This window comes from Labrus bergylta, chromosome 15 (genome assembly GCF_963930695.1).
Source record: "Labrus bergylta chromosome 15, fLabBer1.1, whole genome shotgun sequence".
Classification (NCBI taxonomy): Eukaryota; Metazoa; Chordata; class Actinopteri; order Labriformes; family Labridae; genus Labrus; species Labrus bergylta.
Window position 1 is genome coordinate 3,980,601 of NC_089209.1, and position 72,089 is coordinate 4,052,689.

Here is a 72,089-nt window from a genome sequence, read left to right on the forward strand (position 1 = left end):
TTTCACCTGCTGACCTTCGATAAGCTGATGAAAATGGATGGATGGCCTGCAGGACTCTCAGATGTAGGGGAGCGGGGTTAGATTTCCTGTTACTAACTGAATGCATGCAGGTTCCTGTGACAGGATGCCAAAAGTTTGATCTACTGATATACTGCACCGCTTCAGTTCTGTGGTCTTACTCACACACAACGTTAAAGTTTTACATCTTCTTGTGAGTATATTCCTTAAACTCATAGAACTTGCAGTTGATTTCAGCTGAAAAGAAATGACAACACTTTGAAGCTTAATCACAACCAAAACTCGACTGAACTCGACTGTGCCTAACCATCATAGAAATCTAGCAGCGTTTGAATAAAGCCAGAAACGTGACACATAAACCTCTGGCTTGAGGCTCAACATGTCTTGTTTACCCCTTTAATCGCTTAATTTTCACAGCCCTATGATACTACATATTGTGCAGGTAAACAGAGAAAATTGATCAATGTTCAAATGTTTGATGAAACTCTGTTTCCCCTAGTGAGGGGGGCTGCCCACATTGGGCGAGTCAGAGTGGAACAGAGACGGTGAGAGTTGTAAAAACTGGGAGAGATCTGGTGGGGCTCAATGTGACCCATTACTATATATCTTCAACTAAGTGGCTGCCTGGGAAAGTCAGCATGGAACAACTAGTGCTTTGAAGCTGAAACTCTGAACTGTCCCAAACAGGTTAGTTGTTGAGAGGGGAAGTATTGTGCGGCTCAAGCCAAGTTTGAAGAGAGAAAACTTGTGTCACAGGTGTGGAAAAATCAGGACCTGGACCCAAGTGCAGAATGGAAAAATAAAACTATTCATTTAAACAAAAAGGCACACAATAAAACTTTCTATCAAAATGTCCAAACTGAGAAAATCCAAAAACTGATAACCACTGAGAAACACTAGGAAACACTCACACTGTCAGAGACACAGAGACTAAATAGACATGGGGTAATCAGACACAGGTGAGACTAATGACACAGGTGAAGACAATGAGGGCAATCAACACTGGAGGGAAACACACAGAGGCAGGACAAGAAACACTGAGGACAACTGTGACATAAATACATGAAACACTGAAGACACTGTTAAACTCAAGAATGAAACACCAAGCCACACTAGAACATAGAGGGACACAAGGATATGAAATGACAAAAATAACACAGGAAACACACGGAAACACCAGGGAACAATGAGACCTAAAAGATAAATACATCTAAGCTGTGAAAAACTAAACTAAACAGACCAACTTGACATGTAAGACTTCGGCTTAAGGCTCAAAATGCCTCCCCACACCATCAATATCTCTTCATGGTCCAGCCCTTTGCTGCTCCATTTTGTGTGGCAGTAGGAAGTCTGTCAGGACGCTCATCAATAGTGTTAAATCAGATTTCATCAGCGATCCATTTGGATCACCCTCCAGCCGTACGGATCTATGTATAAACATGGAGAAGCCTATAATAAATATGACAGCTAAAGACGTGTCTCAGTGTAAAGAAGGGGGTGTTTAAGTAGTGCAGTGTAGACCTGCTGTACAAATAGGAAGACATTACTACATATGATGACTTTGTTTCAAACGTTGTTCACTCTGACGCCGTCTGCATCGTGCAGGTTTCCAGCTGGTGGCTGTGTGACTACAATCACGTTTAGTAATGTTACAGCCTGCTGGAGTCTTTTTCTGTAAGCTGAGATAAACTCTGTTGATAGTGCACATGCGCCGACAGCCGAGCTGCCTGGTACACAGTTGCTCCTGTTGGTTTTCTTACTTTCTGTGACACCATCACTAATCAATGTTAAAATGTCTTTTGAAGCTGATTTACCTGACCAAAGAATTTCAAGTTTCCATCAAAAACCTAAAATTAAACTCCTGCACACTGTCTAACTTGCAAACAAACATGTGTTGACAAAGTTTCCGTACTAGACCTTTATCACGTATTGGGCAATGTTGTGCTCACACCACCACAGAAATACTTCCTCTTCAGTTCTTAGTTAAGGCAAACTCGAGGAACTTGCAGATCTCAGATCACTTAAATACCCTCTTTTATCTGTTCTTTCTAACAAAAGGCATCAAAAGTTGAACTATGTACTTTCAGGAGTTTGATTCTGTGTGTCTTTTCTTCATGTTTGGTGTCAAACATCACTATTAATCTAGTTTTTTTATTTAAAAAAAAGAAAAAAAACATTCAAAGAAACCCACTGCTATTTTTAAGACATTTATCTTGACTCACGATCTTCACACATTAAACTTCCTCGGTGCACGTCTTTTGAAACACGTCACTGCCAAGAATGCATCGGGGGGACTGCATGCAGTGTGAGCTTCAGATCCATGATGAGCATTTCAGTGATTGTGGCATACTGTATGCGAGTGTATGGGATAAATATATAAGATTGTGATTCATAGTAGATGGTATAACCTCATCACATAAACTAAAGAAACTGGATAATGCCACCTTGGGAAAAACGAGCCTTATATTTGATCATATTCAGGATATGGTGTTTACATGCACACAGAGAAACCTGCTTGTTCATATCCCTGTAGACATGATAAACACTAGTATCCTTGTTTCTGATTACTGCATCTTATATGTGCAATTTTTTAAGATCTGATAGAAATGAGAACACTGTATATTGCGGGGTTTGGCACTATTAAATGCCAACATGTCGTTGCAGATACGACGTATCCAACTCCTTTCAAGCAACAGGAGAAGAGAGCGATGGCCAATAGAAAACATTTCCTCACCTCTGAGTGGTGTCAGCCTGTCAATGCCATAGTGTAGGTCAAAGGAGCAATGGGTGAAGATACACAGCCGTGACCATTGTGGCAGGGTGATATTATGTTTCTTAAAGAGGACATATTATCCTCCTTCTCCACCTTTTCAAACAGTCCCCTGTGGTCTAAATGAAACATCTGTGCTGTGCTTTGTTCAAAATATAACATGAATCAAGCACCAGAGGAGGTTTGTGACCCTGTATAAACCAGCTCTCTCAAAACGCTCCGTTTTGGTGTGTGTGTCTCTTTAAATGCAATGGCCCCCCCCCCCCCCCCGAGTTTTCCTGGTAGACATCACTCCTCTGTAGTGAGAATAAAAATGGCGGACCTGCGCAAAAGTTTTGTTCCACCCATGGGTGGAGATACCAGGGGAGGGGAGGGTATTTTCTTTTACCAGAATCCCACTGTGACATCACAAGGAGAGAACATTTGAAACAGAGCATTTTTCTCTGTGTTGTAAGACTTATGCAGACCACAAACAAAGGACTGGATGAACTTATTTCACATTTTGTGGGTTGGTAGACACTCAGGTTACCCACATATACAGTATGTTCAGAAACACTGTACAAGTGGATTTTTCATAATATGTCCCCTTTAAGTGTTGTCCAATGTGACCTGACTTGATCCACTGTACTCTCTGAAAAATCACCGTCCTCTAGCGTGTTCAGCACAGACTTAAAAGGTCAGCATATCCATACCTTCTCCCATCTAACCCTCCAATTATATTTATTTTTATTAGCAAGAGACAAAACTCAGTTTCTTCATCACTCCAGAATAAGACGCTCTTGTTGTCGCCACCACTCTTGTTGAGCTGACATGTCACTTGGCTGTTGTTGCGCCTGCGCAGGTGGTCGGCAGCTGTCAGACACCGAGGTAAGGCGTTTAACAAGCCACAGTATCCTGTTTTCTTTCTGAATTCTCACACCAACTTTTATTCACACCTATCACCACCAACCTTAAAGTCAGAGCTGAAATGTTTCTGTGTGCTTTATTTTTCAGGGAACCAGAGACCACCTGATGACATCACTGTGAGCTGGAAATAAAGCCTCATATGAACTGTCTTCATATAGAAAAGGAACATTTCTTATCTCCATTTTAACTCGTATGTTTTTGTATTTTCACAGGTGTATTATGATGGAGATGAAGGCTCAGTGAACTATGAAAATGATGGAGAACCTTCTGCTTCTGTCGGACTCCACTGATCAACAACTTCCACACAAACATCCACTCAGCAGATACATTAATCCAGGCTCTAACCCACTTGGTGCCCTAGGCCAGATTTAAGGTGGTGCCCCTTGCATTGCAACCAATTCCACCACCAATCACAACATTCATACACGTAAAGAAAACTGGCATACAGATTTATGTTTTACAGCTTTTCTTTATTTAAACCTGATATTTATCGGTACGGTCAGAGTCACTCACTTCTGATAACTCGTCTGCCCTCCTCCCCCACAAAGAGCCGGTAACCAGCAGCGGTGTTGTGATGCGTCCGGTTGAGCAAGGAGCAAGAAAATAGAGCCTTTTTAAATAGGTGATGTAGTTATGTGTTCTTGGCTTCTTTTGTTATATTACTGAATTAGAGCTCATTTCGGGTGCCAGGACGGCAGGGCCCCTAGCATGTGCCTATACTGCCAATGCCACGGGGCCGACCCTGCATTAATCCACCAATTTTAATAATTTCCATATTGAACTTTTGTGCTTAAAAACATGGATCCACTTTTAATTTAAGGTACTAAGTGAGGATTTGATTAATGTGCTGATGTGGAATATTCAGTTGCTATTGAACTGTCAAAGTCTTACTTGCAGGTATTTAAGCTCTCTTTATGCCTGTCTTACGGCCTCCTTGAGCAAACTAGTTTAACTTTTTGAAAGCTTTGTGTGGGCATGTTGCACGGACATGTTTAATTTATGCTGTAAAAAAACGGCTTATTTTGGCTGTGGTGTGTTTGAGACTTCTGGAAGCCAGCCTCAAGTGGACACTCGATGAACTGCAGGGTTTTGAACTCCCGCATTGGTTTAATTTTTCATGACCGGAGGTTGCTGCTTGGTTTTGCTCTAAAACAACAGCAGAACATGACGTCAGGACATCTCCTTTAATGTTTTTTCAGTCTTCGTTCTGTACTGTAATAATCATGTTTTCATTATATCATATGAAAATGTCATCTGCAAATTAAAAAACACCAAACACTTAATTCTACTGTGTGGTCTTTGTGACTCCATCAGTAAATTAAAGAGTCTTTCTGAAAGTGAACATTTTCTCTAAATGTCCTTCTTTTATTGGGTATCAGTCATTCTCGGGTTAATTCTCCCTCTGTTGGGTTAAAAAGTCTAATATTTCAGTCAACTGTCAGAGCTTTTGTATTCAGCTACCCCCTTTATGAAGCCTAATATGAGTAGGGTGTGACTAAAACCAAGATATTTAACACAGAACAGTGATTATTAGTGTACAGATTTCACAGAGGAGTTAGAGTGACAGAGCAGGAGAAGCTTAAATACTGTGGGAAAACGGATTTCAGCAAAAATAAAATTAAAAAAAGAGGGTGTGTAAATCAAGTGATGGTAGTCAAACATTGAAAAGAGATGAATTGTTGCATGTTGGAACAATTGCGGTTGACCTAAACTGAAGGGATGTTCAAGGATCCACTTTTCGCTTTAAAATGTGTCGGGGATAAACTTGGAGAAGTGAGATCCATCAGGAAAACAAGAGAGGTCGGACCAGAGAGAAAAAAACATCATTGATGTGTGTCTTTGGAGGTGGTTATGGTGCTCTCACATGGCTTCCCTTTGGACCAGAGGCAAAAAAGAAGAGCTTATGAGAGAGCTCCTCTCAGGTGTTTCTGCTGTCAGGAGTACAGCCATGTTACTGCAGCGTGCAGAGGAGTTTGAAGATGAGGGCGATAAGGAGGAAATGTTTGTCTAGACTCTGCTGGTGATGATGATAACCACATTCTCACCAAACGACTTCCCCTTCAGTTCTCAAGAAAAGACTTAAAATGATGCGTCAACACATCTCAGAGCACTAAAATAACATCTGATCTCTGATCTCTCAAACACGACGGACATTCAGAGTTGTATTCAGGAGGTCAAGGAGTTTGACCCTCCATGTTTTGTTCACTTTTTGCTCACAGACATCATTTTTAACTTAACTATTTTCTCAGAAAGAGGAACATTGCACTTCTCAGACATTTATCTGAACTCACAATCTTCACACATTTAACTGAACAGTTGAGAGCGTGCGAACGGGAGGACAGAGGGACGGACCTCTTCATACACTGATCACAGTTTTACAAGATCTCCGTTAATCTGCTGCGACCTCTGACCTCTGACCTCTTTACTGATCGATGCAGCTCATCTTAATGATCATCAGTTTATGATCACTTAAACATGTTACATCATGTTTTAATAACTATGAGACATTCATAGAAGTGAACACTTAAAGCAGGCTTGAAGTCAAAATGAGGAAGTGACGACATACTAAGAAAGGGAAGTAGATGCAGCGTCTCTTTAAAGAAGCACTACTGAAGAAACTCAGACAGTTAGGAGCGTGACAACGGGAGGACAGAGACAGAGAATCACCATGAACGAGCTCAAATGGATTCAAACTTCTTTACTTCTCACAGCGCTGCTTCAGTTTGCTGGTAAGAACATTTATATCACATATTTAACCTTTTTTTAAACATGATGGATTTAATGAACTCTGAGAAACCACAGATGAAGAATTATTCTCAAACTGATTGTGAATATAATCAACATTTTATTGATTTAGTTTATTCTTTGTCATTTTATCAACAGCAGCAGCTGGAGATAAAAGAGTCACATTCAAAGCTTCACTTGGAGAGGACACCACGTTGTCTTGTCAAACTGTGATACAAGATCAACAGAAGTGTGAATATACGGCATGGGCCTTTGTTGATGATGATTCAAGAAACAGACCAGCAGTAGACCTGGTTGTAGAAGGTCAGGTTAAAAACTCTGGAGTTAAATCAGACAGACTGAGAGTTACAGAGGACTGTTCTCTGGTTATAAAGAAGATCAGAGAGGAGGATGCTGGACGTTATCTCTGTCAACAGATCAAATCAGGAAGAAGAACAGACGATGTGACTCGAGTTCTTCTCTCTGTTAACAAGAGTAAGTATTTCAATAATCTTTTCAAACAAAACTTTTCTAATTCAAACAATAAACTGAAACATTACAATAATTATAAAGACTCTGATGAAGTTAATTTGTCTCTTGTTGTGTTTCTCTTATAATATCTCCATCCTTACTTTGGACTGGAAATACCGTATTTTCCGCACTATAAGGCGCACTTAAAAGCCTTTAATTTTCTCAAAAAACGACAGTGCGCCTTATAATCCGGAGCGCCTTATATATGGATCAATTGGTTAATTGGTTGATCCATACTGGTTGTACACGGCGCTCAGCGACACTGACTCGGATAATGACGAGAGGGAGCCGGGCATGTTGGATGCCGTACTCGCCCAACTGTTCAATTCGGACACTGAAGAAGAAGAATTCGAGGGATTCGTGGACGGGGAATGAACTGAAAAAGTGAGCTTTACGTGTTATACGTAACTGAACAATGTTGAGTTATGCACTAAGGCAAGGGATGCCAACCTTTTTTGAACCAAGATCTACTTTTAAAGTTACCAGTCTGCCGAGATCTACCAGTCCACATAGTGAGCCATAGCCTTTACCAACAGCCTACAAACACATTTAATACTCACACAACAAACAGAAAATAATAAATGAGAGTTCTGTAAATAATAATGCAGACTACAGACTACAGCAGGCTGCTGTGAGATGATTTTGCTTTTGTTAAATTAGCTGCAGACACGGTGAGAGTGAACGGAGTAAAGTCCAACTGACCGTTTGACCGGGTCACGTGTGTTCCCACCTCGGTCCGTACGGATCACGGATCAACTGTGTGCTGTAGCACTAAAAGTAAAAAGTAAAAAGGTTCGCGTGGTGGCTGGCGCTCCAGTGCAAGTGTGTGTGTGTGTGTGTGTGTGTGTGTGTGTGTGTGTGTGTGTGTGTGTGTCTGTGTGTATGTGTGTGTGTGTGTGTGTGTGTGTGTGTGCGTGCATGTGCGTGTGCGTTTGCGCTGTTTGTTGGTGTGTCTCGTCCCCCGCGATGCTCACAGTCATGACAGCAGAGAGGAGCAGAGAAAAGTAGCTGCAGCTTCATCAAATGCTGAATACTCGTAGCATAGTTTCTATATATGACTTTTTGGTAAAACATTTACCCCCCCGGTTTTACCTGCACGTCCTTGCGCATGCCTGCACTCTCTCTCTTGCGCGCGCTCTCTCTCTCTCTCTATCTCCGCCGCTCGCTCTCTCATGCACGCAGCAATTTCATGAATAAATGAAAAATTAAATACACACAGGTCGGAAGTATACTTGGGCTCCCAACACAGGTATCGTGTGTGGGAAACAGTGCAATGAGATGAAATTGAAATCACTTTTCTATTTTACAATTGTATTTTATATTGACAAAACATCTCGCGATCGACTGAGAATCAGTCAGCGATCTACCTGTCGATCGCGATCGACTGTTTGGGCACCCCTGCACTAACGTTTGAATTAGCGGTATCAGACTGTGTTTCTTTTACGTGTTTACAACTGAACAAGGCTGGGAGATATTGTGAATATGCACATTAACGTTTGAACAACGTTGAGTTATTGTGAATGCACTTCGTATAAAACTACGTTTTGAGAGTTAAGAGAAACGTCAAAGAAATAATTTATTATTTGGGGAAATCGTCTTATGTACTTTTGTTTTTGTAGTTTTATACGTTACGTTTTATACGTATTTATATTTATATATTCACAATATCTCCCAGCCTTGTTCAGTTGTAAACACGTTCTATTCTATGCGCCTTATAATCCGGTGCGCCCTATATATGAAAACAGTTCTAAAATAGGCCATTCATTGAAGGTGCGCCTTATAGTGCGGAAAATACGGTACTTCAAATATTAAAAGTTTTTTTGGGATTTGAAGTTTGAATTTTATATGAAAACACAAGTTTAGTGCTGAACAGTTTGTTGAGTTGAGTTTCTCTCAACTTCAGGTGAGGACACAAAACCAGAACCATCAAGACCAACAACAACAACAACAACAACAAGACCACCACCAACAACAACAATACCACCAACAACTGCTGCGCCTGCAGGAGGTAGAGTCTCCTGTTGTCTTCTGCTCTCTGTGTTTGATTCTGATTAAGGACAGAAGTCTGAGGTCATCATGCTTCACATATTTTCATTTTTCTGGCAGACTGGCGTTGGTGGTTGATCCTCGTGGCTGTGGTGGTTTTTATAGTTCTGTTAGTGGTCGTTGTGAAAGTCATCAGATGGAAAGGTGAGAGCACAGATGAACATTTTCATGCAGAAAAATAACAGAAGTTTAATGTTTGTTAGCTTCAGTTTACCAACACATTTTAATATCTAGAAGTTTGGATGATCCATATTTCTTGTTTGGAAGCTAAAGTCCAGCTGTTTCTGTGTCTCTACAGGAAACAGAACGCAGATGAGTGACGATGTTGTAAGTCCCAAAACGTTTGATTACGATGTTTGTTCTGACCGGCTGCTAAAGAGACTTGATAAATTTAGACATTATGAGGGTCATTCTTTGGATACCATCATACGAACCCTATAAATGTCATCCTGCATGTTCAGAAGAAACATTTCTGTTAAGACACAGAGAAAGAGTCATTCCTTCCATTACACTCATCTCATTTATTATATCTGTCCACTTGTGGGAGGTTCAGGAAGTAATCAGCAGAGCAGAAGGGATTTTTTTTAAAGAGCAGAAACCAAAATGCCAAAAATAAATAAATATTCATCCGAGCCCCCCTCTCCGCCTGAAAGTCACAACTTCCTTGGATTGGTGTGATAAATTTCCCTTCAGTCTTCAGAGGGTGACAACGATAAAAAGGGAAGTTTGATGGTGATGCAACTTTAGAACACCAGGAACGTATCACACTGTGGGCTCACAGATTGGTTTTCTTTCTATCTTGCTGACAGAACATTCTCAGTACGTAATGGTGATGGTGTCTCTGAGTCTTCTGAGTTATGTGGGGTACCACAGGGCTCTGTCCAGGGGGCCCTTGCTCATCTCCCTTTATCTGCTACCCCTAGATAAGATCATAACCATTTTTTTTTATTTGCTCCAATCAAAAGCACAGGTCACGATAAACATTACTGAGCAGCTGTTTTGTTGTCTTGAAGGCGGGGTTTCCTACGCCTCCATCAGATACAACAAGAAGGGGAAAAGAGGAGTTCGGGTAAGCTGTCTGATTGGTTAAAGTCAGGATGGATGTGAACTTTTATCTGAACATTTAGAATTCATTCCATTTATTTTAGCTTTACTAACAACAGCTTAACTTCATTCTCAACATGTCGACGTTATTCTCCATGTATAAACTTGCACTTTGCATTTAATGATGTCATTTTGTGTTATTTAATGCTCTGTGATCTATCTCCAGGTTTGTGCTAAAGACGAGGCTGACGATGGTTCAGTGATCTATGCCTCCGTCAAAGCTTCTTCTTCTTCTGCTGCTGCAGGAGCCTCTGCTGATCCCAGCAGCCTCTACGCCACCATCAACAAAGAGAAGAAATAAGAATCCAAAGTAAAGTTACAGCTCAAGTTTTTTTTTAGCATTTTACACTGAAAACTACAGAGCCCTACAAGGCTCAGGTAGGACAAAATAAAAAGCAATTTGTAAATCTTTTTTTCACAGTTTACAAATCTGTGCGCACAGTTTATAAACAGTGCCCATGGATTGTAAATCAGTGTGCACGGATTTGCAATCTGTGTGCACCATTTAGGAATCTGTGCCCACAGATTGTAAATCAGTGTGCACGGATTTGCAATCTGTGTGCACCATTTAGGAATCTGTGCCCACAGATTGTAAATCAGTGTGCATGGATTTGCCGAAATGATCGACAGCTTTTTATTTTTTGTCTCACCTGAGCCTTGCAGGGCTCAGTAGAAAACAGATACTGATAGATGTGTTTGTATAAGACTTTGTGTTGTTAACTTTCAAGAGTTATTGCTTTAAGATGCTTTTTTTCTCCAACAAATGGCGTTGTAAGGTTAGCACAAACACCTAGCATTATACCTCTGCATGAAATTTAAATTTACGGAGACTCTGAAGTCCCTGAAGTTATAATTGCGCCTGCAGTTATATACCCATACGGAAAAGAAACAGAAAAAACATGTAAAATATTTCATTGCCTGCAATATGCAATCTTTATATTTTACATGTATTGAATGTCTTACAAGACTTGTGTGTCTCATACTATGATTTACTCATGAAAGTGGCCACTTTTGCATTTTTCTCATACAATGTAATTATATAAATTAAGCATACATTATGTATGTAATTTACATGTAAAATGCATTAAAAGATGTTTTTTTCTTATAAGGTCCATATAATGTTCTTATATATATTTATACATGTCTGTTTTAAAGATTTACATTATTTTTACATGAATGATTGCCTTTTTATATATGTTTTTTATATCTTTAGTGTCTCAAATAAGTAATGAAAACTATGCTTTCTACATGTTTTCTATAAGATTTGTTTCTGTCCAACAAATACAATTTTATAAAAATTATATAGTCTCATTACATGACAAAATTATGTTATGTGTTTTTTTTAGTTGTTAAATGTATTAAATAACAAATAAATCTATGCATTTTTTACATGATATTTATAAGATTGTTATATGTAAAACAATTGAACAATATCTACTTTTCAGGTGAAATGGTTAGCCTGGTCAGCACCCAAACACTTTCTACTACACAATGGTGTAAATGCAGTTTGTATAAGTGTGTAATATTGAAACAAACTACTGCCATTACAAACAGATGCACTCTACACACCTCATTTAGCCCTTAACATTCAAACAAAGGAGAAACAGGGAGTATGTTAAAGAGTTTTGAGCAAATGCCGGTACTGCCTACTGTTTAAAAAGATATTTTGAGTATACTCAATTCTTGTACTTGCTTTGAAATTCATGCATTTAACATACAAGTTTCAAATAAAAATATAAACATTTAGTACAAATGTTCTATTTCTTTTCCATATGGGTAGCCTCTAATTCTCTAGACTGGCAGTTTCGAAACTGTAATATGTCAGTGAACAGAGAAATTCGGAGCCTTTAATGGAGAATCTACTCGCTGAGGTCAGCCGTATAAGTACAACTCTAACTGCGCTCGCCACTGATGTAACAACAATAAAAGAAAGTACAACGGAGCTGAGAAACTCCATTAACGCCATTCAAGAAAGGCTGACCAAAGCCGAGGGTCGCATCTCCGATGTAGAAGACACGACCGAGCAGATAGTAGATGCTAATGAGCATAATGAAAGACGCGTGGAGATGCTGTGGAACCGGGTGGAAGACCTCGAGAATAGGAGCCGGCGCAATAACGTTAGACTGATAGGCCTAAAGGAAGGAGCAGAAGCAGGAGGCCTGATCAAATGTATTCAAAGCATTATGTCTGACGGTTTTGGACTCGAGCTGGATGAGGAGCTGGAGATTGAGAGAGCGCACAGAGCCCCGACTACTAGACCCAGTGAGGACAGACCCCCCAGGTTGGTCCAGCCGTCCTACGCTTTACATGGAAAGAGAAAAAGAAATCCTTTTCCGACAGCACGGAAGCTGAAAAGTTCATAATGGAACGCTGTGGGGAAGAAACGGTGCGGTGAACAGATATGACAGGACTGCAGCAACAGGTGGAGAGAATTTTACAGGTATGTTAGGGTGAAAACAGAGCAGGATAGCCTAATGACTGTAGGTGTGCAGCCAGGTATGTCAGGCGGCATAGCACGGACCTTAATGTTGGCCTTTTCTTTTTTTTATTTAATTTTTCTCTTTTTTTTTTAGGGAATTTATCCTGCCTGTGTGTTTTTGCCTTCGGGTTAACTTGGCAGGAATGTTTTTGTTTTCCTTAATGGCATGTTTGATTTATTTGGTGTTTGTTTATTGTTCAAGCATGCAGCACTGTCAGTATTTATTACTGTCTACTGAGCAGAGGGACAGAGTACAGCCATTTATTTTTCTATTAAAGGAGTCTCAGTTCAGATATCTTAGCCACTGTATGACAGGTACATTTGCACTTTCGTGCATGAAGTTTAGGATGTGAGGATGGTACATTTAATTTCATGGAACATTAATGGTTGTGGTAGTCCAATCAAAAGGAAAAGGGTTTTAACTTATCTGAAAGGTAAACAAGTTGATGTGGCTTTTGTACAGGAGACACACTTCAAAGATGTCGAAGCGTTGAAATTCAGGAGAGACTGGGTGGGCCAGGTGTTTCACTCGTCATATAACAGCAAGCAAAATGAAGTAATCATTCTAATTAGTAAAAAGCTTAATTTTGTGCTAAAGGGGGAGTTTAAAGATAAGGAAGGGAGGATCATTTGCATAGATGCTCTTATAAATGGGATCAAAGTGGTTCTTTGTAATATTTATGCACCTAATAAGGAAGATCTGGATTTTATCAATGAGCTGAACAAAGTATTGGACACCAAAGAAGGACAAATTATTTTGGGAGGAGATTTTAATCAGGTAGTTGATCCTGTTATAGACAGAAGCAAGTGTCAAATATTGCCTGTATCTGGGGACAGGGCTGCTTTACACATGCTTATGGAGGACTTGGGCCTAGTGGATGTGTGGCGGCTGGTGAATCCAGGTGACAGGGAATATACTTTTTATTCACATCGCCACAAATCACATTCTAGAATCAATTTTTTTCTCCTATCCAAATTTACTATTGACAAGGTAATAGACTGTAAAATTGGTCCTATAGGATTATCTGACCATGCACCTGTCGAAACTCAAATAGAACTAAATGCCGAAACAGGAAAGAGGGGTAGGGGGCGGATGAACATCGCACTTTTGAGTGATGAGGGGTTTAGCAAAGAATTAGCTGAGGACCTGACCATGTTTTTTGATCTAAATGTGGGGACAACAGAGAAACTTTCCTCAGTGTGGGAGGCTTCTAAGACCTACATAAGAGGGAAATTGATTGCACATTCGTCCAGAAGGAAAAAGGAAAATATGGGCCTATTGTCAAAGCTGGAAGCGGAAATGATTAAGTTGGAGAAGTCTCTATCAGAGCATTATACTGATGATTTATACAAGGACTTGTGTAACCTGAAGTTTAAATGAAATAATATATTTAACAAAAAAACAGAATATGCTCTTTTCCGACTACAAACAACTTTTTATGAAGGGGGTGACAAAGCAGGCAAACTACTGGCAAGACAATTAAAACAACAGACTAACAATAACGTAATTCCTGTTGTAAAAAAAGGGGATGTGTTAGTTTCATCGTCTGAAGAAAGAAACGGGGTCTTTAAGCAATGTTATGAAAACATATATACCTCACAGGTAAACCAAGAACAAAACAAATTGGATCAATTCTTTTCAAACATAAAATTGCCTAAACTCTCTCAACAACATGCAGAGTCCTTGGAGGCACCGATTACAGAGGATGAAGTTTAACAAGCCATTGCAACTATGAAAGTGGGGAAGTCTCCAGGCATGGATGGCTTTCCCATTGAATATTACAAAACATTTCTGGATATATTAGCTCCCGTCTTAGCATGAGTGTACTCAGAAGCATTTCATCTCGAATCCTTGCCCAATACGTTTCATGAAACATTAATTTAGCTAATCCCAAAAAAGAATAGGGATGCAGCTGATCCCTCAAACTATAGGCCAATTAGTCGAATCAGTTTGGACTGCAAAATACTAACAAAAATTCTGGCGTTACGATTGGAGAAAGTATTACCTTCTATAATTAATGCTGATCAGGTGGGCTTCATTAAAGGAAGGTCCTCAACTGATAATTTAAGGAGGTTGTTACATTTAATCTGTCTGAATTCTCAGAGTAGAGTCCCCGTTACTGCCATCTCCCTGGACGCTGAAAAGGCATTTGACAGGGTAGAGTGGAAATTCCTAAATACGGCTCTGTTTTCTTTTGGCTTCGGCTCGGTTTTTAAGTCATGGATCAATATAGTTTATAGCTGTCCCAAGGCTGCAGTTATGACAAATGGCATGATTTCCCCCTTTTTCAGTGTCTCCTGAGGTACACGTCAGGGCTGCCCCCTCTCTCCGCTGCTCTTCACAATTTTTTTGGAACCATTGGCAACAATGATCAGAGCAAATCCAAATATTAGAGGAGTGGGGGGAGCTGGAAGGGAACATAAACTGATGCTTTATGCGGACGACATTTTATTATTGATAGGTGACCCTTCTGGCTCTCTGCCACATCTGATGAGTACTATACAACTGTACTCTGAGCTATCTGGATATAAAATGAACTGTAACAAATCTGAGGCTATGTAATACTAACACAATATCTCAATTCAATTTGAAATGGGTTCCAACGGGAATGACGTACCTCGGGATCAAACTCAGTCAGAATCTAGATGAAATGGTTGCTCTAAATTATAATCCTTTATTGGGCAAGATAAAAAATAATTTAGATCAATGGGGAGCATTAAGATTATCTCTCTGGGGCAAGGTGAATGTGGTTAAAATGATCGTAGCTCCTCAGTTTAATTATTTGTCCTCTATGATACCCTTAAAGATTCCAGATTCAATACATAAGCACGATAACAAACTTGTTAACGATTTTTTTATGGGATAAGAAGAAACCGAGAATTAAAATGTCCAGGATGTGTATGGACAGGGACAAGGGAGGTTTTGGTTTGCCAGATGTCAAAGTATATAACCTATCTTTTGAAATAATCAAGTTGGTGAAACATTGGGTCAGAGCAGATATAGACCTAGATTGGATAAACATAGAACAGAGCGTAGTCAATCCATACTGCCCCATTACCATTTTATCCCAACAGGTAGAAAATAATTCAAATCCCATAATGTCCTATTCAAGGAGTGTGTGGAGTGCAGTTCATACAACTTTTAAATTACTCTTCACTCTGGAACAACCCTAAATTACGCATCGGAAAGAAAACAGCATACTGGAAGGAGTGGCAATCCAAGGGAATAAACACAATAGGCGATTTATATGAAAAGGGGGTATTAATGTCATATCAGGACCTTCAAAAGAAATACAAACTTACAAATAAAGGAAACTTCTGGAGATATTTACAGATGAGGCACTGTCTTGGTTGCATATATAAGAATGGAGAGCCGTTACTTCATCACTTGATTCAGTTTTTCAAGTCACCTCAGGTAAATCATAAAGCCTCAGTGTTTTATAAAATGTATAAGAAATCCTCAGGGGATTGCTGCAGTAATCTCAAACTGGTATGGCAGAAGGACTTTGCAACTACCATTGAAGATGATGAGTGGTTAGATATTCTTTCAAATGTGGGCAAAAACATCAGAGAGGCCAGGGGGAAACTTATTCATTACAAAATATTACACAGATTTCATTGGACACCAACTAGATTACATAGGATGGGAATTGCTGATAACAATCAGTGTTGGAAGTGTAAGAACGACCTGGGCACTTATTTACATATGATCTGGGAATGTGCTATGGTGCATCCATTTTGGTGTAGTATTTTGGAGATACTGGGGGATTGGATTGGTGTCACTCTCCCAGTGCACCCAAGGCTTTGCCTCCTTGGTGACAAGTCATTGGTGCCTACTGTTACAAATCCCAAATTTAGCATTTTAAAGGTTGGATTTATCACAGCCGCGAGAATTATACTGCGAAATTGGAAGGACCCCAGGCGCCCCACTGTGAAGGAATGGACTGACGAAATGGTTAAGATCTCTTCATATGAAAACATGTTGGGAAAAATGAATGTTGGTGGTAAGATGACGGAGATATGGGATCTGTTTTGGCAACATGTTAAACTAAGGTCATAGAATGGATCCATGTTGGTGGTTGTACCTCTCTTATGTCTGTGGCATTATTTTGTTATTTTTGTTATCTCATGCTCGGAGATGACTTGCATGCTCTGCCTAAGTGCTCTGTACCTTTTTATTTTTTTATTTTTTTGGTATAAGATGTGCTGCATTGTTTTAAAAACTGTTAAAAATGAATAAAAACTTAAGTTATAAAAAAAATGAAAAGATTGCTAAACACTGTGAGAGATTTACACTTTACTAATGAGAGGAAGGTGAGGAATAGTTCTCTTGATGCAGCTCCAGGTTAGACGCTTAAAAGAGAGAGGAGAGAGACATGAGGGTTCAGTTGTTAAATTGTTTTCTTTTGAATGCATAAAAAAGCTCTTCAACTCGATTTAGAGGGGAATATTTTTACAAGAACTTCATTTCATTTTTCCATTCTTATACCTTCAACACAGTTAGTCTGAGTTTTGTAATAATACTTGTGTGCAGCTCAATGTGTTCAATTTTAAGTGAAATGTAAATGTGTGTCTTTGGAGATGGTTCTAGTGCTCTCACATGGCTTTCCCTTGGACCAGAGGCAAAAAAGAAGGTAGTGGTGAGTGGTGTACCACAGTCTGTAAAGTCATTTCTGACAATTGAAGGAGTGAAGAGAGGAGAATGACAAGGTTTCATGAAGGGGAAAGGGAGGACACAGCATAGATGTGTTTGTCGTTTGAAGGAGATTTTGCTGATATAGTGTATTTAGATAATGTTTGCTGCAGAGTGAGAGCTTATGAGAGAGCTCCTCTCAGGTGTTTCTGCTGTCAGGAGTACGGCCATGTTGCTGCAGCGTGCAGAGGAGTTTGAAGATGAGGAGGAAATGTTTGTTTTGACTCGACTGCTGATGATGATACCCACATTCTCACCAAACGACTTCCCCTTCAGCTCTCAGGACGCTCTTTAATGTTGAAATGTTTGCTGCAACTCGTCTCACTGACCAAAAACCATCGACTGTAAATGTGCCAATAACCTTCATGTGGTTACATTTGTTTTGACCAGGGCTCTGCTGCTGATGATGATACCCACATTCTCACCAAACAACTTCCCCTTCACTTTTTAGAAAAGACTCAAAATGATGCGTCAACACATCTCAGAGCACTAAAATAACATCTGATCTCTGATCTCTCAAACACGACGGACATTCAGAGTTGTATTCAGGAGGTCAAGGAGTTTGACCCTCCATGTTTTGTTCACTTTTTGCTCACAGACATCATTTTTAACTTAACTATTTTCTCAGAAAGAGGAACGTTGCACAACTCACAATCTTCACACATTTAACTGAACAGTTGTGAGCGTGAGAACGGGAGGACAGAGACAAACAACTTTTTCTTTACGTCATTCTTTGTCAGTTTCTTAACTGCAGCAGCTCGAGGTAAAAGAGTGACATTCAGAGTCGGTGAGGACGCCACGTTCTCTTGTGAAAATGTGATACAAGGTCAACAGGAGTGATGTTGTGTCCTCCCTTTCTCCTTTCTGAAAACCTCTCATTCTCCTGGCTTCACTCCTTCAATGGTCAGAAATGACTCTGCCTTTACAGACGGTGGTACAGCGATCAGCACGCCCTTCTTCCTCGCCTGTGAATATACAACATGGATCTTTGTTGATTCAGGAAACACTGCAGTAGAGCTTGTTATACACAGTGGTGTAGTGCAGAGTATAAGCAGGTATAAGAAGTAGACCCACTTCTAAATCTCCTCTGATTCTCACTATTGAGTGATTGACAGTATGCAGTAGGATGCTGCAATTCCTATAGGATGGTGAAGGGATGACCCTCCCTACTCTGTCTCTAATTGGCTAGTACACACTAACTAACTTAATATGCAAGAGGAGGCCTATGTGACTGTTAGTAACAGAGGCCGTGTATCCTCTGCTGGACGGGACACTTGGGGAGAAATGAAGAGTATGCCCACTTCTTCAGTCAGGACTACACCACTGGTTATACATGGACAGGTTAGAAACCTTTGAGTGAGGTCAGACATCATTAATAAACCTGACTGTGTTATCAGAAACACCATCTAAAGAGGAACGTTGCACTTCTCAGACGTTTATCTGAACTCACAATCTTCACACATTTAACTGAACAGTTGAGAGCGTGAGAACGGGAGGACAGAGGGACGGACCTCTTCATACACTGATCACAGTTTTACAAGATCTCCGTCAATCTGCTGTGACCTCTGACCTCTGACATCTTTACTGATCGATGCAGCTCATCTTAATGATCATCAGTTTATGATCACTTAAACATGTTACATCATGTTTTAATAACTATGACACATTCATAGAAGTGAACACTTAAAGCAGGCTTGAAGTCAAAATGAGGAAGTGACGACATACTAAGAAAGGGAAGTAGATGCAGCGTCTCTTTAAAGAAGCACTACTGAAGAAACTCAGACAGTTAGGAGCGTGACAACGGGAGGACAGAGACGGAGAATCACCATGAACGAGCTCAAATGGATTCAAACTTCTTTACTTCTCACAGCGCTGCTTCAGTTTGCTGGTAAGAACATTTATATCACATATTTAACCTTTTTTTAAACATGATGGATTTAATGAACTCTGAGAAACCACAGATGAAGAATTATTCTCAAACTGATTGTGAATATAATCAACATTTTATTGATTTACTTTATTCTTTGTCATTTTCTCAGCAGCAGCAGCTGGAGATAAAGAAGTCACATTCAAAGCTTCACTTGGAGAGAACGCCACGTTGTCTTGTCAAACTGTGATACAAGGTCAACAGAAGTGTGAATATACGACATGGGGCTTTATTGATGTTGAATTAAAAAACCAGGAAGTCGTAGACCTGGTTGTAAAAGGTCAGGTTAAAAACTCTACAGTTAAATCAGACAGACTGAGAGTTACAGAGGACTGTTCTCTGGTTATAAAGAAGATCAGAGAGGAGGATGCTGGACGTTATCTCTGTCAACAGATCAAATCAGGAAAAATAACAGGCGATAAGACTCGAGTTGATCTCTCTGTTAACAAGAGTAAGTATTTCAATAATCTTTACAAACAAAACTTTTCTAATTCAAACAATAAACTGAAACATTACAATAATTATAAAGACTCTGATGAAGTTAATTTGTCTCTTGTTGTGTTTCTCTTATAAAATCTCCATCCTTACTTTGGACTGGAAATACTTCAAATATTAAAATGTTTCTTTGGATTTGAAGTTTGAATTTTATATGAAAACACAAGTTTAGTGCTGAACAGTTTGTTTAGTTGTGTTTCTCTCAACTTCAGGTGAGAACACCAAACCAGAACCAACAAGACCACGAACAACAAGACCGCCAACAACAACAACAAGACCACCAACAACAACAACAACAAGACCACCACCACCAACAACAACGCCTGCAGGAGGTAGAGTCTCCTGTTGTCTTCTCCTCTCTGTGTTTGATTCTGATTAAGGACAGAAGTCTGAGGTCATCATGCTTCACATATTTTCATTTTTCTGGCAGACTGGCGTTGGTGGTTGATCCTCGTGGCTGTGGTGGTTTTTATAGTTCTGTTAGTGGTCGTTGTGAAAGTCATCAGATGGAAAGGTAAGAGCACAGATGAACATTTTCATGCAGAAAAAAAAACTTTAATAACAGAAGTTTAATGTTTGTTAGCTTCAGTTTACCAACACATTTTAATATCTAGAAGTTTGGATGATCCATATTTCTTGTTTGGAAGCTAAAGTCCAGCTGTTTCTGTGTCTCTGCAGGAAACAGAACGCAGATGGGTGACAATGTTGTAAGTCCCAAAACGTTTAATTATGATGTTTGTTCTGACCGGCTGCTGAAGAGACTTGATAAATTTAGACATTATGAGGGTCATTCTTTGGATACCATCATACGAACCTTATACATGTCATCCTGCATGTTCAGAAGAAACATTTCTGTTAAGACACAGAGAAAGAGTCATTCCTTCCATTACACTCATCTCATTTATTATATCTGTCCACTTGTGGGAGGTTCAGGAAGTAATCAGCAGAGCAGAAGGGATTTTTTTTTAAAGAGCAGCAACCAAAATGCCAAAAATATATAAATATTCATCAGAGCCCCCCCCTCCCCACCTGAAAGTCACAACTTCCTTAGATTAGTGTGATAAATTGCTCTTCAGTCTTCAGAGGGTGACAACGATGAAAAGGGAAGTTTGATGGTGATGCAACTTCAGAGCACCAGGAACGTATCACACTGTTGGTTCACAGATTGGTTTTCTTCCTATCTTGCTGACAGAACATTCTCAGTACGTAATGGTGATGGTGTCTCTGAGTCTTCTGAGTTATGTGGGGTACCACAGGGCTCTGTCCAGGGGGCCCTTGCTCATCTCCCTTTATCTGCTACCCCTAGATAAGATCATAACCAGTTTTTTTTATTTGCTCCAATCAAAAGCACAGGTCACGATAAACATTACTGAGCAGCTGTTTTGTTGTCTTCTCTGTGTAGGCTGATCCTGAAGGCGGGGTTTCCTACGCCTCCATCAGATACAACAAGAAGGGGAAAAGAGGAGTTCGGGTAAGCTGTCTGATTGGTTAAAGTCAGGATGGATGTGAACTTTTATCTGAACATTTAGAATTCATTCCATTTATTTTAGCTTTACTAACAACAGCTTAACTTCATTCTCAACATGTCGACTTTATTCTCCATGTATCAACTTGCACTTTGCATTTAATGACGTCATTTTTTGTTATTTAATGCTCTGTGATCTATCTCCAGGTTTGTGCTAAAGACGATGCTGACGATGGTTCAGTGATCTATGCCTCCGTCAAAGCTTCTTCTTCTTCTGCTGCTGCAGGAGCCTCTGCTGATCCCAGCAGCCTCTACGCCACCATCAACAAAGAGAAGAAATAAGAATCCAAAATAAAGTTACAGCTCAAGTTTTTTTTAGCATTCTACACTGAAAACTACGGAGCCCCACAAGGCTCAGGTAGGACAAAATAAAAAGCAATTTGTAAATCTTTTTTTCACAGTTTACAAATCTGTGCGAACAGTTTATAAACAGTGCCCATGGATTTGTAAACCGTGTGCACGGATTTGCAATCTGCAGGCTCACTTTCAGTTTAAGAAACCGTGCGCACTGTTTTTAAATCTGTGTGCACCATTTAGGAATCTGTGCCCACAGATTGTAAATCAGTGTGTATGGATTTGCCGAAATGATCGACAGCTTTTTATTTTTTGTCTCACCTGAGCCTTGCAGGGCTCAGTAGAAAACAGATACTGATAGATGTGTTTGTATGAGACTTTGTGTTGTTAACTTTCAAGAGTTATTGCTTTAAGATGCTTTTTTTCTCCAACAAATGGCGTTGTAAGGTCAGCACAAACACCTAGCATTATACCTCTGCATGAAATTTAAATTTACGGAGACTCTGAAGTCCCAAAAGTACAAAAACTGAAATCTTGTGTGAACACGATAATTATATAAAGGACTGGTATTCAGAAAAACCTTTGACTACATGCTAGTGTGTGTGAGCGCTGACTGTTTCTTCTCTTAATCCTTGCACACAGGATATTCACTTGTGAGCACAACATAACATCTTGTGCACAAGTTAGATGATAACTCAAGTGCACAAGATATTTTTTTCCACTTTTTAGGACTTCAGGAGCTCCATATAAACCAGCTTTTAAAATAAGTTTATATACGCAGCAGGCACTTTGATGTGCATGTGTTAAGTTGTAGTTAAAGATTTTTACACTTTATTTTTTATTTCTGTACCTGTTGTCTTTTGACCTGCATTCATTTAAACATCGATATCATCACTGCTCAGATCATTCTGTATGCTCTGAGTCACATCCGAGAGTCTGTAGAAACCCCAAAAAGTTTAAATCGACAGAGTGTGAACTTCATGACAGATAAAGGAGGAACCAGAAAGCAGATGTGGTCTGCCCACATTCAAGCAACAAGTGTTATTTGTGTTTAAAAAAAGAAAAGATTGGAAGTCACGTGGATGCCAAGCAAGATGGCTGCACAGTAATTTAGCTCCGTTTAATAGCCCTAAAACTTTGTTAATTAGAACGTTTTTATCCCACCTTTCTCGGTTATAATTGCGCCTGCAGTTATATACCCATACGGAAAAGAAACAGAAAAAACATGTAAAATATTTCATTGCCTGCAATATGCAATCTTTATATTTTACATGTATTGAATGTCTTACAAGACTTGTGTGTCTCATACTATGATTTACTCATGAAAGTGGCCACTTTTGCATTTTTCTCATACAATGTAATTACCGTATCTTCCGCACTATAAGGCGCACTTAAAAGCCTTTAATTTTCTCAAAAAACGACAGTGCGCCTTATAATCCGGAGCGCCTTATATATGGATCAATTGGTTAATTGGTTGATCCATACTGGTTGTACACGGTGCTCAGCGACACTGACTCGGATAATGACGAGAGGGAGCCGGGCATGTTGGATGCCGTACTCGCCCAACTGTTCAATTCGGACACTGAAGAAGAAGAATTCGAGGGATTCGTGGACGGGGAATGAACTGAAAAAGTGAGCTTTATGTGTTATACGTAACTGAACAATGTTGAGTTATGCACTAACGCAGGGGTGCCCAACCTTTTTTGAACCAAGATCTACTTTTAAAGTTACCAGTCTGCCGAGATCTACCAGTCCACATAGTGAGCCATAGCCTTTACCAACAGCCTACAAACACATTTAATACTCACACAACAAACAGAAAATAATAAATGAGAGTTCTGTAAAAAATAATGCAGACTACAGACTACAGCAGGCTGCTGTGAGATGATTTTGCTTTTGTTAAATTAGCTGCAGACACGGTGAGAGTGAACGGAGTAAAGTCCAACCGACCGTTTGACCGGATCACGTGTGTTCCCACCTCGGTCCGTACGGATCACGGATCAACTGTGTGCTGTAGCACTAAAAGTAAAAAGTAAAAAGGTTCGCGTGGTGGCTGGCGCTCCAGTGCAAGTGTGTGTGTGTGTGCGTGTGCGTGTGCGTGTGCGCTGTTTGTTGGTGTGTCTCGTCCCCCGCGATGCTCACAGTCATGACAGCAGAGAGGAGCAGAGAAAAGTAGCTGCAGCTTCATCAAATGCGCTTAATACTCGTAGCATAGTTTCTATATATGACTTTTTGGTAAAACATTTACCCCCCCGGTTTTACCTGCACGCCCTTGCGCATGCCTGCACTCTCTCTCTTGCGCGCGCGCTCTCTCTCTCTCTCGCTCCCCCGCTCGCTCTCTCGCTCGCTCTCTCATGCACGCAGCAATTTCATGAATAAATGAAAAATTAAATACACACAGGTCGGAAGTATACTTGGGCTCCCAACACAGGTATCGTGTGTGGGAAACAGTGCAATGAGATGAAATTGAAATCACTTTTCTATTTTACAATTGTATTTTATATTGACAAAACATCTCGCGATCGACTGAGAATCAGTCAGCGATCTACCTGTCGATCGCGATCTACCTGTCGATCGCGATCTACCTGTCGATCGCGATCGACTGTTTGGGCACCCCTGCACTAACGTTTGAATTAGCGGTATCAGACTGTGTTTCTTTTACGTGTTTACAACTGAACAAGGCTGGGAGATATTGTGAATATGCACATTAACGTTTGAACAACGTTGAGTTATTGTGAATGCATTATGTATAAAACTACGTTTTGAGAGTTAAGAGAAACGTCAAAGAAATAATTTATTATTTGGGGAAATCGTCTTATGTACTTTTGTTTTTGTAGTTTTATACGTTACGTTTTATACGTATTTATATTTATATATTCACAATATCTCCCAGCCTTGTTCAGTTGTAAACACGTTCTATTCTATGCGCCTTATAATCCGGTGCGCCCTATATATGAAAACAGTTCTAAAATAGGCCATTCATTGAAGGTGCGCCTTATAGTGCGGAAAATACGGTATATGAATTAAGCATACATTATGTATGTAATTTACATGTAAAATGCATTAAAAGATGTTTTTTTCTTATAAGGTCCATATAATGTTCTTATATATATTTATACATGTTTGTTTTAAAGATTTACATTATTTTTACATGAATAATTGCCTTTTTATATATGTTTTTTATATCTTTAGTGTCTCAAATAATTAATGAAAACTATGCTTTCTGCATGTTTTCTATAAGATTTGTTTCTGTCCAACAAATAAAATTTTATAAAAATGATATAGTCTCATTACATGACAAAATTATGTTATGTGTTTTTTTTTGTTGTTACATGTATTAAATAACAAATAAATCTATGCATTTTTTTACATGATATTTATAAGATTGTTATATGTAAAACAATTGAACAATATCTACTTTTCAGGTGAAATGGTTAGCCTGGTCAGCACCCAAACACTTCCTACTACACAATGGTGTAAATGCAGTTTGTATAAGTGTGTAATATTGAAAGCAGGGCTGTTAGGCAAACTTTTAATTCAAAAGTCTTTATTAAAGTCAAACCCTGCAGGTATTACAATGCCTACAGCAGTACACAAGCAGCAGTAAACATTAGTCTTAAAGAACAAGACTTTTTGCTCGATAAGATAACAATTGAATTTACTTTTGACAAGTTAGGAATATCTTTAAGTTTGTTTCAACATTTTAACATATGTCATGCCTACAGACATGTCGAGGACATACATATTCTATTCCTATTCTTTTAAGGGGATGTTGTCAACAACAAACTACTGCCATTACAAACAGATGCACTCTACACACCTCATTTAGCCCTTAACATTCAAACAAAGGAGAAACAGAGAGTATGTTAAAGAGTTTTGAGCAAATGCCGGTACTGCCTACTGTTTAAAAAGATATTTTGAGTATACTCAATTCTTGTACTTGCTTTGAAATTCATGCATTTAACATACAAGTTTCAAATAAAAATATAAACATTTAGTACAAATTTTCTATTTCTTTTCCATATGGGTAGCCTCTAATTCTCTAGACTGGCAGTTTCAAAACTGTAATATGTCAAAGTCTTTTCAAAGTACAACGAGTAGCCGTGCCGCTAGAAAACTGAGCCCGCAGCCTGAGGGTAACCTCATGCCTCCGGAACAGAGAAATTCGGAGCCTTTAATGGAGAATCTACTCGCTGAGGTCAGCCGTATAAGTACAACTCTAACTGCGCTCGCCACTGATGTAACAACAATAAAAGAAAGTACAACGGAGCTGAGAAACTCCATTAACGCCATTCAAGAAAGGCTGACCGAAGCCGAGGGTCGCATCTCCGATGTAGAAGACACGACCGAGCAGATAGTAGATGCTAATGAGCATAATGAAAGACGCGTGGAGATGCTGTGGAACCGGGTGGAAGACCTCGAGAATAGGAGCCGGCGCAATAACGTTAGACCGATAGGCCTAAAGGAAGGAGCAGAAGCAGGAGGCCTGATCAAATGTATTCAAAGCATTATGTCTGACGGTTTTGGACTCGAGCTGGATGAGGAGATGGAGATTGAGAGAGCGCACAGAGCCCCGACTACTAGACCCAGTGAGGACAGACCCCCCAGGTTGGTCCAGCCGTCCTACGCTTTACATGGAAAGAGAAAAAGAAATCCTTTTCCGACAGCACGGAAGCTGAAAAGTTCATAATGGAACGCTGTGGGGAAGAAACGGTGCGGTGAAAAGATATGACAGGACTGCAGCAACAGGTGGAGAGAATTTTACAGGTATGTTAGGGTGAAAACGGAGCAGGATAGCCTAATGACTGTAGGTGTGCAGCCAGGTATGTCAGGCAGCATAGCACGGACCTTAATGTTGGCCTTTTCTTTTTTTTATTTAATGTTTCTCTTTTTTTTTAGGGAATTTATCCTGCCTGTGTGTTTTTGCCTTCGGGTTAACTTGGCAGGAATGTTTTTGTTTTCCTTAATGGAATGTTTGATTTATTTGGTGTTTGTTTATTGTTCAAGCATGCAGCACTGTCAGTATTTATTACTGTCTACTGAGCAGAGGGACAGAGTACAGCCATTTATTTTTCTATTAAAGGAGTCTCAGTTCAGATATCTTAGCCACTGTATGACAGGTACATTTGCACTTTTGTGCATGAAGTTTAGGATGTGAGGATGGTACATTTAATTTCATGGAACATTAATGGTTGTGGTAGTCCAATCAAAAGGAAAAGGGTTTTAACTTATCTGAAAGGTAAACAAGTTGATGTGGCTTTTGTACAGGAGACACACTTCAAAGATGTTGAAGCGTTGAAATTCAGGAGAGACTGGGTGGGCCAGGTGTTTCACTCGTCATATAACAGCAAGCAAAATGGAGTAATCATTCTAATTAGTAAAAAGTTTAATTTTGTCCTAAAGGGGGAGTTTAAAGATAAGGAAGGGAGGATCATTTGCATAGATGCTCTTATAAATGGGATCAAAGTGGTTCTTTGTAATATTTATGCACCTAATAAGGAAGATCTGGATTTTATCTATGAGCTGAACAAAGTATTGGACACCAAAGAAGGACAAATTATTTTGGGAGGAGATTTTAATCAGGTAGTTGATCCTGTTATAGACAGAAGCAAGTGTCAAATATTGCCTGTATCTGGGGACAGGGCTGCTTTACACATGCTTATGGAGGACTTGGGCCTAGTGGATGTGTGGCGGCTGGTGAATCCAGGTGACAGGGAATATACTTTTTATTCACACCGCCACAAATCACATTCTAGAATCGATTTTTTTCTCCTATCCAAATTTACTATTGACAAGGTAATAGACTGTAAAATTGGTCCTATAGCATTATCTGACCATGCACCTGTCGAAACTCAAATAGAACTAAATGCCGAAACAGGAAAGAGGGGTAGGGGGCGGATGAACATCGCACTTTTGAGTGATGAGGGGTTTAGCAAAGAATTATCTGAGGACCTGACCATGTTTTTTGATCTAAATGTGGGGACAACAGAGAAACTTTCCTCAGTGTGGGAGGCTTCTAAGGCCTACATAAGAGGGAAATTGATTGCACATTCATCCAGAAGGAAAAAGGAAAAAGGAAAATATGGGCCTATTGTCAAAGCTGGAAGCGGAAATGATTAAGTTGGAGAAGTCTCTATCAGAGCATTATACTGATGATTTATACAAGGACTTGTGTAACCTGAAGTTTAAATGAAATAATATATTTAACAAAAAAACAGAATATGCTCTTTTCCAACTACAAACAACTTTTTATGAAGGGGGTGACAAAGCAGGCAAACTACTGGCAAGACAATTAAAACAACAGACTAACAATAACGTAATTCCTGTTGTAAAAAAAGGGGATGTGTTAGTTTCATCGTCTGAAGAAAGAAACGGGGTCTTTAAGCAATGTTATGAAAACATATATACCTCACAGGTAAACCAAGAACAAAACAAATTGGATCAATTCTTTTCAAACATAAAATTGCCTAAACTCTCTCAACAACATGCAGAGTCCTTGGAGGCACCGATTACAGAGGATGAAGTTAAACAAGCCATTGCAACTATGAAAGTGGGGAAGTCTCCAGGCATGGATGGCTTTCCCATTGAATATTACAAAACATTTCTGGATATATTAGCTCCCGTCTTAGCATGAGTGTACTCAGAAGCATTTCATCTCGAATCCTTGCCCAATACGTTTCATGAAACATTAATTTTGCTAATCCCAAAAAAGAATAGGGATGCAGCTGATCCCTCAAACTATAGGCCAATTAGTCGAATCAGTTTGGACTGCAAAATACTCACAAAAATTCTGGCGTTACGATTGGAGAAAGTATTACCTTCTATAATTAATGCTGATCAGGTGGGCTTCATTAAAGGAAGGTCCTCAACTGATAATTTAAGGAGGTTGTTACATTTAATCTGTCTGAATTCTCAGAGTAGAGTCCCCGTTACTGCCATCTCCCTGGACGCCGAAAAGGCATTTGACAGGGTAGAGTGGAAATTCCTAAATACGGCTCTGTTTTCTTTTGGCTTCGGCTCGGTTTTTAAGTCATGGATCAATATAGTTTATAGCTGTCCCAAGGCTGCAGTTATGACAAATGGCATGATTTCCCCCTTTTTCAGTGTCTCCTGAGGTACACGTCAGGGCTGCCCCCTCTCTCCGCTGCTCTTCACAATTTTTTTGGAACCATTGGCAACAATGATCAGAGCAAATCCAAATATTAGAGGAGTGGGGGGAGCTGGAAGGGAACATAAACTGATGCTTTATGCGGACGACATTTTATTATTGATAGGTGACCCTTCTGGCTCTCTGCCACATCTGATGAGTACTATACAACTGTACTCGGAGCTATCTGGATATAAAATGAACTGTAACAAATCTGAGGCTATGTAATACTAACACAATATCTCAATTCAATTTGAAATGGGTTCCAACGGGAATGACGTACCTCGGGATCAAACTCAGTCAGAATCTAGATGAAATGGTTGCTCTAAATTATAATCCTTTATTGGGCAAGATAAAAAACAATTTAGATCAATGGGGAGCATTAAGATTATCTCTCTGGGGCAAGGTGAATGTGGTTAAAATGATTGTAGCTCCTCAGTTTAATTATTTGTCCTCTATGATACCCTTAAAGATTCCAGATTCAATACATAAGCACTATAACAAACTTGTTAACGATTTTTTATGGGATAAGAAGAAACCGAGAATTAAAATGTCCAGGATGTGTATGGACAGGGACAAGGGAGGTTTTGGTTTGCCAGATGTCAAAGTATATAACCTATCTTTTGAAATAATCAAGTTGGTGAAACATTGGGTCAGAGCAGATATAGACCTAGACTGGATAAACATAGAACAGAGCGTAGTCAATCCATACTGCCCCATTACCATTTTATCCCAACAGGTAGAAAATAATTCAAATCCCATAATGTCCTATTCAAGGAGTGTGTGGAGTGCAGTTCATACAACTTTTAAATTACTCTTCACTCTGGAACAACCCTAAATTACGCATCGGAAAGAAAACAGCATACTGGAAGGAGTGGCAATCCAAGGGAATAAACACAATAGGCGATTTATATGAAAAGGGGGTATTAATGTCATATCAGGACCTTCAAAAGAAATACAAACTTACAAATAAAGGAAACTTCTGGAGATATTTACAGATGAGGCACTGTCTTGGTTGCATATGTAAGAATGGAGAGCCGTTACTTAATCACTTGATTCAGTTTTTCAAGTCACCTCAGGTAAATCATAAAGCCTCAGTGTTTTATAAAATGTACAAGAAATCCTCAGGGGATTGCTGCAGTAATCTCAAACTGGTATGGCAGAAGGACTTTGCAACTACCATTGAAGATGATGAGTGGTTAGATATTCTTTCAAATGTGGGCAAAAACATCAGAGAGGCCAGGGGGAAACTTATTCATTACAAAATATTACACAGATTTCATTGGACACCAACTAGATTACATAGGATGGGAATTGCTGATAACAATCAGTGTTGGAAGTGTAAGAACGACCTGGGCACTTATTTACATATGATCTGGGAATGTGCTATGCTGCATCCATTTTGGTGTAGTATTTTGGAGATACTGGGGGATTGGATTGTTGTCACTCTCCCAGTGCACCCAAGGCTTTGCCTCCTTGGTGACAAGTCATTGGTGCCTAATGTTACAAATCCCAAATTTAGCATTTTAAAGGTTGGATTTATCACAGCCGCGAGAATTATACTGCGAAATTGGAAGGACCCCAGGCGCCCCACTGTGAAGGAATGGACTGACGAAATGGTTAAGATCTCTTCATATGAAAACATGTTGGGAAAAATGAATGTTGGTGGTAAGATGACGGAGATATGGGATCTGTTTTGGCAACATGTTAAACTAAGGTCATAGAATGGATCAATGTTGGTGGTTGTACCTCTCTTATGTCTGTGGCATTATTTTGTTATTTTTGTTATCTCATGCTAGGAGATGACTTGCATGCTCTGCCTAAGTGCTCTGTACCTTTTTATTTTTTTATTTTTTTGGTATAAGATGTGCTGCATTGTTTTAAAAAACTGTTAAAAATGAATAAAAACTTAAGTTATAAAAAAGAAAAGATTGTCAAACACTGTGAGAGATTTACACTTTACTAATTAGAGGAAGTTGAGGAATAGTTCTCTTGATGCAGCTCCAGGTTAGACGCTTAAAAGAGAGAGGAGAGAGACATGAGGGTTCAGTTGTTGAATTGTTTTCTTTTGAATGCATAAAAAAGCTCTTTAACTCGATTTAGGGGGGAATATTTTTACAAGAACTTCATTTCATTTTTCCATTCTTGTACCTTAAACACAGTTAGTCTGAGTTTTGTAATAATACTTGTGTGCAGCTCAATGTGTTCAATTTTAAGTGAAATGTAAATGTGTGTCTTTGGAGATGGTTCTAGTGCTCTCACATGGCTTTCCCTTGGACCAGAGGCAAAAAAGAAGGTAGTGGTGAGTGGTGTACCACAGTCTGTAAAGTCATTTCTGACAATTGAAGGAGTGAAGAGAGGAGAATGACAAGGTTTCATGAAGGGGAAAGGGAGGACACAGCATAGATGTGTTTGTCGTTTGAAGGAGATTTTGCTGACTTTGCAAGACCAAACCAGAACCAACAAGACCAACAAGACCACCACCACCAACAACAAGACCACCAACAACAACAACAACAAGACCAACAACAACAACAACAAGACCACCACCACCAACAACAACAACAACAACAAGACCAACAACAACAACAACAAGACCACCACCAACAACAACAACAACTACTGCGGCTGCAGGAGGTAGAGTCTGTTTTCTCCTCTCTTTGTTTGATTCAGATTAAGGACAGAAGTTTGGAGCTAACATGCTGTTGGACACATTGATCCCTATCTGATCTCTTTAGTCCCTCAGTATCTAAACCACCACACTGACAGAAGTGTCTCCCTGTAGTCACAGTGATGGAAAAGAACGACACCTCTGTGCCTTTGAATGTCTTGTTTCACTTTTTTAAAAAAAACCTCCCAGACGGCTCAGCTGACGAGTTTAAAAGTAATATCCACCAAATGACGTCAAATATTTCACATTATGACCCTCCTCTTTAACTCTTTACCATCCTTAACAAGTTCCTTTTTTCTGTGGTTAAGTTGTAACCCTCAAAGTTTCTTCTTTTCTTTCAAAGTAAAAGAGGGTTTATATCCAAAACAGGAAATAAAGTATCCTTAGCTCAAGAAAGTACAAAATAAAAGTGTAAATTTTCTTTTTCTGAAATGCAAAATAATGGAATTTCAAACATGATTGAAATGTGATTAATCCTAATTAACTGCTGAATATCTGGGATTAATCCCAATCAAATTAATTTAATCATTTTACTGCTCTCAATGTTCAATACAGACACGTGTTATCTTTTTTTAATTTATCATATCATCTTAAGAACTCAGATCTATTGTCATTAGAAGACGTTTATGTTTTTTGAAAATACAAAAGTTGTTAGCAAAGTTCAATATTTGATTAACGTCTGGTTCCTGTTCATCAGATTGTACGGGTTCTTCTGTTCTGGACTTGGTCATGTTGGCTCTGCGTGTGGCTGAACTCCTCCTGATTACTGTGATCACTGTTCTTCTCTTCAGAGCTCGAGGTGAGAAACACTCACACCAACTTTTATTCACACCTATCACCACCAACCTTAAAGTCAGAGCTGAAATGTTTCTGTGTGCTTTATTTTTCAGGGAACCAGAGACCACCTGATGACATCACTGTGAGCTGGAAATAAAGCCTCATATGAACTGTCTTCATATAGAAAAGGAACATTTCTTATCTCCATTTTAACTCGTATGTTTTTGTATTTTCACAGGTGTATTATGATGGAGATGAAGGCTCAGTGAACTATGAAAATGATGGAGAACCTTCTGCTTCTGTCAGACTCCACTGATCAACAACTTCCACACAAACATCCACTCAGCAGATACATTAATCCACCGCTTTTAATCATTTCTATATTGTGCAGGTTTGCAGCAGGTAGAGAGACAAACAGAGAGAGAGATCATCACTTGGGTTAATCTTCAGTTTTTGCAAACATGGAAGAAAATATTTTTTTTTATAGAAAGCTTCATTTGTATAAAGTTCTTCATATTTTTGAGTGCCTTTTCACTAGCAAGGACCACGCCACAACAGAATTAATTTAAACATTTAATGTGGATTGTATTGACATGATATATTGACAGATGTATGTGTATGAGAGGGGTGGAGGTGAGAGATGGCCGTCTTCTTTCAGGCTGGTCTGGGAGGTTGATCGGGCGAGCGAGACTCAGAGTGGGGGTTCCGTCTCAGGTATGAATCCACCCGAACTTATTACGGCCCCAGACTGTACCTGAAGTGAGAGAGACGAGGGAGAGGCGTGTGCCGAGTTGGATGGGAAGAAATAAGGAAGGAGGGAAGGGATGAGGAAGGAGGGAAGGGATGAGGAAGGAGGGTTAATTGATGAGGAAGGAGGGAAGGGAGGGTGGGAAGAAGGATCTGAGGCAAACAGGGTGTGGTGAGGTGACCAGGTGTTAAGTAGGCTGTCAGGTAATTGGAGGTGTGGTTTTAGACGTGGTCCTGCTCCCGAACCGAAGTTAATACATTAACTCCATTAAATGTCAGAATAATCAAATTTGAATCACTATGTCAAATTAACTTTCATGTCTTATTGTTGCTTCAATATATTTGATTGAATGTGTATGTTTTACTTAAAGGAGGTCTATTATCCTCACTTTCATGTCAGTCATGTCAGTCTGGGACACCTATTGAGTAGTGTTGTGAGATGTGTAGCTCAAAAACCTTCTTATTTATGTCGGTAAAATCTCTCATATCAGCCTCTGTGTGAAACGGTTCATTTCAGCTGCTGTCTCTTTAAGACCGCCTTCTTTACGTGCCCACATTTCTCTGATTGTCCAGCTTTGCTAAAAACTTCCTGGGGGCAGAACCAATTAGCTGACGGGTGGGCAACTCCTTCATCTTTGCTCCATGCTTTGTTCTAATCTAATGTGTTGGTGGCAAAGTTTTACGACGTCCTTTAAGATCTTGTTCAGAGCAGCAGGAAACCACGTCCGGGGATTACACCAACATCTGTGTATCTTGTGTTTAAAAAACTTTGCAGAGGTTTAGTATGAACATCCAACATGGTAACATTATATGTATGTTTTTAAATATGGATCAGCATCATAGATCTCTTTTTATACTTTTCCATCTTCAGTCTGTAATAATCATGTCTTTATAAAATTATAATAAAATGTCATGCTTAATTATACTGTGTGCTTTTTGTGACTCCATTAAATTACAGAGTTTTTCTGAAAGTGAACATTTTCTCTCCATAGCTTTTACATGACGTGACGGTCACACTCTTATAGAACCGCCCACCTGGCGGGTAAGAAAGGCTCTCTACCACTGAACGCTACTGAGAAGTTATTGATCTCAGTTGCCATCTAAGTGTTTTTATCAGTTTTATTTTGACATTTTTCAAATAAAAGACAGTTGTTTAATGTTATACACTGACCGATGAGGAGACGAGGCTGGGTTTTGCTTCTGCAGAATCTGAATCAGAATCTGAATCTGAGAAACAAACCCAGAGAGGAGGAGATTTGTGGATTAATGCGGTTAGACCCTCCGCGGCGCCTGTGAGGGAAAAAGAAGAACAGACTTCTCCTAATCCTGACAGCAAAGATTGTGTTCACTTGATCTAAATATTGCTGCCTTTAACTCACATTACTGCCCCTGAACACTGAAATTGACAGTTGACAGTCATCACTGATGCTGGAATGATGAAGCATTTCTTGCCCTTGGAAGGGTGCTGAGGTAGATTTGCGTGTCATCGGCGTAGGAATGAAAATCGACATCATGTTGGCGGATTATCCGACCAAGGGTGAGCATGTAGATTGCGAAAAGAAGAGGGCCAAGCACAGACCCTTGGGGCACACCTTTATGACCTGGAACTCAGGAGGAGCTGGAGTTGCTGATGGTGACAATCTGTTACCTGTTAGAGAGGTAGGAGATCGGCCGGAAGTTGTCTGGGTCCTCTGAGTCCAAACCTGGCTTCTTAAAAAGCCTGTGCTGCAGCTCTACAGTGTTTTCTGTACGGTGGCAGCTACTTTCCTGAGAACATTTTGCCATGGCCATGTGACTGAAAGTCATGAATAGATGTCCTTCCTTTATTATTGGGATATCCTCCATTCATCCTCCGTTCTCCTTTCTAAGCAGAGAACTAGAATGTGTCCAAATACAGAGAAATACACCAAATGTGTGCAAGAGGCAAAAAAAGTCAGGCAACTTTGAGAAGTTTTGTATGCACCTGCCTCCTTTATCAAGACTAATATGAGTAGGGTGTGAATAAAACTTATATATTTCACACAGAACAGTGATTATTAGTGTACATACCGTATTGGTCTGAATATAAGACGACCCTGATTATAAGACGACCCCCGTTTTTCAACACTCATATTTAGAAAAAAAAGATTTGCAGACCAGATCTTGTTTTTGTAAAGAACTTTTTTTAAAGAACTTCATTTTATTTGAAAATAACAATATTAAAAACACATTGAATTATACACCTGTTGTATTAATAATTATAATAATAATTAACATACCGTATTTATCGGTATAGGCCTACGGCACTTTTCAAAACAAAGTGTTTCACAAGGGCGAACTATGTACAGTATGATTCAACATTAAAATCGATTAACAATCAAACAATATTATCAACATGTTTTTAACATTTTGAAATAACAGAGGAAATACAGGCAATGTTTTTAACTAAACTACCGCTAAACTAAAACTCTCCAAACTTCTCCTCCGATGTCTCCTCTCTATTCCTCACACACACACATACACACACACACACACACACACACACACACACACACACACACACAGACACACACACACACACAGACAGACACAGACAGACACACACACACACAGACAGACAGACACACACACACACACACACACACACACACACACACACACACACACACACAGACAGACACACACACACACACACACACACACACACACACACACACACACACACACACAGACAGACACACACACACACACACACACACACAGACAGACACAGACAGACACACACACACACAGACAGACAGACACACACACACACACACACACACACACACACACACACACACACACACACACACACACACAGACAGACACACACACACACACACACACACACACACACACACACACACACTCTGCCCCGCTGTGTTCACTCCAAGGGGCAACCTCCGGTCTCGAAAAATGAAGCCTATGCGGAAGTACAAAAAACTGCAGTTCCTCGAGGTTCCACTTGAGGCTGGCTGCAGAAGCGCCGGAAGTGCCATAAGCCCACAGCCAAAAAAGCCCGTTTTTACCACAGGAATCAACATGTTTACAGCCTGGTTCAAAAAACCAGATATATCTGAGAAGTTGACGGCCCCTTCTCCTCACACTGTGGGGGGGGGGGTGAATTTTTTTATAACTCATCGGATTTTATTCTATTAAGGAAAACACTATGCCCATATTTGGTTGTGTCAGATTTGATTGACAGCTCTGCGCGGTCAGCAGGTCAGGAGGTCAGTAGGTCAGGAGGCTAACAGCTTGATCCGTCTGATTTCTCCTCTTTCTTACTTCATTTGGAGAGTTTGTTTAACACATATCTGACAACATACACGGCTTGCTGTGCGGTTAACAGACCATCCAACAAGTTGATGCTTCAGTTTTCTTCTGTAAGTGATATAGTAGTGTTATATTTACTGCTTTCTCGTGTTTATATTTACGGACCTAGCTTGTTTAGCGTTAGCTTGTAAACCAGTCGGCTAACTGTGTAGCTCATTATTTACGGTCAATGGTTTAGAAATGTTTGTTGTTAAGATGTTGAAAATGAGTTTGTGTGATGTTAGAAGCTAAAGGTTCACCTCAGTTGTTATCTGACGTTATGATGAATGTTATACTCCACGTAAATGTTGACATTAAAAAACAAACTTTGTGTAGTAATTATCCGTCAGTAACATAAACTGAACTGAACCTAATGTGCTGTGTAGGTTATAGAGGATGACATTAAAGTTACATGGTTGATGTAGTGTCTTAAGATTTGAGCAAACTGTTAACAAATAAAAAAAGAAAACTATATTAATAACCATATTAATTTTCACTGAACTCATACACAGAATATAGCTGTAGAAATATAAAATATAAATAACATATGGAATGAAAATAAGATATAAAGCACATAGATATAAAGTATAATAAATAGTTTGAAGAGTACAGCCATGTACTGAGCTCATGTTAATAATAAATGAGTTACTGTATGTTCTGTACTAAAGCACAGAGAGTTGTGACCTGTTAATGATTTAAATAATTCAGGTTATATTTGTTTCATGTTAAGATGAAGTACTATCCACAATAAACTGCTTAATTTATCCTCACAAAATCTGAGACCATTTGATGTAGAATATCATTGTGTGAGTGAGAGAGCTGAAAACAGCACGATTACAATAATGTTTATCTTCTTAACTTTGAATAGATGTTGATTACCTGAATACTGTACCTTTGTTGTCTGGGTAGTACACTGTTGAATTTATAAATGTACTCTTACACACAGATGAATACAGAAAAATAGATGAGAACAAAAAAATGATTTAATGAATAACTGATATTTTCTCTCTTTCTTTGTCATCCTGAAGACCCCTCACTAAAAGTCCATGTTCTCCTGGATCCATGTCACATGCTCGAGCTTCTTCAGAATGACTTTTCAACAGTCAAAGTTCTGCTGAGAGAAGATGGCCAGCAGATAAGACAGCAGTACATGAAGGAGCTCCACAGGCTTCAGGAGGAGGAGGACGGTTTGCACCTTGGAAGACTGTATTCATGCTGTTCAAGATCTCCTCCAAACAACTTGCAATCAAACCATTTTCTTCCCATTTTAAAACCCTTTGTCCAGTTTAGATGGGAGAAGTTGATATTATGTGATATTGATCTGATAAGACTACGATAAGACTACTAAATCATTTTTAACTGTTTTTATTCACAAGTTATTGATCTTATTTACTCTCCATGTATCTTGATTTAAAAATGGGGCTGTGTTTAAGATCATATTTTTGCAATGACTCTGTTCCATCCCACTTTCAGAAATGAACTACATTAGTATTTGGTAAAAAAAAATGTTGAAAGAATAAGAAGTTGTGTAAAAGTAGACTTCCTTCCCTTAGCTATTGAGTTGAGCATTAATGCACATTTTAGTCTTGTCCTTTTAAAATCTGAAATGTATACTCATAAGTAGACATAAAGGAGTGCATTTATATAGAAATATTTATTCAATCTGAAAAACAACATTAAAAAAAGTCTGTTTTTACAGCAGAGATGAACATGTTTACAGCTTGGTACAAAACAAACAAATAGGTGTGATTAGCTCATGTCTCGATGGACACACTGTACGGGGGGGGTGAATGTTTTGATGACTCATCAGTTTTGATTTGATGAAGGATAAGAGTTATTCACAATAAGGCGTGTAGCTGACCAGCTTGACAGGCGGGCACGGTGTAACGGTTTGTCAAGAGGTTTAAAACCCGCCTTAGCTCTCAGTCTGTGGGTGACATCACTCAGGCCATCCGGGGGAGACCTCCCTCGCAGCGAGCTGTTGAAGAGAAGCAACTGAAGTCCACCCCAGAAGAACCAACAAATACAGATGTTGTTGAGGCTCAGATTTCTTCCTCTGTCTCTGCAGCTCTCTGGGCAGCTGAATGGGCGGAGTTAAGTCCCGCCGGTCCCGCCTTACTGCTGTCGTTAGGTTGATCCGAAGTTCGTCCAGTAATATTTACAGTCTATGGTTCACTCTCGCTCTCATCGCTCCCCAATATTAAAAACACATTGAATTAAACACCTGTTGTTGTAATAATGATAACAATAATAAACGTAGGCCTATTTATCGTTATATGCTACGGCACTTTTCAAAACTAAGTTTTTCACGAGGTCAAAATATGTACAGTATGATTCAACATTAAAATCAAGCAATATTATCAACATTTTTAAATAAGAGAGAAAATACAGGCCACATCTTTAATTAAATTAAACTAAAACTCTCCAAACTTCTCCTCCGATGTCTCCTATTCCTCACACACATCCTCCGCCCCGCTGTGTTCTCTCTCACTGTCATCACTCCCCTGCTCCTCCCAGAGCGCGTCATGTGTGTTGACATTTAAAGGGACAGGCGAACAATTCGAGCTGCGCTCTGAATACTAGACCCCGAATATAAGACGACCCGACTTTTTCAGACCTATTTCGATGGGGAAAAAGGACCAATACGGTTTTTCACAGAGGAGTTAGAGTGATAGAGCAGGAGAGGCTTAAATACTGCGGGAAAATGGATTTGTTGTTGGGATAAATTTGGAGAAGTGAGGTCCATCAGGATAACAGTAGAGATGGGATTGTCATTGTTGAATGTCTGTCTAAACGCCATAAGAGAAAAAACACTGAAAATGTGTGTCTTTGGAGATGGTTCTAGTGCTCTCACATGGCTTTCCCTTGGCCGAACGTTTAGTTCTGCTCGCGATCGTACTGAGAACAGCCGGTGGTGAATAATAAACTAATGAGCTGAGAATTTAGTTGGATAAAGCTACAGTTTGCAAACTGAAAGCTGCTAAAACAATCACATTTATTTTCCCCGACCGTTCTGTTCAGTACGTTCAGTACAAGAAGAGGAAGAGAGTGACTCGGAGGCGGAGCTCTCCCTCTCAGTCAGTCAGTGATTGATGTCGGAGCGCTCGTTCAGTTCGTTCAGTGAACGAAACACTGACTGAACGTGAACGAGCGAGACTGTGAGTCACCAGCCTCAGTCACACACACACACACACACACACACACACACACACACACACACACACACAGTACTGACTGAAACACGATGGTTAGTAGATGTTAAAACAGTCAGCTGAGTTAAATTAAGTTGGATATAAAAGCCGTTTGTAAACTGACAGCAGATATAAAAAGCACAAACATTTTCGCGACACCTAAATGTTAAATAATATATTTTCTACTTCCTCAATTTTGGAGACATGAGAGGGAGAAGTAGGGGCGGGCTTTAGTGACACAGAGCTCCCGACCGACTCCGTCCTGTTGGTTCAGTCAGGACGTATCACTGACATGAGAGGAGAGGGAGGGCGGGCTTTGAGAGACTCTTATGGTCTAGAGAGAGACACGAGACGGGAGAGAGGAGAGAGCAACTGAAGTTGAGAAATGAACGACTCTTTTCAGTAAGTGATTCAGTTCAGTTCGTTCACCCAGATGATTCGCTCGTTTTGAACGAGTCGTTCACGAACTACACATCACTATAGTGTATTTAGATAATGTTTGCTACAGAGTGAGAGCTTATGAGAGAGCTCCTCTCAGGTGTTTCTGCTGTCAGGAGTACGGCCATGTTGCTGCAGCGTGCAGAGGAGTTTGAAGATGAGGAGGAAATGTTTGTTTTGACTCGACTGCTGATGATGATACCCACATTCTCACCAAACAACTTCCCCTTCACTTTTTAGAAAAGGCTGAAAATGATGCGTCAGCACATCTCAGAGCACTAAAATAACATCTGATCTCTGATCTCTCAAACACGACGGACATTCAGAGTTGTATTCAGGAGGTCAAGGAGTTTGACCCTCCATGTTTTGTTCACTTTTTGCTCACAGACATCATTTTTAACTTAACTATTTTCTGAGAAAGAGGAACGTTGCACTTCTCAGAACTCACAATCTTGCCACATTTAACTGAACAGTTGAGAGCGTGAGAACGGGAGGACAGAGGGACGGACCTCTTCATACACTGATCACAGTTTGACAGGATCTCCGTCAATCTGCTGTGACCTCTGACCTCCGAAATCTTTACTGATCGATGCAGCTCATCTTAATGATCATCAGTTTATGATCACTTAAACATGTTACATCATGTTTTAATAACTATGAGACATTCATAGAAATGAACACTTAAAGCAGGCTTGAAGTCAAAATGAGGAAGTGACGACATACTAAGAAAGGGAAGTAGATGCAGCGTCTCTTTAAAGAAGCACTACTGAAGAAACTCAGACAGTTAGGAGCGTGACAACGGGAGGACAGAGACGGAGAATCACCATGAACGAGCTCAAATGGATTCAAACTTCTTTACTTCTCACAGCGCTGCTTCAGTTTGCTGGTAAGAACATTTATATCACATATTTAACCTTTTTTTAAACATGATGGATTTAATGAACTCTGAGAAACCACAGATGAAGAATTATTCTCAAACTGATTGTGAATATAATCAACATTTTATTGATTTACTTTATTCTTTGTCATTTTCTCAACAGCAGCAGCTGAAGTTAAAAAAGTCACATTCAAAGCTTCACTTGGAGAGGACGCCACGTTGTCTTGTGAAACTGTGATACAAGATCAACAGGAGTGTGAATATACGACATGGCTCGTTACTTATTCAGGAAACAGAGAAGCAGTAGTACAGCTGGTTAGACATGGTCAGGTTAAAAACTCTGGAGTTAAATCAGACAGACTGAGAGTTACAGAGGACTGTTCTCTGGTTATAAAGAAGATCACAGAGGAGGATGCTGGACGTTATTACTGTCAACAGTACATATCAGGAAATAGAACAGGCAATGTGACTCGAGTTCATCTCTCTGTTACCAAGAGTAAGTATTTCAATCATAATCTTTTCAAACAAAACTTTTCTAATTCAAACAATAAACTGAAACATTACAATAATTATAAAGACTCTGATGAAGTTAATTTGTCTCTTGTTGTGTTTCTCTTATAAAATCTCCATCCTTACTTTGGACTGGAAATACTTCAAATATTAAAACTTTTTTTTGGATTTGAAGTTTGAATTTTATATTAAAACACAAGTTTAGTGCTGAACAGTTTGTTGAGTTGAGTTTATCTCCACTTCAGGTGAGGACACCAAACCAGAACCAACAAGACCACCAACAACAACAAGACCACCAACAACAACAACAACAACAACAACAACAACAACAAGACCACCACCACCAACTACTGCGGCTGCAGGAGGTAGAGTCTGTTTTCTCCTCTCTTTGTTTGATTCAGATTAAGGACAGAAGTTTGGAGCTAACATGCTGTTGGACACATTGATCCCTATCTGATCTCTTTAGTCCCTCAGTATCTAAACCACCACACTGACAGAAGTGTCTCCCTGTAGTCACAGTGATGGAAAAGAACGACACCTCTGTGCCTTTGAATGTCTTGTTTCTCTTTTTTTTTTAAAAACCTCCCAGACGGCTCAGCTGACGAGTTTAAAAGTAATATCCACCAAATGACGTCAAATATTTCACATTATGACCCTCCTCTTTAACTCTTTACGATCCTTAACAAGTTCCTTTTTTTGTGTGGTTAAGTTGTAACCCTCAAAGTTTCTTCTTTTCTTTCAAAGTAAAAGAGGGTTTATATCCAAAACAGGAAATAAAGTATCCTTAGCTCAAGAAAGTACAAAATAAATGGAGGGAAGGGAGGGTGGGAAGAAGGATCTGAGACAAACAGGGTGTGGTGAGGTGACCAGGTGTTAAGTAGGCTGTCAGGTAATTGGAGGTGTGGTTTTAGACGTGGTCCTGCTCCCGAACCTAAGTTAATACATTAACTCCATTAAATGTCAGTATAGCCAAATTTGAATCACTATGTCAAATTAACTTTCATGTCTTATTGTTTCTTCAATATATTTGATTGAATGTGTATGTTTTACTTAAAGGAGGTCTATTATCCTCACTTTCACCATTAATCATGTCAGTCTGGGACACCTATTGAGTAGTGTTGTGAGATGTGTAGCTCAAAAACCTTCTTATTTATGTCGGTAAAATCTCTCATATCAGCCTCTGTGTGAAACGGTTCATTTCAGTTGCTGTCTCTTTAAGACCGCCTTCTTCACGTGCCCACATTTCTCTGATTGTCCAGCTTTGCTAAAAACTTCCTGGGGGCAGAACCAATTAGCTGACGGGTGGGCATCTCCTTCATCTTTGCTCCATGCTTTGTTCTAATCTAATGTTTCGGTGGCAAAGTTTTACGACGTCCTTTAAGATCTTGTTCAGAGCAGCAGGAAACCACGTCCGGGGATTACACCAACATCTGTGTATCTTGTGTTTAAAAAACTTTGCAGAGGTTTAGTATGGACATCCAACATGGTAACATTATATGTATGTTTTTAAATATGGATCAGCATCATAGATCTCTTTTTATACTTTTCCATCTTCAGTCTGTAATAATCATGTCTTTATAAAATTATAATAAAATGTCATGCTTAATTAAACTGTGTGGTTTTTGTGACTCCATTAAATTACAGAGTTTTTCTGAAAGTGAACATTTTCTCTCCATAGCTTTTACATGACGTGACGGTCACACTCTTATAGAACCGCCCACCTGGCGGGCAAGAAAGGCTCTCTACCACTGAACGCTACTGAGAAGTTATTGATCTCAGTTGCCATCTAAGTGTTTTTATCAGTTTTATTTTGACATTTTTCAAATAAAAGACAGTTGTTTAATGTTATACACTGACCGATGAGGAGACGAGGCTGGGTTTTGCTTCTGCAGAATCTGAATCAGAATCTGAATCTGAGAAACAAACCCAGAGAGGAGGAGATTTGTGGATTAATGCGGTTAGACCCTCCGCGGCGCCTGTGAGGGAAAAAGAAGAACAGACTTCTCCTAATCCTGACAGCAAAGATTGTGTTCACTTGATCTAAATATTGCTGCCTTTAACTCACATTACTGCCCCTGAACACTGAAATTGACAGTTGACAGTCATCACTGATGCTGGAATGATGAAGTATTTCTTGCCCTTGGAAGGGTGCTGAGGTAGATTTGTGTGTCATCGGTGTAGGAATGAAAATCGACATCATGTTGGCGGATTATCCGACCAAGAGTGAGCATGTAGATTGTGAAAAGAAGAGGGCCAAGCACAGACCCTTGGGGCACACCTTTATTACCTGGAACTCAGGAGGAGCTGGAGTTGCTGATGGTGACAATCTGTTACCTGTTAGAGAGGTAGGAGATCGGCCGGAAGTTGTCTGGGTCCTCTGAGTCCAAACTTGGCTTCTTAAAAAGCCTGTGCTGCAGCTCTACAGTGTTTTCTGTACGGTGGCAGCTACTTTCCTGAGAACATTTTGCCATGGCCATGTGACTGAAAGTCATGAATAGATGTCCTTCCTTTATTATTGGGATATCCTCCATTCATCCTCCGTTCTCCTTTCTAAGCAGAGAACTAGAATGTGTCCAAATACAGAGAAATACACCAAATGTGTGCAAGAGGCAAAAAAAGTCAGGCAACTTTGAGAAGTTTTGTATGCACCTGCCTCCTTTATCAAGACTAATATGAGTAGGGTGTGAATAAAACTTATATATTTCACACAGAACAGTGATTATTAGTGTACATACCGTATTGGTCCGAATATAAGACGACCCTGATTATAAGACGACCCCCGTTTTTCAACACTCATATTTAGAAAAAAAAGATTTGCAGACCAGATCTTGTTTTTGTAAAGAACTTTTTTAAAAGAACTTCATTTTATTTGAAAATAACAATATTAAAAACACATTGAATTATACACCTGTTGTATTAATAATTATAATAATAATTAACATACCGTATTTATCGGTATAGGCCTACGGCACTTTTCAAAACAAAGTGTTTCACAAGGGCGAACTATGTACAGTATGATTCAACATTAAAATCGATTAACAATCAAACAATATTATCAACATGTTTTTAACATTTTGAAATAACAGAGGAAATACAGGCAACGTTTTTAACTAAACTACCGCTAAACTAAAACTCTCCAAACTTCTCCTCCGATGTCTCCTCTCTATTCCTCACTCACACACACACACACACACACACACACACACACACACACACACACACACACACACACACACACACACACACACATCTGCCCCGCTGTGTTCACTCCAAGGGGCAACCTCCGGTCTCGAAAAATGAAGCCTATGCGGAAGTACAAAAAACTGCAGTTCCTCGAGGTTCCTCTTGAGGCTGGCTGCAGAAGCGCCGGAAGTGCCATAAGCCCACAGCCAAAAAAGCCCGTTTTTACCACAGGAATCAACATGTTTACAGCCTGGTTCAAAAAACCAGATATATCTGAGAAGTTGACGGCCCCTTCTCCTCACACTGTGGGGGGGGGGTGAATTTTTTTATAACTCATCGGATTTTATTCTATTAAGGAAAACACTATGCCCATATTTGGTTGTGTCAGATTTGATTGACAGCTCTGCGCGGTCAGCAGGTCAGGAGGTCAGCAGGTCAGAAGGCTAACAGCTTGATCCGTCTGATTTCTCCTCTTTCTTACTTCATTTGGAGAGTTTGTTTAACACATATCTGACAACATACACGGCTTGCTGTGCGGTTAACAGACCATCCAACAAGTTGATGCTTCAGTTTTCTTCTGTAAGTGATATAGTAGTGTTATATTTACTGCTTACTCATGTGTTTATATTTACGGACCTAGCTTGTTTAGCATTAGCTTGTAAACCAGTCGGCTAACTGTGTAGCTCATTATTTACGGTCAATGGTTTAGAAATGTTTGTTGTTAAGATGTTGAAAATGAGTTTGTGTGATGTTAGAAGCTAAAGGTTCACCTCGGTGGTTATCTGATGTTATGATGAATGTTATACTCCACGTAAATGTTGACATTAAAAAACAAACTTTGTGTAGTAATTATCCGTCAGTAACATAAACTGAACTGAACCTAATGTGCTGTGTAGGTTATAGAGGATGACATTAATGTTACATGGTTGATGTAGTGTCTTAAGGTTTGAGCAAACTGTTAACAAATTAAAAAAAAAACTATATTAATAACCATATTAATTTTCACTGCACTCATACACAGAATATAGCTGTAGAAATATAAAATATAAATAACATATGGAATGAAAATAAGATATAAAGCACATAGATATAAAGTATAATAAATAGTTTGAAGAATACAGCCATGTACTGAGCTCATGTTAATAATAAATGAGTTACTGTATGTTCTGTACTAAAGCACAGAGAGTTGGGACCTGTGAATGATTTAAATAATTCAGGTTATATTTGTTTCATGTTAAGATGAAGTACTATCCACAATAAACTGCTTAATTTATCCTCACACAAAATCTGAGACCATTTGATGTGGAATGTCATTGTGTGAGTGAGAGAGCTGAAAACAGCATGATTACAATAATGTTTATCTTCTTAACTTTGAATAGATGTTGATTACCTGAATACTGGACCTTTGTTGTCTGGGTAGTACACTGTTGAATTTATAAATGTGCTCTTACACACAGATGAATACAGAAAAATAGATGAGAACAACCAAAATGATTTAATGAATAACTGATATTTTCTCTCTTTCTTTGCCATCCTGAAGACCGTTCACTAAAAGTCCATGTTCTCCTGGATCCATGTCACATGCTCGAGCTTCTTCTGAATGACTTTTCAACAGTCAAAGTTCTGCTGAGAGAAGATGGCCAGCAGATAAGACAGCAGTACATGAAGGAGCTCCACAGGCTTCAGGAGGAGGAGGAGGGTTTGCACCTTGGAAGACTGTATTCATGCTGTTCAAATAAAACTAGATCTCCTCCAAACAACTTGCATTCAAACCATTTTCTTCCCATTTTAAAACCTTTGTCCAGTTTAGATGGGAGAAGTTGATATTATGTGATATTGATCAGGGAAGACTACATTTCTAAATCATTTTTAACTGTTTTTATTCACCAGTTATTGATCTTATTTACTCTCCATGTATCTTGATTTAAAAATGGGGCTGTGTTTAAGGACACATTTTTGAAATGACTCTGTTCCATCCCACTTTCAGAAATGAACTACATTAGTATTTGGTAAAAAAAAATGTTGAAAGAATAAGAAGTTGTGTAAAAGTAGACTTCCTTCCCTAAGCTATTGAGTTGAGCATTAATGCACATTTTAGTCTTGTCCTTTTAAAATCTGAAATGTATACTCATAAGTAGACATAAAGGAATGCATTTATATAGAAATATTTATTTAATCTGAAAAACAACATTAAAAAAAGTCTGTTTTTACAGCAGAGATGAACATGTTTACAGCTTGGTACAAAACAAACAAATAGGTGTGATTAGCTCATGTCTGGATGGACACACACTGTACGGGGGGGTGAATGTTTTGATGACTCATCAGTTTTGATTTCATGAAGGATAAGAGTTATTCACAATAAGGTGTGTAGCTGACCAGCTTGACAGGTGGGCGCGGTGTAACGGTTTGTCAAGAGGCTTAAAACCCGCCTCAGCTCTCAGCCTGTGGGTGACATCACTCAGGCCATCCGGGGGAGACCTCCCTCACAGCGAGCTGTTGAAGAGAAGCAACTGAAGTCCACCCCAGAAGAACCAACAAATACAGATGTTGTTGAGGCTCAGGTTTCTTCCTCTGTCTCTGCAGCTCTCTGGGCACCTCGACGGACCAGTTACCAATAATCCACACTGTGTCTATAGGAGAAATACAAAGGTGTTCAATTAATGCCTCAGACAACACAAAATGTACAGTTAACTACATGTGACAGCTCAGGCTGTTTTTTTGTTATGAGCCACATCTGCAGGAATAATATTGAACAAGGTAGCTGCAACTCATCATAATAGATGCCAGTCTTAAACACTATTTTTTCTGATACTTAAAGTTTTTGGTGTGAAGCTGACACTGTCCACAGACTCCATGACTTCACAGGTTCAATAGAAAACAAATGTCTTATAATAAATACTAAATAATTATTTGTTCAATTGTCATGTTCACCTCATCGCTGTTGACATCAGTAAATATAAAACACAGACATTCCTCTTTTTGTCAGAACAGTAACATGAACTGTATGCTTTGTAATATTGATTTCTTCTGGATGTCTCACATTTATTTACAGTCTATAGATAAAACTTTGTTAATGTATTTCTCTGCTAACACTGACAAAGTCTAACTGCTCTGACAAATAACTAATAACCATGACTGTATATTTTAAAAAGTGTAGTTTTAAGACTTTAATTAAATATTTGGGTTGAATATAATTAGTTTTAACTGTTGTAGAAAAGTTAAATGTTAACTTACTGTTTGTAGAGTTTTCTCAGGATGAGCAGGAATAGTTGATGACAGCAGCCTAGCTGTTAGTTATGTTGTCAAGTGGACTGCTAACGTCGAGCTGAATGGGCGGAGTTAAGTCCCGCCGGTCCCGCCTTACTGCTGTCGTTAGGTTTATCCGAAGTTAGGTTGAGACTGCAAATCCAATATGGATGCGGCCGTCAATTGGACTCATTTTCTGCCTATGTAACAGACGGGTCAGGGTTCGTCCAGTAATATTTACAGTCTATGGTTCACTCTCGCTCTCATCGCTCCCCAATATTAAAAACACATTGAATTAAACACCTGTTGTTGTAATAATGATAACAATAATAAACGTAGGCCTATTTATCGTTATATGCTACAGCTCGTTTCAAAACTAAGTTTTTCACAAGGTCAAAATATGTACAATATGATTCAACATTAAAATCAAGCAATATTATCAACATTTTTAAATAAGAGAGAAAATACAGGCCACATCTTTAATTAAATTAAACTAAAACTCTCCAAACTTCTCCTCCGATGTCTCCTATTCCTCACACACGTCCTCCGCCCCGCTGTGTTCTCTCTCACTGTCATCACTCCCCTGCTCCTCCCAGAGCGCGTCATGTGTGTTGACATTTAAAGGGACAGGTGAACAATTAGAGCTGCGCTCTGAATACTAGACCCCGAAAATAAGACGACCCGACTTTTTCAGACCTATTTCGATGGGGAAAAATGACCAATACGGTATTTCACAGAGCAGTTAGAGTGATAGAGCAGGAGAGGCTTAAATACTGCGGGAAAATGGATTTGTTGTTGGGATAAATTTGGAGAAGTGAGGTCCATCAGGATAACAGTAGAGATGGGATTGTCATTGTTGAATGTCTGTCTAAACGCCATAAGAGAAAAAACACTGAAAATGTGTGTCTTTGGAGATGGTTCTAGTGCTCTCACATGGCTTTCCCTTGGCCGAACGTTTAGTTCTGCTCACGATCGTACTGAGAACAGCCGGTGGTGAATAATAAGCAAATGAGCTGAGAATTTAGTTGGATAAAGCTACAGTTTGCAAACTGAAAGCTGCTAAAACAATCACATTTATTTTCCCCGACCGTTCTGTTCAGTACGTTCAGTACAAGAAGAGGAAGAGAGTGACTCGGAGGCGGAGCTCTCCCTCTCAGTCAGTCAGTGATTGATGTCGGAGCGCTCGTTCAGTTCGTTCAGTGAACGAAACACTGACTGAACGTGAACGAGCGAGACTGTGAGTCACCAGCCTCAGTCACACACACACACACACACACACACACACACACACACAGTACTGACTGAAACACGATGGTTAGTAGATGTTAAAACAGTCAGCTGAGTTAAATTTAGTTGGATATAAAAGCCGTTTGTAAACTGACAGCAGATATAAAAAGCACAAACATTTTCGCGACACCTAAATGTTAAATAATATATTTTCTACTTCCTCAATTTTGGAGACATGAGAGGGAGAAGTAGGGGCGGGCTTTAGAGACACAGAGCTCCCGACCGACTCCGTCCTGTTGGTTCAGTCAGTACGTATCACTGACATGAGAGGAGAGGGAGGGCGGGCTTTGAGAGACTCTTATGGTCTGGAGAGAGACACGAGACGGGAGAGAGGAGAGAGCAACTGAAGTTGAGAAATGAACGACTCTTTTCAGTAAGTGATTCAGTTCAGTTCGTTCACCCAGATGATTCGTTCGTTTTGAACGAGTCGTTCACGAACTACACATCACTATAGTGTATTTAGATAATGTTTGCTACAGAGTGAGAGCTTATGAGAGAGCTCCTCTCAGGTGTTTCTGCTGTCAGGAGTACGGCCATGTTGCTGCAGCGTGCAGAGGAGTTTGAAGATGAGGAGGAAATGTTTGTTTTGACTCGACTGCTGATGATGATACCCACATTCTCACCAAACAACTTCCCCTTCACTTTTTAGAAAAGACTCAAAATGATGCGTCAGCACATCTCAGAGCACTAAAATAACATCTGATCTCTGATCTCTCAAACACGACGGACATTCAGAGTTGTATTCAGGAGGTCAAGGAGTTTGACCCTCCATGTTTTGTTCACTTTTTGCTCACAGACATCATTTTTAACTTAACTATTTTCTCAGAAAGAGGAACGTTGCACTTCTCAGAACTCACAATTTTCACACATTTAACTGAACAGTTGTGAGCGTGAGAACGGGAGGACAGAGACAAACAACTTTTTCTTTACTTCATTCTTTGTCAGTTTCTTAACTGCAGCAGCTCGAGGTAAAAGAGTGACATTCAGAGTCGGTGAGGACGCCACGTTCTCTTGTGAAAATGTGATACAAGGTCAACAGGAGTGATGTTGTGTCCTCCCTTTCTCCTTTCTGAAAACCTCTCATTCTCCTGGCTTCACTCCTTCAATGGTCAGAAATGACTCTGCCTTTACAGACGGTGGTACAGCGATCAGCACGCCCTTCTTCCTCGCCTGTGAATATACAACATGGATCTTTGTTGATTCAGGAAACACTGCAGTAGAGCTTGTTATACACAGTGGTGTAGTGCAGGGTATAAGCAGGTATAAGAAGTAGACCCACTTCTAAATCTCCTCTGATTCTCACTATTGAGTGATTGACAGTATGCAGTAGGATGCTGCAATTCCTATAGGATGGTGAAGGGATGACCCTCCCTACTCTGTCTCTAATTGGCTAGTACACACTAACTAACTTAATATTCAAGAGGAGGCCTATGTGACTGTTAGTAACAGAGGCCGTGTATCCTCTGCTGGACGGGACACTTGGGGAGAAATGAAGAGTATGCCCACTTCTTCAGTCAGGTCTACACCACTGGTTATACATGGACAGGTTAGAAACCTTTGAGTGAGGTCAGACATCATTAATAAACCTGACTGTGTTCTCAGAAACACCATCTAAAGAGGAACGTTGCACTTCTCAGACGTTTATCTGAACTCACAATCTTCACACATTTAACTGAACAGTTGAGAGCGTGAGAACGGGAGGACAGAGGGACGGACCTCTTCATACACTGATCACAGTTTGACAGGATCTCCGTCAATCTGCTGTGACCTCTGACCTCTGACATCTTTACTGATCGATGCAGCTCATCTTAATGATCATCAGTTTATGATCACTTAAACATGTTACATCATGTTTTAATAACTATGACACATTCATAGAAGTGAACACTTAAAGCAGGCTTGAAGTCAAAATGAGGAAGTGATGACATACTAAGAAAGGGAAGTAGATGCAGCGTCTCTTTAAAGAAGCACTACTGAAGAAACTCAGACAGTTAGGAGCGTGACAACGGGAGGACAGAGACGGAGAATCACCATGAACGAGCTCAAATGGATTCAAACTTCTTTACTTCTCACAGCGCTGCTTCAGTTTGCTGGTAAGAACATTTATATCACATATTTAACCTTTTTTTAAACATGATGGATTTAATGAACTCTGAGAAACCACAGATGAAGAATTATTCTCAAACTGATTGTGAATATAATCAACATTTTATTGATTTACTTTATTCTTTGTCATTTTATCAACAGCAGCAGCTGGAGATAAAGAAGTCACAGTCAAAGCTTCACCTGGAGAGAACGCCATGTTGTCTTGTGAAACTGTGATACAAGGTCAACAGAAGTGTGAATATACGACATGGGGCTTTGTTGATGATGATTTAAGAAACAAGGAAGTAGTAGACCTGGTTGTAAAAGGTCAGGTTAAAAACTCTACAGTTAAATCAGACAGACTGAGAGTTACAGAGGACTGTTCTCTGGTTATAAAGAAGATCACAGAGGAGGATGCTGGAAGTTATCTCTGTCAACAGATCAAATCAGGAAGAATAACAGGCGATAAGACTCGAGTTCATCTCTCTGTTAACAAGAGTAAGTATTTCAATAATCTTTTCAAACAAAACTTTTCTAATTCAAACAATAAACTGAAACATTACAATAATTATAAAGACTTTGATGAAGTTAATTTGTCTCTTGTTGTGTTTCTCTTATAATATCTCCATCCTTACTTTGGACTGGAAATACTTCAAATATTAAAATGTTTCTTTGGATTTGAAGTTTGAATTTTATATGAAAACACAAGTTTAGTGCTGAACAGTTTATTGAGTTGTGTTTATCTCAACTTCAGGTGAGGACACCAAACCAGAACCAACAAGACCACCAACAACAACAAGACCACCACCAGCACCAGCAACAACAAAACCACCAGCAACAACAACAAAAACAACAACTCTTGCCGGAGGTAGAGTCTCCTGTTGTCTTCTGCTCTCTGTGTTTGATTCTGATTAAGGACAGAAGTCTGAGGTCATCATGCTTCACATGTTTTCATTTTTCTGGCAGACTGGCTTTGGTGGTGGATCCTCGTGGCTGTGGTGGTTTTTATAGTTCTGTTAGTGGTCGTTGTGAAAGTCATCAGACAGAAAGGTGAGAGCACAGATGAACATTTTCATGCAGAAAAAAACTTTAATAACAGAAGTTTAATGTTTGTTAGCTTCAGTTTACCAACACATTTTAATATCTAGAAGTTTGGATGATCCATATTTCTTGTTTGGAAGCTAAAGTCCAGCTGTTTCTGTGTCTCTGCAGGAAACAGAACGCAGATGGGTGACGATGTTGTAAGTCCCAAAACGTTTAATTATGATGTTTGTTCTGACCGGCTGCTGAAGAGACTTGATAAATTTAGACATTATGAGGGTCATTCTTTGGATACCATCATACGAGCCTTATAAATGTCATCCTGCATGTTCAGAAGAAACATTTCTGTTAAGACACAGAGAAAGAGTAATCAGCAGAGCAGAAGGGATTTTTTTTAAAGAGCAGAAACCAAAATGCCAAAAATAAATAAATATTCATCCGAGCCCCCCCTCCCCGCCTGAAAGTCACAACTTCCTTAGATTAGTGTGATAAATTGCTCTTCAGTCTTCAGAGGGTGACAACGATAAAAAGGGAAGTTTGATGGTGGTGCAACTTCAGAGCACCAGGAACGTATCACACTGTGGGCTCACAGATTGGTTTTCTTTCTATCTTGCTGACAGAACATTCTCAGTACGTAATGGTGATGGTGTCTCTGAGTCTTCTGAGTTATGTGGGGTACCACAGGGCTCTGTCCAGGGGGCCCTTGCTCTTCTCCCTTTATCTGCTACCCCTAGATAAGATCATAACCAGTTTTTTTTATTTGCTCCAATCAAAAGCACAGGTCACGATAAACATTACTGAGCAGCTGTTTTGTTGTCTTCTCTGTGTAGGCTGATCCTGAAGGCGGGGTTTCCTACGCCTCCATCAGATACAACAAGAAGGGGAAAAGAGGAGCTCGGGTAAGCTGTCTGATTGGTTAAAGTCAGGATGGATGTGAACTTTTATCTGAACATTTAGAATTCATTCCATTTATTTTAGCTTTACTAACAACAGCTTAACTTCATTCTCAACATGTCGACTTTATTCTCCATGTATCAACTTGCACTTTGCATATAATGACGTCATTTTGTGTTATTTAATGCTCTGTGATCTATCTCCAGGTTTGTGCTAAAGACGATGCTGACGATGGTTCAGTGATCTATGCCTCTGTCAAAGTTTCTTCTTCTTCTTCTGCTGCTGCAGGAGCCTCTGCTGATCCCAGCATCCTCTACGCCACCATCAACAAAGAGAAGAAATAAGAATCCAAAGTAAAGTCACAGCTCAAGTTTTTTCAGCATTCTACACTGAAAACTACGGAGCCCCACAAGGCTCAGGTAGGACAAAATAAAAAGCAATTTGTAAATCCTTTGTTCACAGTTTACAAATCTGTGCGCACAGTTTATAAACAGTGCCCATGGATTTGTAAACCGTGTGCACGGATTTGCAATCTGCAGGCTCACTTTCAGTTTAGGAAACCGTGCGCACTCTGTTTTGAAATCTGTGTGCACCATTTAGGAATCTGTGCCCACAGATTGTAAATCAGTGTGCATGGATTTGCCGAAATGATCGACAGCTTTTTATTTTTTGTCTCACCTGAGCTTTGCAGGGCTCAGTAGAAAACAGATACTGATAGATGTGTTTGTATAAGACTTTGTGTTGTTAACTTTCAAGAGTTATTGCTTTAAGATGCTTTTTTTCTCCAACAAATGGCGATGTAAGGTTAGCACAAACACCTAGCATTAAACCTCTGCATGAAATTTAAATTTACGGAGACTCTGAAGTCCCAAAAAGTACAAAAACTGAAATCTTGTGTGAACATGATAATTATATAAAGGACTGGTATTCAGAAAATCCTTTGACTACATGCTAGTGTGTGTGAGCGCTGACTGTTTCTTCTCTTAATCCTTGCACACAGGATATTCACTTGTGAGCACAACATAGCATCTTGTGCACAAGTTAGGCCGTGTTCACACTTGACTTCTGCGCTGCCTTCAGTGCCTTTTGAGCGCTTTTGCGCGAGTGTTCTGTAACCATAACAACGGGATCTAGTCTGCGGTGCAACCGTGCCGGAGCACAACGCATCAATTTAGCACAGAAAAGAACAAACAGGACGGGAAGTCAGACACCGATACGACATTAAAACATCCGGTTTATTTTCAGAATAACACCCTCCGTTTTGACGGTTCAGAAAAACCACCGTTTGTGTGTTTGTTTATGTGTTTATAAGGTTTTTATTGAGTTTTATACCACGAACATCGTATTATCTCGTGCTGTTAAATTACCAAGGAAACTCCTGTGTCTCTGTACTCCAGCTGTCCGTCTGTGCTCTCCGTGCTGCAGACTGAGAACGCAGCCGGTGGGTGTTGACGGATGAGGATGCACGGACCTGTAACAGACCGGAGCGGACACGCAATGCACACAGATCTGGTGGGAGTTTGCCGTTTTTGGGCACAGCTAACTAGGGACGTAGGTTACTACTCGTCCTGATTGGTCAGCTGTCAGAAAGGCGCTTGACGTCACCCAGCACTTTTCTGAAAAGTTAAAAAAAATTCAACTGAAAAAGGCGTCGGGCGCAGCGCTTTTGAAAAGGCGTCATACTTTTTCCTTTTTCCATAGGCTTGTGTGTAAAAAAGGCGCTGGCAGTTGAAAAAAGAAGTCAAGTGGGAACACGGCCTTAGATGACATCTCAAGTGCACAAGATATTTTTTCCACTTTTTAGGATTCAGGAGCTCCATATAAACCAGCTTTTTAAAAAGTTTATATACGCAGCAGGCACTTTGATGTGCATGTGTTAAGTTGTAGTTAAAGATTTTTACACTTTTTTATTATTTCTGTACCTGTTGTCTTTTGACCTGCATTCATTTAAACATCGATATCATCACTGCTCAGATCATTCTGTATGCTCTGAGTCACATCCGAGAGTCTGTAGAAACCCAAAAAAGGTTAAATCGACAGAGTGTGAACTTCATGACAGATAAAGGAGGAACCAGAAAGCAGATGTGGTCTGCCCACATTCAAGCAACAAGTGTTATTTGTGTTTAAAAAAAGAAAAGATTGCTAAACACTGTGAGAGATTTACACTTTACTAATTAGAGGAAGGTGAGGAATAGTTCTCTTGATGCAGCTCCAGGTTAGACGCTTAAAAGAGAGAGGAGAGAGACATGAGGGTTCAGTTGTTGAATTGTTTTCTTTTGAACGTCATAAAAAAGCTCTTCAACTCGATTTAGGGGGGAATATTATTACAAGAACTTCATTTCATTTTTCCATTCTTATACCTTAAACACAGTTAGTCTGAGTTTTGTAATAATACTTCTTGTGTGCAGCTCAATGTGTTCAATTTTAAGTGAAATGTATATGTTTGTTTGTCCCATATTCTGCTTTTTCTGGTTTTATATGCTCTTTAGTGTGTTTTCCAAGTGTCCTGTGCATGTTTCGGCACATGTATGTGCAAAAATTCAAAGTCAGCGGAAATGCTGCTTCTCCTACGTCCTCCTGTTAGCTGTAGCATTAGCCGCATGTAACGCTCGGTTCTAGCCCCCATCGATAAAAATGTGTCAGTGCGACGTCATTGTCAGTGTGAGATCACTGATCGAAGCCCATTGGCTCGTTGTGGCAAGCCCTGCAGCTCATGTTGAAATTTCAGAGAAGCGTGCTGAGCAACTGACCAATAACGACAGAACGGATCAGCAGACCAATCAGAGCAGACTTGGCCCATGTGGGGTCTAACAGTGTGGGCTCAACAGAGTGTAGCTGACGGACTCAGAGCGGAGAGGGAGCCAGGAGGAGCAGTTCATGAAAACAGACACTTTTTTCAGACTTTAGCTATTGTGAACGTACAAAAGTAGGAACATAGATTAAATATACGAACCCCAAAAAGGGCAGAATATGGACTCTTTAATGTTTAAATCCTGGAAAATATGGAGGCAGCTATAGGCTTCTGTTGTTGATCTGATGGTCTGTTTCTTTGAAAAATATTTTTATTTACATTCACGTCGATGATGAGCGACATTTACCTGCCCAGTGAGACTAAAGGGACAATGTGAGACGTTTTACACATGAATATATCAGAAATCAAGTCTATCCTGTGTGAATGTGTCTCTGAGTCATGACTGTCTACAATGAGGGAGAAGCTCGAGTCCCGCTGGCTGTGTTGTTGTCAGAGCCGTGTTTACATGGACGGGACGGCCGGCTCCTCCCCTTGTGTATAAAAGCTGTTTTAGTCAAGAACTAGAGAGAAGAAGAAGAACATAATCACTGATTATTTTGATATCACATAAGCATTTTTAGATTGTTATCTGTATCAATTTATATACAATGTGAAGCTACAAGCTAACTTAACTTTGCTAACATTAGCATGCTAACACAACAATGCAGACCACAGGCAATTGCAGCTCGAGCAAAGGAAGATTTAGTCCACCGCTTACGCTTAACTCCTTAATGGGAACTTGAGTGGAGAGGGGTTGGAGGTGTGTCTCTGGAGGAGAGCGGAGCATTCCTTTATCATTGAACAGAAAGTATTGATGATATCTTTTCGATCTGATTGAGGTTTTTTAATTGTTTTTGCACATTTGTGAGACACTGAAGAACTCTGTAATGTCAAATCTGTTACATCAATCTCCTGATCTTCTGTATCAATATTAATGACATCAAACGTGTGGATTTACTCTTTATCACTCTGGCAAGCTTTAGGATAAATGTTTGGAGAGCTTACTGCTTAATAAACTGAAAGGAGAAGAAATGTGTGTATTAACATGTGATCATTTCATTATTAAAAACACATCTGCAGGGTCATTAAAGGTGTTTTCAGACCTCAGGAACTTTTCTATAATTCTAGAAAGTGTTGGAAGTCTCCCCCTCTTTACTGATTCCACACCGCAGGAACTGTGATGGCATATCACAAAAGGCCAAATTAAATGTCTGTAAATCTGTAGTGAGGATAAAGAACAGGGAGTTCATCAGTCACATTAACAGCCTTCAAGAAACAGACAGAAAGTCATGCAGTGTCATGCTTGTATTCCAGCTGGATGAAGTGAAATCAGACAGACTGAATGTTACAGAGGATTGTTCTCTGGTCATAAAGACGGTCACAGTGAAGGATGCTGGTTGGTATGAGAACGACTACAGAAATACAAACAACTCAGGATTTGATTTTTCTCGTCTTTGTTGAAGGTGAGCATTTATATTAAAATGTTTTCATTGTATGTGTAAGCATGTAAATTAATTTATTGTGTAAATACATTTTATGTGTAAGCATGTAAAAATGTCCAGTTAGCAACGTTAGCACCAGCACTGGTTTGGTTACGTCTCCCATCACAGTAATCTCATGTAAACAAAAGTGACAGCATCGCACGGTGACGTCAAACGGAGGAGAAACCGGTGCACAGTGTGAAGTCACAAACCCAAGACTCTCCCCGTCCACACATAAACACTTTAAATGGAGTTTATGAAAATCTTCACCCTGGAAGGATTTTCATCCACTGTTCCATATCTCCAAAAGTAAATCTTAAAGATTAGCATCAGCAGCATAGATCCCAGCAACCTCTAAGCCACCATCAACAAAGTGAAGAAATCTAAATGATCGACAGCTTTTTATTTTTTGTCTCACCTGAGCCTTGCAGGGCTCAGTAGAAAACAGATACTGATAGATGTGTTTGTATGAGACTTTGTGTTGTTTGTCTTTTTAGGACTTCAGGAGCTCCATATAAACCAGCTTTTTAAATAAGTTTATATACGCAGCAGGCACTTTGATGTGCATGTGTTAAGTTGTAGTTAAAGATTTTTAAACTTTTTTATTATTTCTGTACCTGTTGTCTTTTGACCTGCATTCATTTAAACATCGATATCATCACTGCTCAGATCATTCTGTATGCTCTGAGTCACATCCGAGAGTCTGTAGAAACCCAAAAAAGGTTAAATCGACAGAGTGTGAACTTCATGACAGATAAAGGAGGAACCAGAAAGCAGATGTGGTCTGCCCACATTCAAGCAACAAGTGTTATTTGTGTTTAAAAAAAGAAAAGATTGGAAGTCACGTGGATGCCAAGAAAGATGGCTGCACAGTAATTTAGCTCCGGTTAATAGCCCTAAAACTTTGTTAATTAGAACGTTTTTATCCCACCTTTCTCGGTTATAATTGCGCCTGCAGTTATATACCCATATGGAAAAGAAACAGAAAAAACATGTAAAATATTTCATTGCCTGCAATATGCAATCTTTATATTTTACATGTATTGAATGTCTTACAAGACTTGTGTGTCTCATACTATGATTTACTCATGAAAGTGGCCACTTTTGCATTTTTCTCATACAATGTAATTATATGAATTAAGCATACATTATGTATGTAATTTACATGTAAAATGCATTAAAAGATGTTTTTTTCTTATAAGGTCCATATAATGTTCTTATATATATTTATACATGTCTGTTTTAAAGATTTACATTATTTTTACATGAATAATTGCCTTTTTATATATGTTTTTTATATCTTTAGTGTCTCAAATAATTAAAGAAAACTATGCTTTCTACATGTTTTCTATAAGATTTGTTTCTGTCCAACAAATACAATTTTATAAAAATTATATAGTCTCATTACATGACAAAATTATGTTATGTGTTTTTTTTTAGTTGTTAAATGTATTAAATAACAAATAAATCTATGCATTTTTTACATGATATTTATAAGATTGTTATATGTAAAACAATTGAACAATATCTACTTTTCAGGTGAAATGGTTAGCCTGGTCAGCACCCAAACACTTTCTACTACACAATGGTGTAAATGCAGTTTGTATAAGTGTGTAATATTGAAAGCAGGGCTGTGAGGCAAACTTTTAATTCAAAAGTCTTTATTAAAGTCAAACCCTGCAGGTATTACAATGCCTACAGCAGTACACAAGCAGCAGTAAACATTAGTCTTAAAGAACAAGACTTTTTGCTAGATAAGATAACAATTGAATTTACTTTTGACAAGTTAGGAATATCTTTAAGTTTGTTTCAACATTTTAACATATGTCATGCCTACAGACATGTCGAGGACATACATATTCTATTCCTATTCTTTTTAGGGAATGTTGTCAACAACAAACTACTGCCATTACAAACAGATGCACTCTACACACCTCATTTAGCCCTTAACATTCAAACAAAGGAGAAACAGGGAGTATGTTAAAGAGTTTTGAGCAAATGCCGGTACTGCCTACTGTTTAAAAAGATATTTTGAGTATACTCAATTCTTGTACTTGCTTTGAAATTCATGCATTTAACATACAAGTTTCAAATAAAAATATAAACATTTAGTACAAATTTTCTATTTCTTTTCCATATGGGTAGCCTCTAATTCTCTAGACTGTCAATATATGTCAAAGTCTTTTCAAAGTACAACGAGTAGCCGTGCCGCTAGAAAACTGAGCCCGCAGCCTGAGGGTAACCTCATGCCTCCGGAACAGAGAAATTCGGAGCCTTTAATGGAGAATCTACTCGCTGAGGTCAGCCGTATAAGTACAACTCTAACTGCGCTCGCCACTGATGTAACAACAATAAAAGAAAGTACAACGGAGCTGAGAAACTCCATTAACGCCATTCAAGAAAGGCTGACCGAAGCCGAGGGTCGCATCTCCGATGTAGAAGACACGACCGAGCAGATAGTAGATGCTAATGAGCATAATGAAAGACGCGTGGAGATGCTGTGGAACCGGGTGGAAGACCTCGAGAATAGGAGCCGGCGCAATAACATTAGACTGATAGGCCTAAAGGAAGGAGCAGAAGCAGGAGGCCTGATGAAATGTATTCAAAGCATTATGTCTGACGGTTTTGGACTCCAGCTGGATGAGGAGATGGAGATTGAGAGAGCGCACAGAGCCCCGACTACTAGACCCAGTGAGGACAGACCCCCCAGGTTGGTCCAGCCGTCCTACGCTTTACATGGAAAGAGAAAAAGAAATCCTTTTCCGACAGCACGGAAGCTGAAAAGTTCATAATGGAACGCTGTGGGGAAGAAACGGTGCGGTGAACAGATATGACAGGACTGCAGCAACAGGTGGAGAGAATTTTACAGGTATGTTAGGGTGAAAACGGAGCAGGATAGCCTAATGACTGTAGGTGTGCAGCCAGGTATGTCAGGCGGCATAGCACGGACCTTAATGTTGGCCTTTTCTTTTTTTTATTTAATTTTTCTCTTTTTTTTTTAGGGAATTTATCCTGCCTGTGTGTTTTTGCCTTCGGGTTAACTTGGCAGGAATGTTTTTGTTTTCCTTAATGGAATGTTTGATTTATTTGGTGTTTGTTTCCTGTTCAAGCATGCAGCACTGTCAGTATTTATTACTGTCTACTGAGCAGAGGGACAGAGTACAGCCATTTATTTTTCTATTAAAGGAGTCTCAGTTCAGATATCTTAGCCACTGTATGACAGGTACATTTGCACTTTCGTGCATGAAGTTTAGGATGTGAGGATGGTACATTTAATTTCATGGAACATTAATGGTTGTGGTAGTCCAATCAAAAGGAAAAGGGTTTTAACTTATCTGAAAGGTAAACAAGTTGATGTGGCTTTTGTACAGGAGACACACTTCAAAGATGTCGAAGTGTTGAAATTCAGGAGAGACTGGGTGGGCCAGGTGTTTCACTCGTCATATAACAGCAAGCAAAATGAAGTAATCATTCTAATTAGTAAAAAGCTTAATTTTGAACTAAAGGGGGAGTTTAAAGATAAGGAAGGGAGGATCATTTGCATAGATGCTCTTATAAATGGGATCAAAGTGGTTCTTTGTAATATTTATGCACCTAATAAGGAAGATCTGGATTTTATCAATGAGCTGAACAAAGTATTGGACACCAAAGAAGGACAAATTATTTTGGAAGGAGATTTTAATCAGGTAGTTGATCCTGTTATAGACAGAAGCAAGTGTCAAATATTGCCTGTATCTGGGGACAGGGCTGCTTTACACATGCTTATGGAGGACTTGGGCCTAGTGGATGTGTGGCGGCTGGTGAATCCAGGTGACAGGGAATATACTTTTTATTCACACCGCCACAAATCACATTCTCGAATCGATTTTTTTCTCCTATCCAAATTTACTATTGACAAGGTAATAGACTGTAAAATTGGTCCTATAGCATTATCTGACCATGCACCTGTCGAAACTCAAATAGAACTAAATGCCGAAACAGGAAAGAGGGGTAGGGGGCGGATGAACATCGCACTTTTGAGTGATGAGGGGTTTAGCAAAGAATTATCTGAGGACCTGACCATGTTTTTTGATCTAAATGTGGGGACAACAGAGAAACTTTCCTCAGTGTGGGAGGCTTCTAAGGCCTACATAAGAGGGAAATTGATTGCACATTCATCCAGAAGGAAAAAGGAAAATATGGGCCTATTGTCAAAGCTGGAAGCGGAAATGATTAAGTTGGAGAAGTCTCTATCAGAGCATTATACTGATGATTTATACAAGGACTTGTGTAACCTGAAGTTTAAATGAAATAATATATTTAACAAAAAAACAGAATATGCTCTTTTCCGACTACAAACAACTTTTTATGAAGGGGGTGACAAAGCAGGCAAACTACTGGCAAGACAATTAAAACAACAGACTAACAATAACGTAATTCCTGTTGTAAAAAAAGGGGATGTATTCGTTTCATCGTCTGAAGAAAGAAACGGGGTCTTTAAGCACTGTTATGAAAACATATATACCTCACAGGTAAACCAAGAACAAAACTAATTGGATCAATTCTTTTCAAACATAAAATTGCCTAAACTCTCTCAACAACATGCAGAGTCCTTGGAGGCACCGATTACAGAGGATGAAGTTTAACAAGCCATTGCAACTATGAAAGTGGGGAAGTCTCCAGGCATGGATGGCTTTCCCATTGAATATTACAAAACATTTCTGGATATATTAGCTCCCGTCTTAGCAAGAGTGTACTCAGAAGCATTTCATCTCGAATCCTTGCCCAATACGTTTCATGAAACATTAATTTTGCTAATCCCAAAAAAGAATAGGGATGCAGCTGATCCCTCAAACTATAGGCCAATTAGTCGAATCAGTTTGGACTGCAAAATACTAACAAAAATTCTGGCGTTACGATTGGAGAAAGTATTACCTTCTATAATTAATGCTGATCAGGTGGGCTTCATTAAAGGAAGGTCCTCAACTGATAATTTAAGGAGGTTGTTACATTTAATCTGTCTGAATTCTCAGAGTAGAGTCCCCGTTACTGCCATCTCCCTGGACGCTGAAAAGGCATTTGACAGGGTAGAGTGGAAATTCCTAAATACGGCTCTGTTTTCTTTTGGCTTCGGCTCGGTTTTTAAGTCATGGATCAATATAGTTTATAGCTGTCCCAAGGCTGCAGTTATGACAAATGGCATGATTTCCCCCTTTTTCAGTGTCTCCTGAGGTACACGTCAGGGCTGCCCCCTCTCTCCGCTGCTCTTCACAATTTTTTTGGAACCATTGGCAACAATGATCAGAGCAAATCCAAATATTAGAGGAGTGGGGGGAGCTGGAAGGGAACATAAACTGATGCTTTATGCGGACGACATTTTATTATTGATAGGTGACCCTTCTGGCTCTCTGCCACATCTGATGAGTACTATACAACTGTACTCGGAGCTATCTGGATATAAAATGAACTGTAACAAATCTGAGGCTATGTAATACTAACACAATATCTCAATTCAATTTGAAATGGGTTCCAACGGGAATGACGTACCTCGGGATCAAACTCAGTCAGAATCTAGATGAAATGGTTGCTCTAAATTATAATCCTTTATTGGGCAAGATAAAAAACAATTTAGATCAATGGGGAGCATTAAGATTATCTCTCTGGGGCAAGGTGAATGTGGTTAAAATGATTGTAGCTCCTCAGTTTAATTATTTGTCCTCTATGATACCCTTAAAGATTCCAGATTCAATACATAAGCACTATAACAAACTTGTTAACGATTTTTTTATGGGATAAGAAGAAACCGAGAATTAAAATGTCCAGGATGTGTATGGACAGGGACAAGGGAGGTTTTGGTTTGCCAGATGTCAAAGTATATAACCTATCTTTTGAAATAATCAAGTTGGTGAAACATTGGGTCAGAGCAGATATAGACCTAGATTGGATAAACATAGAACAGAGCGTAGTCAATCCATACTGCCCCATTACCATTTTATCCCAACAGGTAGAAAATAATTCAAATCCCATAATGTCCTATTCAAGGAGTGTGTGGAGTGCAGTTCATACAACTTTTAAATTACTCTTCACTCTGGAACAACCCTAAATTACGCATCGGAAAGAAAACAGCATGCTGGAAGGAGTGGCAATCCAAGGGAATAAACACAATAGGCGATTTATATGAAAAGGGGGTATTAATGTCATATCAGGACCTTCAAAAGAAATACAAACTTACAAATAAAGGAAACTTCTGGAGATATTTACAGATGAGGCACTGTCTTGGTTGCATATATAAGAATGGAGAGCCGTTACTTAATCACTTGATTCAGTTTTTCAAGTCACCTCAGGTAAATCATAAAGCCTCAGTGTTTTATAAAATGTACAAGAAATCCTCAGGGGATTGCTGCAGTAATCTCAAACTGGTATGGCAGAAGGACTTTGCAACTACCATTGAAGATGATGAGTGGTTAGATATTCTTTCAAATGTGGGCAAAAACATCAGAGAGGCCAGGGGGAAACTTATTCATTACAAAATATTACACAGATTTCATTGGACACCAACTAGATTACATAGGATGGGAATTGCTGATAGCAATCAGTGTTGGAAGTGTAAGAACGACCTGGGCACTTTTTTACATATGATCTGGGAATGTGCTATGGTGCATCCATTTTGGTGTAGTATTTTGGAGATACTGGGGGATTGGATTGGTGTCACTCTCCCAGTGCACCCAAGGCTTTGCCTCCTTGGTGACAAGTCATTGGTGCCTAATGTTACAAATCCCAAATTTAGCATTTTAAAGGTTGGATTTATCACAGCCGCGAGAATTATACTGCGAAATTGGAAGGACCCCAGGCGCCCCACTGTGAAGGAATGGACTGACGAAATGGTTAAGATCTCTTCATATGAAAACATGTTGGGAAAAATGAATGTTGGTGGTAAGATGACGGAGATATGGGATCTGTTTTGGCAACATGTTAAACTAAGGTCATAGAATGGATCCATGTTGGTGGTTGTACCTCTCTTATGTCTGTGGCATTATTTTGTTATTTTTGTTATCTCATGCTCGGAGATGACTTGCATGCTCTGCCTAAGTGCTCTGTACCTTTTTATTTTTTTATTTTCTTGGTATAAGATGTGCTGCATTGTTTTAAAAAACTGTTAAAAATTAATAAAAACTTTACACTTTACTAATTAGAGGAAGTTGAGGAATAGTTCTCTTGATGCAGCTCCAGGTTAGACGCTTAAAAGAGAGAGGAGAGAGACATGAGGGTTCAGTTGTTGAATTGTTTTCTTTTGAATGCATAAAAAAGCTCTTTAACTCAATTTAGGGGGGAATATTTTTACAAGAACTTCATTTCATTTTTCCATTCTTATACCTTAAACACAGTTAGTCTGAGTTTTGTAATAATACTTGTGTGCAGCTCAATGTGTTCAATTTTAAGTGAAATGTAAATGTGTGTCTTTGGAGATGGTTCTAGTGCTCTCACATGGCTTTCCCTTGGACCAGAGGCAAAAAAGAGGAGAGGCAGAGGAGTTTGAAGATGAGGAGGAAATGTTTGTTTTGACTGCTGATGATGATACCCACATTCTCACCAAACGACTTCCCCTTCAGCTCTCAGGACGCTCTTTAATGTTGAAATGTTTGCTGCAACTCGTCTCACTGACCAAAAACCATCGACTGTAAATGTGCCAATAACCTTCATGTGGTTACATTTGTTTTGACCAGGGCTCTGCTGCTGATGATGATACCCACATTCTCACCAAACAACTTCCCCTTCACTTTTTAGAAAAGACTCAAAATGATGCGTCAACACATCTCAGAGCACTAAAATAACATCTGATCTCTGATCTCTCAAACACGACGGACATTCAGAGTTGTATTCAGGAGGTCAAGGAGTTTGACCCTCCATGTTTTGTTCACTTTTTGCTCACAGACATCATTTTTAACTTGAACTGAACAGTTGTGAGCGTGAGAACGGGAGGACAGAGACAAACAACTTTTTCTTTACGTCGTTCTTTGTCAGTTTCTTAACTGCAGCAGCTCGAGGTAAAAGAGTGACATTCAGAGTCGGTGAGGACGCCACGTTCTCTTGTGAAAATGTGATACAAGGTCAACAGGAGTGATGTTGTGTCCTCCCTTTCTCCTTTCTGAAAACCTCTCATTCTCCTGGCTTCACTCCTTCAATGGTCAGAAATGACTCTGCCTTTACAGACGGTGGTACAGCGATCAGCACGCCCTTCTTCCTCGCCTGTGAATATACAACATGGATCTTTGTTGATTCAGGAAACACTGCAGTAGAGCTTGTTATACACAGTGGTGTAGTGCAGGGTATAAGCAGGTATAAGAAGTAGACCCACTTCTAAATCTCCTCTGATTCTCACTATTGAGTGATTGACAGTATGCAGTAGGATGCTGCAATTCCTATAGGATGGTGAAGGGATGACCCTCCCTACTCTGTCTCTAATTGGCTAGTACACACTAACTAACTTAATATTCAAGAGGAGGCCTATGTGACTGTTAGTAACAGAGGCCGTGTATCCTCTGCTGGACGGGACACTTGGGGAGAAATGAAGAGTATGCCCACTTCTTCAGTCAGGTCTACACCACTGGTTATACATGGACAGGTTAGAAACCTTTGAGTGAGGTCAGACATCATTAATAAACCTGACTGTGTTCTCAGAAACACCATCTAAAGAGGAACGTTGCACTTGTCAGACGTTTATCTGAACTCACAATCTTCACACATTTAACTGAACAGTTGAGAGCGTGAGAACGGGAGGACAGAGGGACGGACCTCTTCATACACTGATCACAGTTTGACAGGATCTCCGTCAATCTGCTGTGACCTCTGACCTCTGACCTCTGACATCTTTACTGATCGATGCAGCTCATCTTAATGATCATCAGTTTATGATCACTTAAACATGTTACATCATGTTTTAATAACTATGACACATTCATAGAAATGAACACTTAAAGCAGGCTTGAAGTCAAAATGAGGAAGTGACGACATACTAAGAAAGGGAAGTAGATGCAGCGTCTCTTTAAAGAAGCACTACTGAAGAAACTCAGACAGTTAGGAGCGTGACAACGGGAGGACAGAGACGGAGAATCACCATGAACGAGCTCAAATGGATTCAAACTTCTTTACTTCTCACAGCGCTGCTTCAGTTTGCTGGTAAGAACATTTATATCACATATTTAACCTTTTTTTAAACATGATGGATTTAATGAACTCTGAGAAACCACAGATGAAGAATTATTCTCAAACTGATTGTGAATATAATCAACATTTTATTGATTTACTTTATTCTTTGTCATTTTCTCAACAGCAGCAGCAGCTGTAATTAAAGAAGTCACATTTAAAGCTTCACTTGGAGAGGACGCCACGTTGTCTTGTCAAACTGTGATACAAGATCAACAGAAGTGTGAATATACGACATGGGGCTTTTTTGATTCAGGAAACAACGCAGTAGTAGAGCTGGTTGCACATGGTCAGGTTAAAAACTCTGGAGTTAAATCAGACAGACTGAGAGTTACAGAGGACTGTTCTCTGGTTATAAAGAAGATCACAGAGGAGGATGCTGGACGTTATGTCTGTCTACAGATCAAATCAGGAAGAAGAACAGGCGATAAGACTCGAGTTCATCTCTCTGTTACCAAGAGTAAGTATTTCAATAATCTTTTCAAACAAAACTTTTCTAATTCAAACAATAAACTGAAACATTACAATAATTATAAAGACTCTGATGAAGTTAATTTGTCTCTTGTTGTGTTTCTCTTATAATATCTCCATCCTTACTTTGGACTGGAAATACTTCAAATATTAAAACTTTTTTTTGGATTTGAAGTTTGAAATTTATATGAAAATACAAGTTTAGTGCTGAACAGTTTGTTGAGTTGTGTTTCTCTCAACTTCAGGTGAGGACACAAAACCAGAACTACCACCAACAACAACTCCTGCAGGAGGTAGAGTCTCCTGTTGTCTTCTGCTCTCTGTGTTTGATTCTGATTAAGGACAGAAGTCTGAGGTCATCATGCTTCACATATTTTCATTTTTCTGGCAGACTGCCGTTGGTGGTTGATCTTCGTGCCCGTGGTGGTTTTTATAGTTCTGTTAGTGGTCGTTGTGAAAGTCATCAGATGGAAAGGTAAGAGCACAGATGAACATTTTCATGAAGAAAAAAACTTTAATAACAGAAGTTTAATGTTTGTTAGCTTCAGTTAACCTCTACATTTTAATATCTAGAAGTTTGGATGATCCATATTTCTTGTTTGGAAGCTAAAGTCCAGCTGTTTCTGTGTCTCTGCAGGAAACAAAACGCAGATGGGTGACAATGTTGTAAGTCCCAAAACGTTTAATTATGTTGTTTGTTCTGACCGGCTGCTGAAGAGACTTGATAAATTTAGACATTATGAGGGTCATTCTTTGGATACCATCATACAAGCCTTATAAATTTCATTTTTTTAAAGAGCAGAAACCAAAATGCCCAAAATATATAAATCATCATCATCTGTCTACTGTCCTATCTCTCCATTAAAGACACAAAAGCCCAAAAATAAATCTTAAAAAAAAAAAAAGAAGCACAGGTCACGATAAACGTTACTGAGCAGCTGTTTTGTTGTCTTATCTGTGTAGGCTGATCCTGAAGGCGGGGTTTCCTACACCTCCATCAGATACAACAAGAAGGGGAAAAGAGGAGCTCGGGTGAGCTGTCTGATTGGTTAAAGTCAGGATGGATGTGAACTTTTATCTGAACATTTAGAATTCATTCCATTTATTTTAGCTTTACTAACAACAGCTTAACTTCATTCTCAACATGTCGACTTTATTCTCCATGTATCAACTTGCACTTTGCATTTAATGATGTCATTTTGTGTTATTTAATGCTCTGTGATCTATCTCCAGGTTTGTGCTAAAGACGATGCTGACGATGGTTCAGTGATCTATGCCTCCGTCAAAGCTTCTTCTTCTTCTTCTTCTTCTTCTGCTGCTGCTGCAGGAGCCTCTGCTGATCCCAGCATCCTCTACGCCACCATCAACAAAGAGAAGAAATAAGAATCCAAAGTAAAGTCACAACTCAAGTTTTTTCAGCATTCTACACTGAAAACTACGGAGCCCCACAAGGCTCAGGTAGGACAAAATAAAAAGCAATTTGTAAAACCTTTTTTCACGGTTTCACAAATCTGTGTGCACAGTTTATAAACAGTGCCCATGGATTTGTAAACCCTGTTCACGGATTTGCAATCTGCATGCACTGTTTTGAAATCTGTGTGCACCATTTAGGAATCTGTGCCCACAGATTGTAAATCAGTGTGCATGGATTTGTCATAATGATCGACAGCTTTTTATTTTTTGTCTCACCTGAGCCTTGCAGGGCTCAGTAGAAAACAGATACTGATAGATGTGTTTGTATGAGACTTTGTGTTGATGACTTTCAAGAGTTATTGCTGTAAGATGCTTTTCCTTCAAAAGAGGGCATTGTAGGTTTACTAGTAGCACAAAGACCTAGCATAATACCTCTGCATGAAATGTAAATCTGCGGAGACTCTGAAATCCCTAAAAGGTTTTAGAAAAAAATCTTAAAGATATTAACTTTTGTGCCCAAAATAATTATATTTGAGAACTGGTATTCAGAAAAACCTTTGATTACATGCTAGAGTCTGTTAACGTTAAAGTCTTTATATGCGATTTTTCACACTTAAATATAAATCAAGTATATCCTCTGAAAATAACTCTGTGACTCATGACTGTCTACAATGGGTGTAACACCCGAGTCCCACTGTCTGTGATGTTTTCAGAGTTTTCAGAGTCCTATCTTCAGTTTGTTTACATCGCCCGGATGGCTGGCTGACTCCTCCCCTCGTGTATAAAAGTTGTTTAATTGAGGGACTAGAGAAAAGAAGAATAACATACTGTACTCACTGCTTAACTGTGTTTCTAGATCACGCTCATTTCAGGTAAATTTACATGCAGTGTGAAGATACCAGCATAATAAAGATCGCTAGCATTAGAATGCTAACACAACAACGAGTTGTTTTGGTTTCATGCTGGTGCTCAAGGGTGACATCTGCTGGATCAAAAAATCACCTATAAAGCCTTTAACTGTTTCTTGTCTTAAACCTTGCACACAGGATATTCACTCGTGCACAACATAGTATCTTGTGCACAAGTTAGATTACAACTCGAGTGTACAAGATATTTTTTCCACTTTTTAGGACTTCAGGGGCTCCGTATGAACCAGCTTTTTAAACAAGTTTATATACTTTGATGTGCATGTGTTAAGTTGTAGTTAAAGATTTTTAAACTTTTTTATTATTTCTGTACCTGTTGTCTTTTGACCTGCATTCATTTAAACATCGATATCATCACTGCTCAGATCATTCTGTATGCTCTGAGTCACATCCGAGAGTCTGTAGAAACCCAAAAAAGGTTAAATCGACAGAGTGTGAACTTCATGACAGATAAAGGAGGAACCAGAAAGCAGATGTGGTCTGCCCACATTCAAGCAACAAGTGTTATTTGTGTTTAAAAAAAGAAAAGATTGGAAGTCACGTGGATGCCAAGAAAGATGGCTGCACAGTAATTTAGCTCCGGTTAATAGCCCTAAAACTTTGTTAATTAGAACGTTTTTATCCCACCTTTCTCGGTTATAATTGCGCCTGCAGTTATATACCCATATGGAAAAGAAACAGAAAAAACATGTAAAATATTTCATTGCCTGCAATATGCAATCTTTATATTTTACATGTATTGAATGTCTTACAAGACTTGTGTGTCTCATACTATGATTTACTCATGAAAGTGGCCACTTTTGCATTTTTCTCATACAATGTAATTATATGAATTAAGCATACATTATGTATGTAATTTACATGTAAAATGCATTAAAAGATGTTTTTTTCTTATAAGGTCCATATAATGTTCTTATATATATTTATACATGTCTGTTTTAAAGATTTACATTATTTTTACATGAATAATTGCCTTTTTATATATGTTTTTTATATCTTTAGTGTATCAAATAATTAATGAAAACTATGCTTTCTGCATGTTTTCTAAAAGATTTGTTTCTGTCCAACAAATAAAATTTTATAAAAATGATATAGTCTCATTACATGACAAAATTATGTTATGTGTTTTTTTTAGTTGTTAAATGTATTAAATAACAAATAAATCTATGCATTTTTTACATAATATTTATAAGATTGTTATATGTAAAACAATTGAACAATATCTACTTTTCAGGTGAAATGGTTAGCCTGGTCAGCACCCAAACACTTTCTACTACACAATGGTGTAAATGCAGTTTGTATAAGTGTGTAATATTGAAAGCAGGGCTGTTAGGCAAACTTTTAATTCAAAAGTCTTTATTAAAGTCAAACCCTGCAGGTATTACAATGCCTACAGCAGTACACAAGCAGCAGTAAACATTAGTCTTAAAGAACAAGACTTTTTGCTCGATAAGATAACAATTGAATTTACTTTTGACAAGTTAGGAATATCTTTAAGTTTGTTTCAACATTTTAACATATGTCATGCCTACAGACATGTCGAGGACATACATATTCTATTCCTATTCTTTTAAGGGGATGTTGTCAACAACAAACTACTGCCATTACAAACAGATGCACTCTACACACCTCATTTAGCCCTTAACATTCAAACAAAGGAGAAACAGGGAGTATGTTAAAGAGTTTTGAGCAAATGCCGGTACTGCCTACTGTTTAAAAAGATATTTTGAGTATACTCAATTCTTGTACTTGCTTTGAAATTCATGCATTTAACATACAAGTTTCAAATAAAAATATTACCATTTAGTACAAATGTTCTATTTCTTTTCCATATGGGTAGCCTCTAATTCTCTAGACTGGCAGTTTCAAAACTGTAATATGTCAAAGTCTTTTCAAAGTACAACGAGTAGCCGTGCCGCTAGAAAACTGAGCCCGCAGCCTGAGGGTAACCTCATGCCTCCGGAACAGAGAAATTCGGAGCCTTTAATGGAGAATCTACTCGCTGAGGTCAGCCGTATAAGTACAACTCTAACTGCGCTCACCACTGATGTAACAACAATAAAAGAAAGTACAACGGAGCTGAGAAACTCCATTAACGCCATTCAAGAAAGGCTGACCGAAGCCGAGGGTCGCATCTCCGATGTAGAAGACACGACCGAGCAGATAGTAGATGCTAATGAGCATAATGAAAGACGCGTGGAGATGCTGTGGAACCGGGTGGAAGACCTCGAGAATAGGAGCCGGCGCAATAACGTTAGACTGATAGGCCTAAAGGAAGGAGCAGAAGCAGGAGGCCTGATCAAATGTATTCAAAGCATTATGTCTGACGGTTTTGGACTCGAGCTGGATGAGGAGATGGAGATTGAGAGAGCGCACAGAGCCCCGACTACTAGACCCAGTGAGGACAGACCCCCCAGGTTGGTGCTGATACGCTTCCTGCGCTCCTCGGCACGACAGAAGGTGCTACAAGCGGCCAAGGCCAAAAGAGGAGTGATGTGGAGCGGATGTAAAGTTTCTTTCTTCCCGGACATGTCAAGAGAACTGGCTGAGAAGCGACGGGCGTTTACCGAGGCAAGAAGCATGTTGCAAAAAATAAACGTGAGACACATGCTCGCGTTTCCAGCCGTCCTACGCTTTACATGGAAAGAGAAAAAGAAATCCTTTTCCGACAGCACGGAAGCTGAAAAGTTCATAATGGAACGCTGTGGGGAAGAAACGGTGCGGTGAACAGATATGACAGGAAAATGGAGTAATCATTCTAATTAGTAAAAAGCTTAATTTTGAACTAAAGGGGGAGTTTAAAGATAAGAAAGGGAGGATAATTTGCATAGATGCTCTTATAAATGGGATCAAAGTGGTTCTTTGTAATATTTATGCACCTAATA

General features: G+C 39.3%; 1 protein-coding gene and 2 long non-coding RNA genes across 6 annotated transcripts; all 3 read left to right on the top strand.

Moving 5' to 3' along the window:
• The first annotated feature begins 9,053 nt into the window (after positions 1-9,053).
• Positions 9,054-22,411, top strand: LOC114921946 (uncharacterized). 2 transcript variants are annotated; one of them, XR_010668717.1, is made up of 5 exons: positions 19,906-20,025; positions 20,124-20,207; positions 20,372-20,400; positions 21,096-21,164; positions 21,366-22,411. It is a non-coding gene; the product is annotated as an uncharacterized lncRNA (long non-coding RNA). The 2 variants fall into 2 exon arrangements; XR_010668716.1 differs by lacking the exons at positions 19,906-20,025; positions 20,124-20,207; positions 20,372-20,400 and adding exons at positions 9,054-9,139; positions 9,294-9,322.
• An 8,845-nt stretch (positions 22,412-31,256) lies between these two features.
• Positions 31,257-32,950, top strand: LOC110003996 (uncharacterized). Of its 2 annotated transcripts, XR_010668773.1 has the most exons (4): positions 31,257-31,296; positions 32,028-32,129; positions 32,221-32,249; positions 32,346-32,950. It is a non-coding gene; the product is annotated as an uncharacterized lncRNA (long non-coding RNA). The 2 variants fall into 2 exon arrangements; XR_010668772.1 differs by lacking the exon at positions 31,257-31,296 and having other exon boundaries at positions 31,325-32,129.
• Positions 32,951-50,697: 17,747 nt separating this feature from the next.
• LOC109999729 (hepatitis A virus cellular receptor 2 homolog) lies at positions 50,698-56,766 on the top strand. Of its 2 annotated transcripts, none has more exons than XM_065963388.1 (6): positions 50,698-51,012; positions 51,167-51,502; positions 51,759-51,872; positions 51,971-52,054; positions 52,217-52,245; positions 52,876-56,766. In XM_065963388.1, exons 1-6 carry the CDS (start codon positions 50,952-50,954, stop codon positions 52,963-52,965), a joined length of 714 nt encoding a protein of 237 aa, XP_065819460.1. In that variant the 5' UTR covers positions 50,698-50,951; the 3' UTR covers positions 52,966-56,766. The 2 variants fall into 2 exon arrangements, with proteins under 2 accessions (XP_065819460.1, XP_065819461.1); XM_065963389.1 differs by having other exon boundaries at positions 51,170-51,502.
• Positions 56,767-72,089: the final 15,323 nt, after the last annotated feature.

Excerpts from the sequence above, each read along its gene's own strand:
- LOC109999729 (XM_065963388.1), top strand. The coding sequence starts at position 50,952 with ATGAACGAGCTCAAATGGATTCAAACTTCTTTACTTCTCACAGCGCTG. Across the intron at positions 51,013-51,166 it reads AGCGCTGCTTCAGTTTGCTG|CAGCAGCTGGAGATAAAGAA; the intron begins GTAAGAACATTT and ends TTTTATCAACAG. Across the intron at positions 52,246-52,875 it reads CGCAGATGGGTGACGATGTT|GCTGATCCTGAAGGCGGGGT; the intron begins GTAAGTCCCAAA and ends TTCTCTGTGTAG.